A 71,019-nucleotide genomic window follows, 5' to 3' on the forward strand; every position below is an offset into this window, starting at 1 on the left:
TCCTCCATGTTCATTAAAATGTTACAAACTAGTAACCGAGGCTGCTAATTATATGTCGCACATCTACCCTGTACCTACATGATTCTTGCTGCAAGAACTGCGTGCCAGATCTAAAACATCCAAGAGAATAACAGAAGGCAAATATTTCCCTCGTAAGAACATGGGTGACAAAAATGTAATTAATTACATATCATAGGGAAAAAGAAACATTTAAGATAAAAATCCTATCTTCAAACACGCAGATATTAAAGCAGAAAAAAGTTATCATTCATATCATCTCATCAGATCCTAACCTTGTAGGACCAAACAAAACCAAAGCTTGAAGCAAGATGAAACAAGCAACACACAGAGATTGAGACATAGAAATATTCATGCCTTCAATTTTGCCTATTAATCGAAACCCACAGAAACTATGCACAACAACTGGAAAATTAAGAAAAAATTGCTTTAGTTTCAATAGAATACAAGTATTTCGAAACCCTAATAATCTACAAAATTGGGGAACATGAAGACAACTAAGAATTCAAACCAAATACATACAAATTTACCTTAGAATGAACCAGAGCCCTCCACAATTTGCAAGGATTCGCTCCAAAAACCAATGAAATTGGATGATGTTTGGATAGGTTTGGAGAGGGAGAACGAGTCTCTAGACTCTAAAGGGTCGTTTGTTACACAGGTTTGGACTAAATTTAGTACCATGTTTGTTTCATCTAATCCTACTCTTAGATGGGATTGCTAATACCAGGCCCACCAAAAACACCTTCTTATGAGAGGACTACTAAACCCATGTGAAAATGAAGGATTAACTAGTCTCATGCTGACCAATGTATAAAATGCATATATTATATTGTAACAGTTCCGATCTCTTGAACCACAGGAGTCCAAGAGATTGTGGTCACTCACCGTTGGATATTAATCTAATGGTTCAAAAAAGTTTCTTAAAAGGAGTGCAAGAGTGGGTGAACCGTTAAATTTACATCCAACGGTAAGTGACCACAAATCTCTTGGACCAAGACTATATATTGTAATACTAATAACATATATTATTATTATTATTATTATTTTTATTATTATACTTACATACACATATACTATAATGAACATATATACACGTATATATACATATATATATAATATATGTATATATGTGTATATACAGTCCCCTTCTATTGAGGGATCCCTCGAATAAAATTATTTGAGGGACGCCCTTTAGGGTACCCTACAATTTTTTTCCCAATGATATCCAAACCATCTATTTTTTAGGTCTTCATTCATAGATCATCCTAACAAAAAATTAGACAAATCGGAAACTGTTTCGACATCCAATTGTGTCTTACAAAATCAATGAACACGGTACTTCAAGAAAATGCTAAAATTTCAATAACTTAATTGAGTGGTCAAATGATATCGGATTCAAGTGATTTTTTGTAAGGATGATCTTTGAATGAGTATCTACAAAATAGACGGTTTGGATTAGTGAAATACAATCCGGAGTGGGGCCTACAAGGGGTGTCCCTCAAATAAGCTTATTTGAGGGATCCCTCAATAGAAGCTCTCTGTGTGTATATATATACACATATATATATATATAATATACATATACATATATACACATACCCATATACACATATACATATTAATATTATAATAATAGCATACGTATATAGATATATATATATATTATAATACATCAGTCCCCTTCTATTGAGGGATTCCTCAAATAAAATTATTTGAGGGACGCCCTTTAGGGTACCATAGAATTTTTTTCTCAATGATCCAAACCATCTATTTTTTAGGTCTTCATTCATAGATCATCCTTACAAAAAATTAGACAAATCGGAAACCGTTTCGACATCCAATTGTGTCTTACAAAATCAATGAACATGGTGCTTCAAGAAAATGCTAAAATTTCAATAACTTAATTGAGTAGTCAAATGATATCGGATTCAAGTGATTTTTTATAGGGATGATTTTTGAATGAGTATCTACAAAATAGACGGTTTGGATTAGTGAAATACAATCCGGAGTGGGGCCTACAAGGGGTGTCCCTCAAATAAGCTTATTTGAGGGATCCCTCAATGGAAGCTCTCTGTATAATACATATATATGTATATATACATATATGTATATATATATATTATACCCATATATGTATTATAATATACATATACACGCATATATACACATATACATTATATATGTGTGTGTATATATATATTATAAAATACATATATACATATATATATAGATAGTTTTGAAAAAACTAAAAATATATAGTCGTAATCCAAGCATATATCAAACGCAGGATAAATGTTATCCAACTTAGACCAACCCAAGCCAAGCCAAGCTAGTCCCTAAGCATAGTCCATGCCAAAACAGTCCTGTGTAACAAACGAGTCCAGAGACTTACAGAGGTTACTAAGAGTGAGAGAAAGCAAGCGTGATATAGACGAGTAGAGAGAGAGAGAGAGAGAGAGAGAGAGAGAGAGAGAGAGAGAGAAAGAGAGACTCTGAGAGGGTTAGGTTACTGCGGGGCGATCTAGGTTAGGTCGACTCTAGAGAGAGAGAGGATGAGGTTGACAGACAGAGAAAATGAGATCGAGAGAAGAGATGATACCAGATGAGAGAGTGAGATAAAGAGAGGAGCTGAGGTCAGACACAAAAGTTGTCTATTTGTGCATTACTGAAGCACAATTATTTCCTTCTTCTGTTCAAGTTGGACACAAAACAATTGTGTCCTCTACATATGACACAAATACTATATATATGTGTTCAATGTGATTCAAAAGGGCATGACCCTCTTTTTTGTGGCCTTTGGATCGTGCTTTTTGCCCAGTTGTGTAGTAGTGCATTGATGATTTCTGAGACACAAACTCATAATATAATACCAATCTTTTTCTCAAGGAAATGTAAATCCTTTTAGTACCAACAACTAATCAATCTATCAATCCATTTCATATACACCTAGTCTAGCAGTGGAGAAAGAACCAGAACAACCTAAACTTACAGCACAAGAGAAGAAACATGATAAAGTTGAGCCTGAGAAAAGTGTGGAGGATGGAAGAGTAAAAGATGAAAGATCTTCAATTGGTAAGGTTGAGGAGCCCACATTCCTGGAAGAAGGGAACATGGATAAAGACGACAAGCCATATTGAGGAGCAATAATTGAAGGCTCACCTGTGCTAGAATGGAGCATGAGTTAACTCATTCAAATAGACGTTAATCGAAGAGTTAACAAACCAAATGAAAGGGGGCACCAATGGGCACACAAATATCCATCGATCCAAACCTGTAGCAGGGAGGACTGTTTACCAAGTCATGTTCCTGATTTGTAACAAACGATGAATTGGAGCCACGTCTACTATATTCCTATCCAATTTTCAGCGTTGTTCAATTCTGCCCGCGAACATATCGTTGCTTAGATAGATGCGATGCGACTATGTAGTTCAAAAGAGACCCCAAGCAAGCCGCGCGCCAAAGCAACCTCATTGTCATTTGTCCAATAACAGGCACTAATATTACACATCGTCTAAGCCACCGAGCAGATAAGAAAATTTTCTTATCTTACATTCATGATTTCGCATGCATTATCAACGTATTTACTATATCTTCTTTACATTATTATATATGTTCACTACAACACTATGCTGTATTATGCGGAAATACATTAGCTTGGATGAGTTATATGTTCTTATTGGGACGAGCGCCTGCCCCATGCTCAGATTCATTCCCATAAGAATTTGACTTCATATGCCTTTTATATTTGCTTTGGGGTAAGGCTTGTATGCTTAAGAAAAATATGCTTATAGGCACAGGTACGAGGTCAATCGTTCTTTCATCATAGGACCATCCTATTTCTATTGCTTTGTAGACAGTAACTTAGCTGGGGGCAACTGGCTGAAACTCAAGTGGGATAGCCCAAACATTTAGCAACACATTTTTTGGCAACGCAGATGTATTTCAGTTTGGATTTATTTTTGCCTTTTTTATTTCCTGTTTTCTAGCTTTTTAATTAAATTGTGCAATTCTTATGTAGTTTTAGCAAATGCTAATGACTTTGCCTAAGACCTCAAGTGAAAATATTCTAGTGTTTTCTTCGATTGTCCACCCTTGCTAAGATATTTACTATATTATTTCTTCTAAACGCTGCGCTATATTGCAATTGAACATATCCCACCAATTGTGATACAGCAGTGCTTGATAATCTTATTGAGTATCTGCAAAACTAGTTCTTATTGATGCAAACCCAAAAGGAAGGAAAATCATTTCAACTCCGAGGCCCCGTTTGGTTCATGAAAAAGGAGACTTGGGGATGAGAAATCAATTGCTTTCCCATGATCGGTAAGTCCATGCATGGGAAAGTAAGAGGGAAAGTGAAGCCATCCTTCCAACTTTGGTTTTGTTTTCCTTCATCATGGGAAAGTTTGGGAAAATGAGCCAATATTAAATAAATATTTTTTATGACTATTTTGTCCCCATTAACAATTTAGAATTACAATATATCATTAAATGCATTCTTGTTTATTTGATTTAATATAGGTATAATTGAAAATTTATACAAACTTTGTTTTCCTTTCCTACTCAGAACAAACATGGGAAAGGAAATAAAGTGATATCTCCCAATTACTTTCCCAATATTACCAAACGTGAGAAATGAATCTTCCATTTTCCATCCCTTAGGAAATGACATTGGAAATGATTTCTCCTCAAATTCGTTCCTTGAACATGTTAGATATATGCCCTATAAGCCAATATAAAATGGATAATTCAAAGGAAATAATATATAATAATCAAATGGGCAAGAACGTTGCTTCAGATACATAACGTACACAAAGTAACAAGTCCATAGATTAAGATATAAATGAAAAATGGTCTAAAGAAGTTAGATGCACGAGACCTTTCCATACATATAAATATCGTATCCTGACATGTTCCTGGTGATAGGATCACCAATTGGCCAATGGTGACCCGCAAAGCTGGTGATAGGATCACCAATTGGCCAATGGTGACCCGCAAAGACTGGTACACGTTATGTCCTTCAATTGGGAGGATGACTAGTCTTAAATCATTCGTGTAGAGAATGTAAGACATATGTGTAGGTGCTCTATAGAAAATGGAGTCCATTGAACGCGATCAAATCTAGAATTCTTGTATGGAAGTCTTACTCACAAGTGTCAAACAAAAAATTCTCAAGTTGTAATAATGTAAATTAATCCTTAGACCAGAGACATCACAATTGTCTTGTATATATGTTGGTTCTATTTTAGAGCACTATACGGTCTTATCAAAATGATGTGACTTAAGGGTGTTCCGCAGGATTCTCAGCGTGTACGTAGAGACAGGTAAATGTACAACAAGAAATCTATACTCTTAGTAAGAAGAGAGAATACTCTAAAGATATGATTCGTGAATCTTTGGCCAAAGTATTGGATGGAAATTGAAACAAGAACATTTGCAATTTCATCAAATTGAATCATATAATCTAGAGATGTCATATTAGGGATTTTGACACAAGTTTACCATATCCCGAGAATATGACATAGAGTATTGAATTAGAGAATGATTAAATTGCATTGTAATCACAAACTGACTAGGTTTTCTAAATGAATTCTTTTTACCTTGGGTAGCCATGACATACTGCTAGGTGTCACTCATGGCTTGTGGAAGCCCTGTAAGGACTAATTATAATTAGCCTTCCCCAATAGGGAGAATTGTATGGAAGGATACAATTCACAATTGATTCAGAGTGAATCATTCATACCCACTGCCTCGCTAATTAGAACCTATAAGATCGCACACCGAAAAGGAATCGATTGGGAAATTATGAAGAGAATGAATGATTTTGTGACTTGATCAAAGTCAATGTGAAAGTCAAATGTCAAGTCAAAAGTCAAAGGTCAAAAGGTTGACCCGATACTTGACACGGTCAACTAAGGATGATTGGGACCAACACTCGTTAGACAAGTGAGTGATTGAATTAGTTAATTCACTAGAGTAATTAAATTGATTAGATTAATTAATTATTCAGTTAAAGTTATGAAACTTTAATTAAAGGTCCCATATGACTTGGAAATTCAAAAGGGATTTGACTATATGGACTTAGGCACATATGTGACACATTATAAGATAATGTGTTGGACCAAGATAGCAAACAATGACACACAAAGAGGGGGGTGCGGCTACACTAAGGTTTAGGGGCATTTTTGTCGCTCTTGTGACATTTTTTTTCCTATAAGTGCATAGCTATCGAATCCTATCATCCTAGGGTTTTTAAGTTGAAAAAATTGAAAAAGAAAAAACATCAAGCTCTCTCTCACTAACCCCTTGAGTCTATCACATCAAGTGAGGGTGCTAGCACCACTCTTTACTTGTTGTCTACTCATTCTCTCATCCCATTCAATCATTGGTGAAGAACTTTGGGGAGGTGCATTTGTACCTATTTGGAGAGCTACAATGTGGAGAATCAACATCGAAAGGAAAGCCAACAACAAAGGGACCACTCCCTCTACTTGAATACCAAGGGTATGAACATCTTATCTTTCTCTCAAAAAGGATTTAGAGAGTCTTTGGGGCATACTTTCATAGACTTATAAAGATTTGGACCAAATGAGACTTACATGAATCCCTAGTTTATTTAATACTTCCGCTCTTACTTTGATTTCATATTAGATATGGCATGCTAGGTGATTTATACTCTCAAAGTTTGGTTGTAGAGTTTTTAAAAATCTCTACACAACACCATTCCCACAGTATTCCCTTCAGAACCGAATGGGGCCTGAATGATTGAACGAAGCGGCCACTACTATAACCGATGCTAGCCATTCACTCAACTTCTCTCAAAGCAAGATAAGAAATCATCTAAACCCATCCACTTTGACTTTCACATAATATTAAATTACCAACAAGTTTACATATTTCTAATGGTCATTAACATACATGTCATATTATTTCACTTATGTGCATGCCAATTAGATGCCTATGTCAGGTGCAGTTTAAAATGATTCGGAACCTTTTTTATTTTTTATTTTTTTTATTTTAGGACTTTTCTTATTGAAAGGGGCGATAGCATATTAAACTCACACACACAACACGGATGCTAGGACTCGAAACCAGGACCTTGCATGAGGAAGTAAATACTCCAAACCACTACACTAGTGGGTCCTTTGCGATTCGGAACCTTTACATTCATTGAAAGATGCTCAAAGAGTATGCTTTTGGTCAATTTACTTGGCTTTCGCCTCAATAAAATTATATTAAATTGAATGCTACTAATTGCTACAATAACAAGTAAAACAATTTTTACATATGCCTAGTGCAAGTAACTTGGCTAGTCTCCGAGTCGAGATATGCTTTACTCTGGTCACATTTCTTTTTAAAAGACTTCTATATGATATTAGCTAGGGGTGGTTGAGGTTCGATAACTGCGAATTTTTGCCCAAACCGCAAACCAACCGACTATATGCGGTAAGGTGATTTTTGAAACTGCAAACTAACTACTTTTTGCGGTTTACCACATTGCAGTAAAACCACAAATTCGGTTGGTTACCATGAATTAACGGTTTAAACCGCAAGTTCTTTTTATGTCATAAAAATCAAATCTTCCACATTTTAGGCCTAGTTTTGATGCTTCTTTTGAAGCCTTTTGAGTTCAAGTATACTTTAACCTAAAAATATAAATTTACAACCTCAACTTCTCAAGCATATATAAATTCACAACATCAACCTCAACTTCTTAAGCATTCACAACCTAAAGAAAAATCCAATTCCAAATCATTTAAAGTTACAAACCAAAAGGAAAATGCAATGCAAAATGAATTAAAGTTACAACCCAAAGGAAAATTCCAATTCAAAGTTAATTAAAGTTACAAACCAAAATGAAAATGCAATGCAAAATGAATTAAAGTTACAACCCAAAGGAAAATTCCAATTCAAAGTTAATTAAAGTTACAAACCAAATAGAAAATGCAATGCAAAATGAATTAAAGTTACAACCCAAAGGAAAATTCCAATTCAAAGTTAATTAAAGTTACAAACCAAATAGAAAATGCAATGCAAAATGAATTTAAGTTACAATCCAAAGGAAAAATCCAATTCAAAGTTAATTAAAGTTACAAACCAAAAAGAGACTCGGTTGCGTTGTTTGAGCACCAATGCTATCTATAAATAAAACAACATAAGTTTAGTACATTTTATTATAAGAAGAAGCATAAATAAACTAATTACTTACAAGTTGTCATATATATGTTCCATTTCCTTGTAGAATTCAACCTCATCATCCATGCAATTTTATTATTATTTAAAATATGATTGCGGTTTGTGGTAACTGCGAGTTGCCAACTTCATCAACCGCAATCGCAATTGCGGTGCGGTTTCTAAAATCGCAATTTTCGGTCAGTTTTCAAGTATTGCGGTTTCAATGCGGTATAATATCGGTTGGTTTTTGTAATTTTTCGATCTAAAATGCCACCCTTAGTAATCACTACTAAGTAGATGTAATTGTGAAATATACCAGAAAAAATATTCATCAACATCCAAACGTCAACTCAAAAACCCATTAAATTTCAACTTCAATGCTATGCCCTATTCTTGTTCCTGCATGCTTTGTTTTGCTACTCTAAGCAATATCAGTTGTCTTCTTGTTCCCGCGCTACTTTGGTTTGCTACTCTAAGCAGATTCAGTTGTTGGCCAATGCAACGAGGTGTCACTTGGACAAACCATGTCCTCTAGTGCATATGGGCTTGAAATCAATAAAACTTAACCTGCTATTTCCAAAACCTAAAATATTATCTTAGGAAAAAAATAGACAGTAAGCCTCAACCAAAAAACTGAAATTTAGAATTAAAAAAGCATGATGCAAAGCCCTCAGAGAGGGCCTACAAAATGATGGATGACTTATAGTCCAATAACAAAATTAATATATATCAAGAACACACACACAAGAAGACAGTTCTTTTGGTGGATAAATCTAACATGTATACAATAAACAGTATTGAATGAATCGATATGCATCACATGTTATACAAACCGCGACTTCCAAAACCTAAAATATTATATTAGGGAAACAACAGACAGTAAGGCTCAACCAAAAAACTAAAATTTAGGATGAAAAAGCATGATAAACAATATTGAATGAATGGGTATGCATCACATGTTATACAAATAACATGTCTATACGATAGAAAAAATATACCTTTAAATCCCCCAGCACAGTTGAATATGCATACTTGACAGTAGATACAGGGATGCCGTCTACATGTTGTTGAATCGCACGCCTTTTGCATACCGTTTGACTCCCACTTGTAATACATCACCATTATCATGAGAAACCAACTCATGCACATCACGATTCTTGAGACCAACAAAATCGCGCCCACAGTATCTACAACAACAATCCTATCCACACAAATAATCATTAAAAAAAACAAAAAAAATATGCATCGTATTCAACAAAATAAATATTATGAATGCTCATACCGACAAAAAAATTGTCCACAAAATACCTTAATGCACATCCATAAGCAATATGAACCATGAAAGTCTCATGAGACACAAAGTGCCGGCCACAATTGCAAACACAGCTGACATTATTCAAGTCACTACCCATCCTGTAATGGGGTTTAGAAACAAACAAAAGCTAGACCAGAGACTTACACTATAAATGATTAGAAATATAAACCCTTAATCTCTATAAATTGGAAAAAATTCTTATTAAATTGGAAGAACTTCTATGAAATTGGAAGAATCAGGAATTCTATGATGTTCTTGAAATTCTAGAATGTAGAATTGGAAGAACTTCTTATAAAATTGGAAGAATATCATAGAATTTCAAGAAAAATAAACCCAAAAAAGAAATAGAACTACCAAAATTACTAAGGAAAAGAATGTAGATGAAGAAAAAAAAATCACCTGGATAAATGTTCCCAAGAACCAGATAGAAAACAGAGTTTCTAAGAACTAGAGATAATGCAGAGTTCACAAGACCTAAATACTGGGTTTGCAAATCTAATGAATAATGATAATTCAAATTAACAAAAAATTATATTATAAACACAAAAATCCACCGACAAATAAGACAAGAACACGTGTACAAAATAATATTTATATTGATTTATCAAGTGTGTAGGTTACAATCTCTTGGTATTCTTTTACAAAAATAAAAGAATTTCCTCTGATTTGATCTCCAAGAGTGTGTGTTGTTCAAAGGTGTCAAGCACTTGATCTTGAATCAGAATTTGAGACTTCATCAAGGGCTGTTACGGCTTGATCTCGAACACATCGTGACCACGAGTAGATGAAGTGTGTCAGTGCTACTGCACGTCTAGATGAAGTGGGCAACATGTTGTTTAGGGTTATCTTTTCCATCAAACTGCATAAACTTTGGAGGTTGATAACCTGTTGGCATTCGAAGGCTGTCTAACCTTTTGGTGTAGGGCTTGGAATAGATAAATGTATCTTAAGAAGGACCACCATATTGAGCTCTGATGATGTTGGTGGTCATGTCTTGGAGTTGTTGGATGGATAAGGACGGCACTAAAATGAAATCAGACTTGGAAAAATTCTTATGGTCAGAGATGAACTCTTGACGTACCACATTCTCAGGATGAGACAAGCTTTTATTTGACTATTCATCATGCTTTGCTTCTAACTTGCTCACAAGCGATGCAATCTACATGTCCTTCTCTTTGATGGTCTTCGTTAGCTTCTCGATTGCTTGGGCTATGTGAGCTAGTTGTTCATCAGCTGAGGTAACTCGTACCATCATAACCTGCATGGCCATTGAACAATAAGAGCCAGATGACTCTGAGGGCGCTTCTGAAGCCTCTTTCTTTGGGTTTTTTGTAAGTCGAGGCCTCATTTTAGTCTTGATGACCAGCAATCCTTCTTTTGAAGATGTCCTTCTTTGCCCCTATCGAGGCAAGGTTGATGACCGGCTTGTGTTTCTCAAAGACTCACTTCGACTCGGACGGAAGTGAAATGGAAGCAATGCATCGGGTTGAAATGTAGGCATTTGTCTTGCTTTGAGCAACAATACCGGCAGAGTCTCTACTTGTAGTAGAGGTACTAACGCTCTTGCCTCTGCTGGCAAGAACAACATGAACCTTCTTCGAAGCCATTGCCTTTACAGAACTCATTGGGTTTGGAACTGGAGAAATGGATGAAAGGCAGAGAGGTCCCATTTAGCGTGCGAAATTTGTAAACACGAAAATCTACGACAAATGAAACAAGAACACGTTCACAAAATAATATTCGTATTGATTTATCAAGTGAGTAGGTTACAATCTCTGTGAGTATTCTTTTATTTTATAAAAATAAAAGAGTTTCCTCTTATTTGATCTCCAAGAATGTGTGCGATTCAAGGGTGCCAAGCACTTGATCTTGAATCGGAATTTGAGACTTATGTGCTGACAGGACCCGATCCAAATTCCGCTTTGGAATCCGAACCAGACCCTGTGCGTGTCCGACACTTGGCGAATGTCGGGCACAAATGACCTATTTGTCCTTCTCTACAAAACACGAGAAAATTAATAAGGTGAACTTCTACCGAAAAACCGGCAGAGTTTCCCTTGTAACTAGCTCAATACCAAAACATTTACACCTGTCAAAACAAGTATATATATATATACAACCAACTGCTAGCATATGTATATATACATTTCAATAGTTCAAATCTCAGTCTAGGGCAAAACATCAGAGCGACTACTAAATTTACAAAAGAGTGAATCTGTTTACAAAACAAAATCCTACATCAGAAGAGAGACGCGGAAGATGGGAAGTGGCCCGGTGGTGGATTCCTATGCACGTCTACTGCCTGGGGGCGCAAAACAATAATAAGGATGAGTAGACCCAAAAACAAAGTTGAGAAAATAGTATAAGAACATACTAACCCCACTGTAAAAACAGTTATACAAACTAACTTATTTTCTTTATTTCTGAAATCAATGCATGTATATAATTATATACATTTGAAAACAGTTTAAACTATCACCTAGGTGTACCCTTTTTTCGTCAATTCCTTGTATCCGTCAATTCCTTGCATCACTATGGGTGACACATACTCGCAGGTCTCAATGACACGAGGTCAGTCCGAGCCGCAATTCGCAGGATTCAGGGGACCATAATTCACCTTTATCCGCATTACTCGCTCCACACGAGTTCGAGTACCAAGGAACTCGTGGGGCAACTGTCAACCATGCTGACTAAACCGAAGGCAACAAATATAATCCGAAGGCAACATTTAATAACTGGATACAAGGTGATTGAAGAAAATAAAAAGTTTCTGAAGCAAAATTGTTAAATCATTAACTTTCTGTAACCTTTAAAATTCTGCTGCCATTTATCTGATAATTAACGAGAATATCTTTTCCTATATTCTTTAAAGGAAATTTCACTCGGCAGCATGGAACATAAAATATTTAACAGCATAAAATAGCTTATAACTGAAACTGAACTGCTTAAATTCATTTATTAAAACAAAGAGTCCACTCACTGATAGTCTGAGCTCGCTGGACCTCTTGAAGGTCCCTCCTGCGGGTCAACTGGTGCCCGGGTGCCTGATTTAATGACCATAAGATTCTATTAATACAATATAGTATTAATTTAAAAACCCTACCCCCGGCTCCTAAAAGTACGTGCGTCAATTTAAAGTGATCCCTATGCCCATAAGAGCTTTCCTTCTAGGGGGTACTTTAGCGATATCTTGGGACTCAAATAGCGCTAAAGTCCAAAAAGTCAATCCGGAACCCCACGAGTCCATGACCTCACAATATGATCCGGATGCCGCTAGAAGGTCCAATATATTTAGGACACATGTCCCGAGGGTATTGAGAGTATCTTCACCATCCTGTAATCGCATAATTTCTAAACCCTAGCCCTAGGGTTCGCGTTTTCAGAGTATCCGGGACTCCGATTCACAATCCGTCGAATCCTATACGTTTCTAAAATTATCTAGAACAACATATCTGAACTTGATTACGATCCAACGGCTCAACAGTATTGAACCCGATAATCGCACAATATGGAAAACTCGTTCGAGGCTCAAACGGTATCCAAATTGAGATCCGCGAATTCCTATGCGCTCGTGACGACCTAAGGATCGCATTAGAACACAGTGTCATGGCACCACCCTCGCCCACGCTCCGCCAGCGATGGGTGTCCAAAGCGATAACGCATCGCCGGAAAATCTCAAAACCAAGGCTCCAAACTCCTATCCTAGGTATAACACCATATTTGGAACCACTTTTGTTCTTGGACCTACCCCAAAAATTGACCAGAAGTGGCCGAACACGGAGGCCAAAAACCGGCCAGAACTTCAAGTTCAAAAATCCAATAGCTACACTGAGAACTGATTAATTCCTCCCAAACAGGCAGCTAGAACAGCTCGAGAGGTTCAAAATTCATACCTGGCTCTACTGAAACGGTGGCCGGAGGAGGGAGATCGGCGGCTGTGAAGATCGGGCGACGTCGGCCACTTCTTCTCCAAATTCCGGCGAAACCGCGGCGGCTGGAGGCGGGAGCTGGCTAGGGTTGGAAGAGGACGTCGTCCTGGTCAGTTTGGTACTGACCCCGTCCACAGGCGTGGCCGGTGGCTGGAGTTGCGAAGGAGAGAAGGAGGACTGCGCAGGAGAGGGTCGCGGGAGGGAGAGAGAGAGAGAGAGAGAGAGAGAGAGAGAGAGAGAGAGAGAAAAAAAAAAAGAGAAATATGATTTTTATAAAATCCCTTTGTGAAATATTTACGATTGTGCCACTGAGTTTCTTTTGACCATATCTCTCTCATTACAACTCCGATTCCGGCCCACTACGTGTCTATGAACTCATTTCGTCGTGCTCTACGCAACGGTGTATGTGGGACTTGTCAAATTCCTTTTCGGGTCAAAAAGTCAACTTTTCCTTAATAAAATATTCCAAGGGCAAAATCGTCTTTCCACAAAATAAATTATTGATTAAATATGAATTTTAGGTTTGGGTCATTACATGTGCGGTCCGTCACTGCTTGATCTCGAACACGTCATGACCACGGGTAGTGTCACGTGGTGGATAGTCTTTGACTTTGGCAGTGAAGGAATTAGCACGTGTTTGTTATGCTTGGTGATTCTTCACGTGCTTGATGAAGAACTTGAGAATTTAGGTGTTGCTTTGGGCAGAAAGCTTTCTGGTTTTCCAAAGTGTGTGTGCCTCTTTTGCTTCAGGTCCTTTCTTCTAAATGGGAGCTTAGTATTTATAGGCAAGGAATTGGGTCTTAGTTTGGAATTCCCAATCTAAATCCCTTAATTTGTAGGATTGGTTTCTGATTTGATATAATTTGAGCTAATTGATTTAATTTAGCTCTTAATTAAGTCAAAATCTTTCATGTAAGAAAATTAACTCACAATGTAGGAAGATGGTCAATTAAGGATAATTTATTCCTTTTTGGCATATGATTTGATTCGATTGATGAAGTTCTTAGATGCTAACATGTGTCATCTTCAGTGCTTATCTTTGTCTTGGTGAGCCATGTGACACGTGTATTTGTGTGGGACTCACGACTTTTTCAGTTATCATTGACGAGTCATATTTTGAATTTTGACTATTGAATGTAAATTAGTGAATTTTTATTTCATTAAAATTTCCATGTCTACAAATATATACAATATTAAACACAATATTATAAAAAATTTGAAATCAGCCCACAAAAGTTTCTATTTTGACCCCGGTTATTGTTTTTAAGATTACAAAATGATCCATACCGTGTCTTACTTTGACCCCATGGTAGCCTCCCCCTCCTTAAACGTGCGACAACCACCACCGTCAGATTCACCAGCAGATATGTCATCATATGCAGCCTGCCCTCTTAAACATGCAACAACCATCACCATCAGATGGCAGATTGTGGTGGTTGTTGCATGTTTAAGAGGCAGGGAAGGCCAAGAGATATGAATGAACATAGTGGAGGGGTTGGTAAACATAATTGAGATGGTGATTGAGAGAGCAAAGGAGAAGAGGAGGAGAGAATAAATGGAGATAAAACGGGTTGGGAGAGAATTGAGGAGGTGTACGGTTTAGAGAGAGAGAGAGTTGAAAGGAAATGGGGGAGAGATTGAGAGAATAAATAGAGATAATTGAGGTGCTTATGATAAGTAGGGAGAGATATGTAAAAAGATAAAAATGCCATTGAAACCTTTCACCAACCAAACCAACACAGAAATATGTATTTAATTACTTTGATTAAAAAAATATTTAATATTTAATTACTTAAACAAACCAACACCAACCCTAATAGACGAGAAACATTTGTGTACATCGGGAATAGCACTGTTTGCCATTTTCAACTAATCATGTTCCGCCACAAGTGATAAGAATTCCACTGTTTGCCATCTTCAACCACATTCCGTCATATATGATAAAAATTTCACATGACAGGATATGATTGGATGAGGATAGCGCAACTGCCCCATGAAATGTAAGTCTTTCTCCTCCTAATACACCCCACCCCTTTTTTCAATACTATAATAAGTTTTTTTAGTATTTATGAGTGAGAAGATAAATACGATATAGAGGGTATAGAAAGTGTGGGTGTAATAAGTTGAATATAAATGAAAATCAATTGGGTGAAAATTACTATAAGTTATTTAGGGGGTGTATCCAATTCAAACTTTTAATGATTTTTATAGAGTTTAAAAGTCTGGAAGTATTCAATTTAGACTTTAAAGAGTATATAAAAGTTTAGTGGTATTCAATTGTGACTTTTAAAAAATATTTAAAAGTTTGGGGGTATCTAGTTATGACTTTTAAAAAGTATTTAAAAGTTTGGTGGTATCCAAAAAGTTAATGATTTTTAAAAAGCTTATTAAATGAATGACTTTTTCATACTTTTAAGGCTAATTGTTAAGAGCAAAAGTCTTGCCAATTTACTAGTGACTTTTATTAACTCTATGAAAGTATTTAAGAATTTGTCAATTCTATAAAAATCACTCACCTAAAAAAATTCTTTATAAATATGAATTGGATACACCCCCCCCTTAATCTACTGATAGTAATATTGACGTTATGATTTTAAATCTCCATCATTTTGCCATCTTACTCTTGGTAACAAAAATTAAAATGCAAAACTAACAAGAAGGAGGGAAACTCGCAATTTCAAATCCCACGAATTACTTTGCGTCTATTAATCTAGGGAAATAAATAAAAACAAAGGTGTATATAAAATTCAAAAACCACGTCCTTATTCGGGAAATGATTTACAAGATTTTGAAGTTTGTAATCAAAGCAATTGTATCTAGTGCATTTATATGCCTTATGTTTAGGGATTTTATGGATACGATTCATAAGAAGCAATTCCCAATAACACACGATAAGATCATTTAGGAAATTTATATCTTACCCCAAAAATAATACAAAGCACTAAAACAGAAACACCATTAAAAGAGAGAAACTATTTTATGTTTAAATTATATTTCTTTGGAAAAAAAAAAAAAAAAACCTTGGCCTACATCAAAATTAAATAAATAAATAAAAAGTTGGCCTACATGCACTGGCGGACTCAAGAATTTTTCAAGGAAGAGGCAATTTTTATAACGCTAAAAGCTCAAAAAAAAAAAAAAAAGATAGACAACCAAATACCTTAGAATTTCCTATCCAAAAAAAAAAACTCTTAGAATTTAAACAATACTAATGTCATTTGTAATTCATAGAAAAAAAAATAGAACATTACAATTAAGTTACAATTGTTCACCACGAGCTTTCATATCATGTAAACAATGACAATCTTGGTTTCTTTTTTTTTTTTTCTTTTTTTTTTTAAATAATGCAATTTTATACATACTTGATTGATATTAACATTGCACACTTTATAGATAATTAATATTGCAGCCCTACAAATTTATGCAAGGACAATCCTTATTTAAGGCCCAATTTGTTTTTCATCCAATGACCCAATTGATTTATCATATACCAAATAGCATGTAGGAATTGGAGTCGCACTCACATGTTTATTCCTCTCTGTTTTTTGGGGCCTTGTACAACATGACATCATTTTGCTCAGAACTTTAAAAATAAAAGGACAGTAGCTGTGATGTGCACACAGCAAAAGAAAGGAACCCAGCAAGTTCGCTTAAGCTTTTTTTCAAACAGTTGGAGTGCAGCAGCGGCCAGAGCAGAGGTGCAACTCCAACAGCTTTAATGAAGATTTCCGACAACTGAAGGTACAGATGTACCTTCTTGCGCCTGCACAGGTCCGCCAGTGCCTACATGTGTATATTTTGTCAAGAAATAATAATGCACAATATTACAAAATGCCAAACGTACGATAATAAAATATAGAAAAACTCGCTTTAAATATCACAATCATCATCACCCTATTATGCATGTAATCCAACCTTGTAAAAAAAAAAAACAAATTAAAACAAATCCACCCATCTCCAATTCAATCCGTTTTTGGAAAAAGAAAAATGATGTGTCGGTTGGCCACACGCATGCATCTCTCTTTGACCCATATATGGTTGTCAGTGTATGAGACAGATGTATTGAATTGAAACTCACACGTTGCACTTTATAATTATCACTTCTTTATTCTCAACCCAAAAAAAAAAAAAATTTCTCTACTCTTATCTAAGTGTGTGTATTTTTTTGAAATATTTTTACTTATCATTTTAATCCAAAGTATATTATTATTCCCATTAAATTCTGAATCTTTACATTTAACATGAGTGCATTTACACACATTTAAAAAAAAAATTAACCATTAAATTCATCTATTAATTTTAATAAATCCACATCATCAAACTTGTATTAAACTAAAAACTAATTATTTGCACCTTATTATGTCCCCATCAAGCCACACCTACCCTACACTGCAGGGGCTGCCACCTCTCTCTCTCTCTCTCTCTCTCTCTCTATTTGGGATGAGTGGCTCTCAACAAGGCCTAGGAACTGATATTATCAAATTCTAATATTTAATATTATACTGCGTCAACAGCAAAAATAAACCTACAAAATCATAAATGGAAAATCTGCAAAATAGAGAGAAGGAATTCTGATGTACACCATATGCAATTCAAGAAGCAACAGTGTCTATAATTTACAAAATTAATACATTAAAAGAGATAATTTATTTGTATGAGACATGTCGAATTGGATATTAGTTTTTAATCAAATTCAAGGTTTTGATAATTATGAAAATGATTTAATTGTAGGAGAGAAGGGGGAAAGGCCGCATGGGAGAGGAAGATGTGGGTAAGTGATACAGTGCAAAAGGAGGAGTTTTAAAATTATGATGAGGTGGAATAATTAAATTCCATTGGATTAATTAAAGAGTAATGCTACGTTTATCATATTTTTATCCCACATTTCTATACCATATGATATGGCATGTCCATATCATATGCTACATCAATTAAATTGATGAAGTGTATTTTAATAAAGAAAATTTAATTAACAGTTTTTTTAAAGTATTAATAAATCATAAAAGAAAAGAAAATATTAAATCATTTTAATTGATGTGGCTATCCACCTCCTCTACCACATAAGGTGGTATGGAAATGTGGTATATAAATGTAGTAAGTGTAGCATTACTCTGATTAAGATTTTTTTAAATGCACATAAATACACCGAAGCTAAATGCAAAGACTCGGGATTGACGTGGGGTGGGGATGAGGACGGGGGCTAGCTGTTGATGCGGCGGCGCTCCAAGCCCACCATTTCTACTTCATATATATGTCATTTGTACTGTGATGGTGGGTGTGGCTGAGATTGGTGGTTAGGGAAGAGAAAGGGGGGTTGGGTTTGATCAGGAAGAAAGGAGAAAGAGGTTCAGAGAGAGCTACTTAGTGCCTCAATGGCAGGAGTTCGAAATTCGTTGAAAGCATTTTGTGGCTAGGGGCGAGCCGAACATCGAGCGTGGGGTCACCTCGTGGTATTTACAACCATAAAATATATATATTTGTTTGTTTTCCTATTTTTTTTAATTGAATTTTAAAAGTTTTATTAATATTTTATTCATAAAAAATTATTTTTTAATTGAATTTTAAAAGTTTTATTAATATTTTATTCATAAAAAATTATTTTATGTAATTTAAGAAAAATAATTTTGGTTTTTTTTTGTTTTATAAATTTAAAATTATTTTTTAAATGTATATTTTTAATATAATACACGTGGTGTCATTTCATTGGATATGTGAGTACAACAAGTATGCCACATTAGCAATTTAACAGATTTTTGGACTGAAACTAATGGCAGGGACTTTTTGTGAGCATCCATATTAATCTTAAAGACCACGAATGACAAAAAAAAATAATAATAAAAAAGGAAACAATCTAATAGTTTTGTTAACCTCATGGACGTTTTGCGATAAAAAGCTTGAAAAAAAAATTAAGAGTAGGGGTGGAATAAATAAATTTCATGTTGTTAGAGAGAAAGAGAGTGATTGGGATAAATATACCATTGATATATATATTTTTAGGGTTATTTACGATAGACGTCCTTGAACTATGGCCCCAATTGCAATTGGGTCAGTGAACTAATTTTTTAGGCAATGACATCCTTTAATTGGACAAATAGTTGCAATTGGGTCCTACCATCTAACTCTGTCAATTTGTCCAAAATGAGGGATAAAAGCGTCCTTTCGTGTTTGAAGAAAAAAACTGAAAAAATTAAATAAATAAATAAATAAATAAATAAATAAACTTAAAAATAAAAATCCTTCTCTCTTTCGCTCTGTCTCTCCCTCTCTCTCACAACTCATTCCCCCTCCTTATCCCACCCCCCTCAAAACACAGAGGAAGACCAACAACAATAGCAACAAAAATTACAAGATCATTATATGCACAAGTGTAATGAGAAATCAATCAATCAAAGAGAGAGCTTGACGCATGAGCGAATCAGATTGAATCGTATCTTTCTTCTTTTTCGATGGCTGTTTGTTTTCCGGGAAAAAGAAGAAGTTTGTCCCTTAGTTGAAACTCTCACTTTCCCGGGAATGGTTCCAGTGCCAAAGAAGGACTCTTCTTGCTTTACTGCCTAATCCAATCAATTCCTCATGATCCCATTTTGCATGCCGAAACTAGTGTATATAGTTTTCTCTTGACCCTTGTGTTTTTTGGATTTATTTTGTTTCTGGGTTTTCTTTGTGGCTTGAAATTATGGTTATTTGAGATCTGAATTTTTAGCCATGCTGGGTGTATTTGATTTGGTTGAAAGTATAAAGTTTTCGCTATTTGGGGCTGAGATTTGATGTGGGTATTGAAATTTCAAGTTTGATATTTGTTGGGTAATTGATTTTATGGACTTTATAGATGAAGATTGAGATGGGTTTAGGAGGTGGGGGTTGGGATCTGGGTTTTGAGGGGTGTGGGATAAGGAGGGGGGAATGGGTTGCGAGAGAGAGGGAGAGACAGAGCGAAAGAGAGAGGGATTTCTTCAGCGCTAAATTGAATTTTATTTCGTTCAAAACAACGAAAAGTCGAATATACCCCAAACAACAAGAGCACGTGACACTCACATGGTCAATCTCGATGGATTTTGTTACGGCAGGACCTAATTGCAACTGATTATCTAATTAAAGGATGTCATTGCCTCAAAAATTAGTTCACGGACCCAATTGCAATTAGGGTCATAGTTCAATGACGTCTATAGTAAATAACCCTATATTTTTATTAATACAAATGATAATATAAGGGTGCTGATTTTCTGACTCTCCTTTTGTTCACTTACATTTCTCTTTGGCTTTTTAAAAATATATTTTATTATAACATACAAAGAAGTATAAATGGACAAAATTAGTAGTGAATCATGTCGTGTCAGATCGTCTTAAACAGATTACCTAGTTAATAACATGTTTAACAAAAAGTGGTAGCAACTAGTAGCAAGTGGGATTCGGTTGCCCAAAAAAGAAAAATTGTGTTGAATGACTAGTTGACATGTTTTGTCTTATTTTTTTGGGACCTGTTTCTTTTTCTTTTTGAAGTTACCTAAAAGTAAAGTACAAAGATTTTTTTTTTTTTTTTTTTTTTTTTGGGGTAGTACTAGCACTGGAGTTTGATCCTAGTTCACACCAACGCAACACTTGAATGAAACCAACTTAACTAAATATTCATTTGTGGACTGCACGCTTACTTGTATATAAATATTTATAAGTAAAAGGGTTATATATATATTTTAGCGAGTTGACGGATTGATTAAAATTGACCCGTGTATTAAACGGGTCATGGTGGGTTCAGTTGAAAATGACTTGAATTTTTATCATGCGGGTTGAATTGAATAATTTATCATGTGGATTTTGAGTTCTGTAACGGGTCATATCGAAAATTGTCATTTTATTAGGAATTTATAATTTCCAATAAATAGAAGGTAATTGAAAAAGAAAAAAAAACAAGTAGGAAAGTTACCTCTCTCTTTGAAATAATGTTGAACCACGAGAAGATTGACTTGATGTTTTCATATCAGTCGTCAATGGTTGGAACTGGGCTAAATTTTTTTCTCTTGACTTTTTCTATAATATAATATATGATGCTTCAAATTGTCAAAAAAAAAAATTTGGTAGGAGGGCCTAAAGCCGAAAAAGAAGTGAGAAGTAGAGAGAGAGAAAGAGAGAGTGAAAAAAGAAAAAGAAAAACAAAGTGAAGGAAAAGGTAATAAAACACAACCAAACTAAAATTTGTGGGAGGCACTCGCGTGGCCTCCGAACTAAAATGTAATAAATAAAAACAATTTATATTAATATATCTGCAGCAAGTGCAAGCATAAGACTTTGTGGAACAAAATACAATAAATGGTAGGCTGGGCTACATAGCTTATAAAATTTGCAAAAATGGTTGGCTCGTATATCTGAGCCTTCAGGGTGTTTTTAACTCTCATCGTGCTTGTATTTTGGAGCTGTCTCCCTTCTTCTTTGTATTGCCCTTTGACCTTTTCTTCCCAATAAGCTCCTGCCTAATTTCTTGCCCTCTCTTTAAGGGAAACATTTGTTTTTAACGGGAATAACACTGTTTTATTATTTTCAGTTAATTACATTATAGCGTATGTGATAACTTTTTCACTTGACATAGAGTGAGTTTTTCTACCTCATGAGGGTTTAATATGAAGTTTTCATAACACCAACAAAAAAAAAACAAAAAAAACAAACAGAGAAAGCATGAAAAATATAAATGTGGAAGAGGAAACTTGTAATTCAAGATCCTTGTATATATTTTACTGATTCTGATCAGAGTGCATTCAAATTATGCATAGGTCCATAATTATTCTTGTCTCTATCTTACCCTACCAAATTCTTATCTATATATTATACACACCTGTACAATTAAACAAAAAGACAAAACTGATTTTCGTGACTTTTTCTATTTTCTAGTCTTCCATTATTAATTACAGCTTTTAAATTTTTAATTCTTTATCATCAACTGAGAATTAATATATAATTATAGTTTGAGGAGCACCAAGAATCTTCAACATGAACTAAGGAAAAATATCATAATTATCATAGGACTTCTCTGGTGGAGCACACAACTATAAATAAAATAAAACCCAAAAGAGAATTAGTCTTCAAATATGAAGAATTAAAGAGCTGCCTGCCGAACATTTATTTTTAGTTCAATGTTGCGTGGGTCTCCCTTGTTGCTTGTGTTGGATCCTTTGCTCATGAAATTCCTTCAAGCAAATGGCAAAAAGAGTCACTCTATAATAGTGATTCATATTCAATATGTACAAACAAATCCAACGGTGATTCACCAATGTAAATTTTGTACAAATCCAATGGTTATGAGCATCTAACTTGGACTATAGCCCATATGAGTCTTTTTTGTTTCTTATAATTAGTATATAGGTTTTACGGTTAGTTCAAAATCTAATCGCTCATTCCTAAGGAAGTCTTGGGAATTCTAAGTCCGTCCCTACTAACGATGATTGTCCAAGTCAACACGTCAATCAAATCATTTGAAAAATGTTCGCATTGAATACAAATTCTACATTGGAACCAAAAAAAAAAAAAAAAAAATACCAATTCAACATACAGAATTTCCCGTAAAAAAGAAGCAAAACGTGGTGAAAAATATTGAAAGCTTTTGGGAACCCCGATCATATTGGTTTTGCTGTCTTTTGGTGTGGTCTTTGTTCTGTTCTGAGCCTTCTGGGTGGTCCTCTGTTGGTCCCCCTTTGCTGTGCCTTAACTCTCCTCGTGCTTGTAGTTTGGAGCTGTCTCCTCTCTTCTTTGTATTGCCCTTTGACATGTTCTTGCAAGTTGCAAGTAGGCTCCTGCCTAAGTTTCAGAACCAAAGAAAAAAAATACAGAGAGTGCATGCAAATGATGTCATAGCTCCATAAAATCTTCTTGGCTCTATCTTACGCTATAAAATTCTCATCTATATAGTATACACACCTGAACAATTAAACAAAAAGTCACAACTGATTTTCTTGACTTTTTCTATTTTCTAGTTTTCCTTTAATTACACCTTTTAAATTTTTAATTCTTTACCATCAATTGAGAATTAATCTAGAATTTCACCATTTGAGGAGAACCAAGAATCTTCACCATCAACTAAGGAAACGTCTCATAATTATCAAAGGACTTTTCTGGTGGAGCACACAACTATAAATAAAATAAAATAATACTCAAAAGGGGCACTGAAGCTCTAGACTTCTAGAACTCCAAGTCTTCTACTTCAGTTCAACCGAATTAAAGCAGACAAGGGGTTTTCTCTGTCTTCAAGTCTGAAGAATTAAAGAGCTGCCTGCCCAACATTTATTTTTAGTTCAATGTTGCGTGGGTCTCGCTTGGTCAGGCCTTTTCAGTTCCAAGGGACAAGTTCAGATTGGCTGCCATCTTCTATCACGAAGAGCCCTGCAATCGCTGCTGCCACTAACACCATCCTCTTCTTGGGTCTCTTCATAATTTCTGCTGCCATTTTGTTTTCTTATTGGATCCAAATTGTAAGTTTCAGTCAACTTTTGGCATGTAGTTTTGAGACTTTTGGGTCGTTTTCTGAATGTTTAAATTTAGTTTGCCCCCTGAAATTTTTGTTTCATGTTTTGTGTGTCATGCAGTCCAATTTTCAGATTGGTAATTCTGCAAACGAAACCATATTAATCTCCAACAAGTATCAGGAACCCTTTAAGGTGATTGAATTCCCACTCAACTGCTCTATTGGCAGCAATATTAACCAGACACAAACCTGCCCAACAAGCTACCCTACAACCTTTGGCAACCTTGATGATCTTGAGCCATCATCAAGCCCAATATGCCCGGATTATTTTCGGTTCATCCACCAGGACCTAATGCCATGGAAAGCCACAGGGATCACAAGGGACATGGTGGAGAGAGCAAAGGAAACGGCACATTTTAGGCTAGTGATTGTGAAGGGCAAGGCCTATGTTGAAAAGTACAAGAAGTCCATACAGACAAGGGATGTGTTTACTATATGGGGCATTTTGCAGCTTCTTAGGAGGTACCCTGGGAGACTGCCTGACTTGGAGCTCATGTTTGACTGTGATGATAAGCCGGTGATCCGATCAAGAGACTTCCGGGGACCAAACTCGACTCAGGTGCCGCCACTGTTCCGGTATTGTGGTGACAGATGGACTAAGGACATTGTGTTCCCTGATTGGTCCTTTTGGGGTTGGTAAGTTTGAATTTTAGGCAAGGCTTAAAATTTCTCTGTCTTCTTATTCTGGCATGAAAATGATAGGGCACCAACCTATCTAATGTCCATTCATGTTGGAACGTTTCAAAAGTTATACTCCGTGATTTCCTTTCACTTTAAAGAAAAATAATATTTCATCAATTTAACTATACTTACTGAGATATGTTTGAGACTTGAGAAATTTCTAGGGGACAATCTGTCATGTCACATGCCAATCTTGACAATCAAGTATGGTGGTCCAAATTCATAGTCACGCAACATAATATACTAGATATCTAACAAGAGAATTTTACCGTTTTTAATCATGCTCGCTTATTACTCATAAGCTACATGCATTTTTGAAGGGCTGAGATTAACATAAAACCATGGGAAGGTTTGTTGAAAGATCTCAAGAAAGGCAACGACAGGAGAAAATGGATGGAAAGAGAACCTTATGCATACTGGAAAGGAAACCCTTTTGTTGCTGAAAGCAGGAAAGACCTCCTCAAATGCAATGTCTCTGACTCACAGGATTGGAATGCTCGCCTATTCATCCAGGTAACACATAAGCAATTCTTTCAAACTATCCAATACTTGTTGAAAACAAGGTGAGCAAATTTTGTAAGATATAGATTTTCATCTGAAAATCGATCATTCCGGCAATTAAATCAACTAGTTGGGTATAATTGCAGGATTGGATCCTTGAATCTCAGCAAGGCTTCAAGCAATCAGATGTAGCAAGCCAATGCACACACAGGTATGTCTCACAGAAGAGTAGTGTAATGTTGGATTTGAAGGGAAAACAACAAAGTGATTTTATTAAATTGGAGGAGAATAGTACAGAGCTTTGTGTAGGCTAATTAGCCTCCTTATCATATTGGCATTTTAGCCATCACACTTGATTTAGATTAGTTTTGGGCTATTTGGCCCTTCACTTAGATTAGTTTTGGCTATTTGGCTCCTCAACATAGTTTATTTGGGTAGCTCTTGGCTCCCTTATAGTTTGGGAGTTCTTTTCGTTGGACTCCCCATGGATTTGGGTTGGGTAGCTTTTGTGCTCCCACATGGATTGGGAGTACATTTCATTGTGGTTGCATGCCTATTTATAGGCTTGATCAACCGAGATGCTTTGTTCCACCGACTTGGAAAGATTAACCCCAGCCACATATGTTTGGCTTTCTTTAGATAGTTCTCCAAGGTTGCATGTTGCTGCCGACTTCCCATTAAGCTTATGGCACTTTCTTCAAGCTTCTATATTTTTCTATATTTTTTAGCACAAAAGTGCATTCATTGCAACATGTAAATAAAATAAAATCTTCTTGCTTAATAAATTTTGATTTTTGATTTTCCACTTTATTTTCTCATGTGATTTATATAGGTACAAGATCTATATTGAGGGATATGCATGGTCTGTCAGTGAGAAATACATTCTAGCCTGTGATTCAGTAACACTAATTGTAAAACCACAATACTATGATTTCTTCACAAGAAGTCTGCAACCAGTGCACCATTATTGGCCTATAAGGCATGACGACAAATGTAAATCCATTAAGTTCGCTGTCGATTGGGGCAACAACCACAAACAAAAGGTGACTCCTCTAACCCATTTAAACTCTGAGTAAAACTATTTGTACCATATTTATGAAAGTGCACTCGTTTGTATTAGAGATGCGGTCTATAGTATGATCCATATAGACCATTACCCTAAAATTCGGTGTTGTATAGTTTATAGTACTTGTGGATTAATTATTCCACAGGCACAAGCAATTGGAAAAGCAGCAAGCGACTTCATTCAGCAAGAGCTAAAGATGGACTTTGTGTATGACTACATGTTCCATCTGTTAAACGAATACGCAAAACTCTTAAGATTTGAGCCAAAAATACCCGAAGGCGCGACGCATTTGTGCTCGGAGAGTATGGCTTGCCCTGCGGCTGAGTCTGAGAAGAAGTTCATGACAGAGTCCTTGGTTAAGAGTCCATCAGTGACAAGCCCCTGCACCATGCCTCCTGCCTTTAAACCCCAAGCACTTGGAAACTTGTATAGGAGGAATATCAATTTAAATAAACAAGTGCAGAAGTGGGAAGATAAGTACTGGGAAAATCTCTCTAAGCAGGAATAGCTGTACATTTTCACATGGGCTACTTACAGATAACTTTTAGCGAGTACGCAGATTTAATGTAAAGTACATAAAATAATCACAATTTGTCACCTGTTTGAAATAATAAGAAGAAAACTCAACTACCATCACCAAAATTTATCATATTCATGAGAAGGGGTCTTGGATATAAAATGGATCCTATGGTCAGTTATTTTTAGTTTTGGTCTCCCAAAATTTGGATGATCAAACAAACAGTTTTAACCCAAAACAGGAAAATTCAGTAGGGGCAATTTATCCCAAAAAGCAATAACAGATTAAGGTTACAACGTGGAAGCATTGAAGTGAATTGTGGACATAATCAAGCAGAAGAAGCAAATTTTATCCTCCAAATTCTCTCCTCCTCCACTATCTTAGCCTCCAAATTTGCAACTTCTCCACCTCTCATGCCTCCCAAAAACAAGGATCTATTCTCTCTTTTTTTGCTCCCATAGGCTCTCATTGTACTTCTTGCCCCCACTTCCATTCTCTTAGGCCCCAATTCCCTTCTCTCTTTTTTCTCACATTTCAGAAGCCCTTTCTCATTGGAGACAAAATGGTATGCCTGCATTCTCTCTGTCTTTTTGCTACACCAATTTATTATGGTTTGTACTGATCATAGATACAATTATAAGGGTACCCTTTCATTTTTTGGGGGGAATTTAAAGAAATGATCGATTCGATATATTCGATTTCAACCATAGCCATAATGTCGGCATTGATGTGCATGCTTTGTGATTCTGCTTTTTTGTTTTTTCATGCTAGATTTGTTTGTTGCTTCATTTTGATGCATATTCGTTTATGATAACATGTAACATGTTACATTGACGATTTGAATCATAGTTTGGACAAATAAGAGAACACATACCCGTGTTAATTAACATCCAGTAAAATGCTTCTTTATATGATGCGATTACATACTCGCATAGAAAAAAAGATAAAAAATCCTTAGTCAGATCTTATATGGTGATAATTTGATGAACAATATAGGTATACAAAGTAATTGACCAATTAATTAAAGGTTCTAATAGTTGAGCTTTGTGATGGAATGGGACAGGCCAATGCAGCTTCTGGAATGGCTGTGCACGATGACTGCAAGCTGAAGTTCTTGGAGCTAAAAGCAAAGAGGAACTATCGATTCATTCTGTTCAAGATTGAACAACAACAAATTGTGATTGATAAGCTCGGGGAACCTAATGAGAGTTATGATGATTTCACCTCCAGTTTTCCTGCTGATGAGTGTCGTTATGCTGTCTTTGATTTCGATTTCACTACCGAAGAGAACTGCCAGAAAAGCAAGATTTTCTTCATTGCATGGTAATTAACTTCACACAAAGAAACTACACGCATCTTAGACTTGCTTTTAGAAAACATCTTGAAAATAAACATGTCATGAGGGCTAAAATTTTGCATCCTGCACTAATACAAACATGTACGGCTCATCATACAATAGTCAGTCTCATGAGTCTCTCTTTAAGAAGTATTTCGTCTATACAACCGGTTGTATATAATTATATGACTATCTCCTTGATCACATGACAAATTAATAGATATATAATTGTATACAACTGGTGGTATGGAAGAAAAATTAGTAATTTTTAAAAGTATGACACGACGCTCATGATGCATATTTGCTTCTTTCTTTTTCTTTGGACACTAAAAACCTATGTGTGCATATGTTTTTGTGGCACGGGTTAGGTCACCGGATTCATCGAAGGTGAGGATGAAGATGGTGTATGCTAGTTCCAAGGACAGATTCAAGAGAGAATTGGATGGCATTTCATTCGAATTGCAAGCAACAGATCCAAGTGAGATGAGCTTGGACATAGTGAAAGGGCGAGTCTTCTAAGCCAAGCCACCCCTTTTGCTCTCTTCTCCAATCTTTCATGCTTTCCCTCACTGTTTCCTTTGGAGGCCACCAAATTTTATAGCCATTATTATTACTTGGACTTTTGTTTAAAAAAACTCCAAATTAGCCAAGTGAATCTGTGAATGTAATATGTACTCTTCTGTATAACGTCAACAGCCATATTCGAAAAACAATAGAGTTTTTGGGATTAAACAAAGGCTCTCAAAACCAAATTGGCTGCAGCCATGAGAGCATTAGTTGATGCTTGTGGATGCTGCTTTGAATAGGGTTGCTTCCACTTATCTAGTGTTGCTCTTAGACAGATTGTTATGAGTAGAGCATGATAATCTCTGGTTTATAGCAATCTCAGTTTCTATACCCCTTGTTTTTTTCACTCGGGGTGATTCTGTGTAGTGTGTTTTATATATTGTTGTCAAAGAAAAATTGAAGTATCTATATGTTATTTTCCATTCTTCTTTGTGTTGACTGTTATACCTTTGTGCAAAAACACACACACAAACACAAGCTATTGGGTCTTGGAAAAGGCTCAGTAACAACCTAAACTAGCCACAATTTGACTTTGGGCCTAGTAACAAGGAGAAATGGCAAAATCAAGTTCACATTGAATGGGAGTACTCCCTATTTTAAGAGAAAAGTTTGGCTATTCCGGTTATAACTTATATGCGTTTGCTTCACTCGTCACATGATAAGTCCGTAATGAATGACAAAAAAACAATCGATATATAACCAGTATACTATATACGTGAGTTTCTCTTCCATTTGAGATGTTGATACAACTGGTCTATGACAAACCTTGAAGAACTAGGGCAAGAATGCAAATGGACATTTTTAATTTCATTCCTTTTTTTATAAACAAAACATGTCACCGTCGTAACTTTTTTTTTTCTTCCAGTTTTGCATTGCAAGTATACAGAGCAGAAAGCATAACCCAAGAAAAGCAAAGCAGCAATTGAAAACAAAAACAAAAAGAGGTTTTATTACTTAGTTTTTAGAACATAATTATTTTTATTATTTTTATTTAACAAAGCCGCATAAAAATAAATAAATAAAAGCCAATATCAAATAACCAAAATGGGGAAATCCCTTACATCAAACGACGTCGCTAGCGTTTGGCTTGCCTACTCCTCCCCAAGCAAAACAAACACACAGCCTCTTTAGGGTTTATCAACCTCCCCTGTCCCCCATTTCGTTGAACACAACCATGGACGACGCAACTGCCCCAGCTCCAGCTCCAGCCCCAGCCCCAGTCCCAGTCCCAGCCCAAGACCAGAACCCGACCCCCAACGCGAACGCAGCTCCAATCTCAGGCTGGAGCAACATAGTGAAGAAGCAGGCAGAGCCAAAGCCCCAGACCTCGGAGTCAAACGCCACAACCCAAGTTTTGGTGGAGAGCTGCAAGTCCTCTAAGGGCATAGCCATAGCAGTGGTCGATGCCAATGCCATCATTCAAGGCGGAGAGAGCCTCAGCCACCGCGCCGACAAGTTGGTCTCCGTCCCCGAGGTCATGGATGAGGTCCGTGACCCTGTTTCCCGCCACCGGCTAGCCTTTGTTCCCTTCCAAGTCCAAACCATGGAGCCTTCCCCGGAAGCTCTCAACAAAGGTAATTTATTTTTGTATGTGTATCAATAAAACTATGTTTACTTGTGAAAGCTTGATGCTTTAGTATGCATTGTTGCTTAATTTCAAGCAATCATGGTTGAGAAGTATTGGTATGAGATGATTTTATGGATTTGTTGTGGGTTTTTTATATGAGTATGTGATGTATGAGGCTGTTGAAATGTATGTGGGAATTGGGTTTGACGGGTTTCTGTTTTTTTTTTTTTTTTTTGGGGACAGTTATTAAGTTTGCAAGGGCTACCGGGGATTTACAGACGCTTTCGGATGTGGATCTCAAGCTTATTGCTCTGACTTATACATTGGAGGCTCAGATACATGGAACTGAAAATCTCAGGGACTGTCCTCCCCCAGTTCACACAGTCAATGTCAGGAGGTTGCCTGAGAAGGACTTGCCGGGTTGGGGCAATAATGTGCCCAATTTGGAAGAGTGGGAAGCTCTGGAAAATGCTGCGGAGGACAATGTCAACCCCAGTTCAAGAATTCTTCCGTTGAAAAATATAAGCCTGAATGTGATGGATTCCGATAGTCGTTCTGTTGATGGTTCGGCAGTGGAAGTTAAAAGTGATGCTCATTCTGAAAATCAGGAGGATGGTTTGGGCATCGAAAGGAGACCTAGGAGAAATTTTCCCAAGAAGAAAGAGATAAACATTGAAGGGAAGAAGATGGTTTCGGACGGAATTGATGCATCCCAAGGACAGTTTGATGATAATGCTGGGGACTGGATGCCTGCTGTCAGTCGAAGTACTCATAGGAGGTTTTTGAGAAGAAAAGCTAGACGTGAGTCCAATGAGGCATTATCTGAAAAGGATGCTCAGCAAGATGCAGAGGAAAATGCAAGTGGCGACATACTTGAGGAAGCTAGAGGCCAGGATCAATCGTTGCCTGTGGACTCTAAGGAAGCATGTCCTGAAAATGGAATTTCTGAGGCGAGTGAGATGACAAAGGCGAAGAATGGTGATGAAGGCCTCTCTTCAATCCTGAAGCAAACAAGGCTGGAAGAAGATGAACTAAGGACTCTTCAAGAAGGAAAGGAGCTCAATGATGTAGAGGCTAATGATCCCAAAGCAGAGGAAGCTACTACTGATAATAATGTGAATTTGGATGTTGAAGGAGGTGAAGTTGAAATGATAAATGAAGAGTTGGATCACTTGGAGATCTCAAGTCAGACTAATGAAAGCGTTGATACATCCAATTTGAATGATGATCATAGTGAGCAGAGCTGGATGCTTAGATCCTTGTCTGAGTCCAGTGTAGCTTGTATAACTAGTGATTTTGCAATGCAGAATGTTATTCTGCAGATGGGTTTACGGTTGCTGGCACCTGGAGGAATGCAGATCCGACAGCTCCATAGGTATATATTTGATACACTTTTTCCCATTTAATTATCCTTTGCATACTGTTACAAACTCTGTTCTTTTGGTCCACTTATAAGTTTAGATACCATGATGTTTATTAGAGATATCTTACATAGGATCTGTATGGAACGGTGAGAAATAGGCTGGTCCAATTGGATTTAAATTTGTTCTTCCCCTCACTACGGTGTCTGAAATTACTTGATGAAATAACCGTATCATGAACTTATGTGGTGTCATCTTTGATAGGTGGATTTTGAAATGCCATGCCTGCAATACTGTGACTGGTGAAATTGGGAAAATTTTCTGTCCGAAGTGTGGAAATGGTGGTACTTTGCGCAAGGTAGCAGTTACAGTTGGTGAAAATGGCATTGTTCTGGCAGCTCGTCGTCCTCGGATCATATTGCGTGGCACAAGAGTGAGTATATCTATATCAGCTTTTACCAGGAATTGGTCACCATCTATGGTAGCTTAGATCTGTTGGATTATTGCAAGTAAAGCACATGTAACCTCTTTAATATGAAGGTGATCCATTGGTTAGACATTTTGGTTGCCCCAGTGTTACTTTCCAAACATATATTGCATGCTCTTCGCTTGGTTATTGGACACTAGTCTTTTAACATGAAGATATTATTTCCTTGATTATGAGTGTTTTATGGTCATTTGTATGCTACTAACATTGTCGTTAGGTACTGGGATCACACAAAAATGCAATTTGTTCACAAATTCATGACTGAATTAGGATGTGAGGACAACATATCCCATCCCAATATATGTTAGGAAACATAAGATATTGCATTCACGATTTCGTCAGCCATCATACCTTAGTCCATCGCTTTGAGTGTTGGCTTCAACATGTGCATTTGTGATTTCATGTTCTACTTTTGGTGTTTCACCTAAAGTTTCGTTGCACATGTCCGCTTATGCATCTCAATGTTTGGTTGTTTGCAGTTTTCACTGCCTTTACCTCAAGGAGGAAGGGATGCCATTACTAAGAACCTCGTTTTACGTGAAGATCAACTCCCACAAAAGTTTCTTCATCCAAAGACAAAGAAGAAAGCAAATAAGGAGGTCATTTTTCAAACTCTTTGGTGTTCCTGAATTGTGACTGCCTCTGATTATTGATGCGTGGATTATTGCTTAGCTATCAAATATCTGATTATACTATATGTTACATCTGCAGGGGGATGACGTATTCACTACCAATGACTTCATCTTCTGCCACCATACTGATAAAAAAGCTCCTTTGCAGCCTCCCATAAGGAAGGCACTAGCTGTTTTCAGTGGAAGGAGGAATCCCAACGACAATCATTACTCGCCGAAGCATAAATAGCGGGTTTCATTAGCTTTTGATTGCGATGGATTTTTTAAACCAGTTTTGATATTTGAGCAGTTTCTTTGTTAGGATATGTTGAGTGTGGCCTAATGATTTGTGGGTAATTTATGTAGTATTTATGACTATATAGCATACGAGAGCAATTCCATGTGGTTCTTTGAGTACAAACATGCCTGTATTTTCAGACTATCATTTGTAAGGTCTGAAACTTGGAAAGGAATGCACGAATTTGCTGAGGGACAAAAAAGGCTTCTTGAATGCAGCAAGACAAAATTCAACACAACTCTAATCTAATAGACAAACAGAGGAATTCCAACTGAGACAAATACCTAGTTATTAAAGAAACATAAAATCAAACATTAGCGAAGTTGCCTTAAAGATAAGAACATAAAATTAAACTTTGTATGAAATCGCATACGTCTCTCCACATACAGATTCAAAAAAGAGTTTGACATCAGCTTGAGCAACTTGGGCCACATCAAATACCAAGAATCAAATATAAGCTTCATAAAACACCTATAATTCCTCAAATTCATCAAAGAACTTTCAATTTTGTTGAGCGAGGAAGAGAATAGAAGCCACTTACAGGAAAACGAATTGGAGTGTGGGTGGGTGTTTTTTTTTTTTTTTCAAATATTAATTTGACTGCATTTTCATTTATTCAGTCCTAAAGCTTTTTTCTTTTTTAAGGAGGGCATGGGGAGAAAAATGGAGTGCGAAAATCACTCAACAATAAATCCGCATCTGAAACTGAAATGCATCATCATCATTCACAGGAAGAGACAATTTGATAAGATGAACAGAAGCAACAAAATCATGGAACATACTTGATTAGCAACTTAGTTTACTGTAACCTCAGGTATACAAAGAGATATTGTCCTGCATGAATCCTTAAGTTCCCTCCTCTCCAATTACAAACATTTACAAGGAACAAAAAGTAAGTCAAAGGCAGAGTATTACAGTCGTATATTTCTTCTTTACAGTGTGTTAATTTTACTCATTTATGATGAAAGTGCAAGCTCGGCCCATGCCAAAGAAGATGCCTTGAGCTCAATAGACACCGATGTGTCGATTCTGCTCTCCAACATGGTGCATATTTCCTGCATGGAAGGCCGCTTCGTGGGCTCTGGATGGGTGCAAAGATTCACCACATCACATAAAACTTTGAGGTCGTCGTAACTGAAATGTTTCAGTTCAGGATCCACCACATAAGGCATCACATCTGGCAACTCAAGATAGTCTTTGGCCTGCAGAAGAGAAAAGTCTAAGTTTGTGGTGCACAACTAGCTTAAACTACAGTTCTCAGTTTACCTCGGGAGCAAATTTGACAAACATTACACGTCCAGAAACTTACTTACCCATTCTATCAAGCACCCTTTGTCCTTGCAGTAGGGAGGCCTACCACTGATTATTTCGAGCAAAAGTATGCCAAAAGCATAAACATTGCCTTTAACATCCAGGTGGCGTGCTTCCATAGAATTTGGAAGAACACAAATAGCACCTTGGCTGCTAATAGAGCCTGAGTTCTTTTCTGACCTCGCCAGAATTGTCTTCCAACTCTCAAAATCTACCAGCTACAGTTGAAACCAAGAGTGTTAATCTTATAGCCAGTGACTCTTATTCTCAGTCACAAAGATTTATGGAATTTTCATATCTCTGAAATGATGTTTCAGCAAGTAAAAGAACAAAATGAGAGTTGAGAAATTTGGGAAGTTTTATGGCATACCTTGGGTAAAAAATCTTCTGTAAGATATACAGCACTAGAATTTAACTCGGATATGGTAAATGGTGGCTCAAGCTCTGTGTGAAAATACTTAAGTCCCCGAGCAATTCCTATAACAATTTTCATGCGCCGTGTCCAACTTAACTGGCATCCTTCTCCATCTGCAGCAAAATAAATTCTGGTTAGACCTCACGAGCCCTTTTATAGCAATTAAATGTGGTTAAAAGAAAAGAACTTCACTCACAATGGAGGTGCTCATACAGTGTCCCATTTGAAGCATATTCAAAAACCAGCATCCTCGTAAATGGGGTGCTCTCACTACAATACCCCAGTAATTTTGCTGCGTTCTCGTGATTTAATCTTGCCAAATCTGTCACCTCTCTCTGAAAATAGAGTTCAAGATAGCCCGTCCAATGCTCCTCCTTAATGCAAAGGGATATCACAGCAATCTCAGGCCCACCTTTCATCGTGCCTTTGTAAACCAAACTATCAGGTGAGGAGCCAATAATGTTGCTAAAGTCTTCACAGGCTACCTCAAGCTCTTGTCTGTTGAATCTGACAACGTCTTTCAACATCTCGGAATCTGTATAAAACCGCTAACCAAATTAGCCACTGTTGTCTTTCCATGAGCAGTTAAAATTCAATTGCACTGAGGCAGATGCAATAAGTAACAAACCTATGTAGACTGCAATATGATCTTTTTCACTTGCTGATTTCTTCCAAGGAATTATGATAGAAGATTTGCTATTGCATCTCTGAAGAGCAGTGAAAACAGCAACAAGAAAGAGAGAACAGACCATGGTTCCAGTCACTATTTCCAGAGCCAACAGCCAGGCAGGTTTTGAAGTCTCCTGGTGTTTGGGGACATCTTTAGCAGGTTTGTTCTTAGGATTAACTCCTGGATGTCCTTTAGAGGGTGGCGCACCAGCTACAAAGAACCGACAAAAGAAAAGGTCACTAACTACAACACAACAATCAGTATTATAAAAATCAACGAACATTGAGTTGAGAAACGTTCAAAATACATATTCAGTTAAAATGCGATTAAAAACATTAAATAGCCACAAATAAGCAACTCCAGCATCATTAAATTGAAATTGGGATGCTCACTCAGAAAGGAGCATATGAATATTTGTTCACCCTTTTTGTGTTGGTTATCCATTTAAAAAGTTTCTTGCAACCACTAAGCATGTATAACCCTAGACAGTTCATCGACTTAAATCACACAATTATGTCATGCATACCACATAGTTCTACAGGACGCTGTTTGGGATCCTCTTTTTGGAGACAATTTCCTTGAAAACTTGACCTGCAAGCAATAACGTAAGTAAATGAAGGTGCACAAGTTGCATACAATCAAAGGATAACTTAGGCAATTTTCAAAACACGCATGCAACACAAATAAGAGATTACACTATTACTTGACAGTTGACACAAACATGAAAATAACACAACCCACTAACTAGAATTATAAATGGATCAGATTTAGTTACAAATATGAATAACACAATTTTGACACAACAAACTTGTTAATCTTGCAGAAAAAAATTTGGACCTTCTACATTTGTTGATATGGGAATGTAATGTACACGCAATGATTTTGGTTTAGAGATAAGAGGGGTCCTAGTTTTGAGTATTTGTCGTGTTCATATCATAAGATGTGACACTACAAATACACAGTTTAGGGTTGATTAATGCTGGACATGAACACAAAATGATTCAACCTAAACATCACTCTTGGTTAGGAAAGTACCTGGGAAGATACTCCAAGCACTTAGGTATGTTACCAACAAAGAAGTTGAATGAGAAATCTGCAACTTTTAACTGAGATGATCGACAAAGGCCCGTTAAGTTTGAGTTTGAGGCGTACCTGAAGCAGAAACGAACTATGAAAAACAAAATTCCAGAAATAAAATCCTGATTTTTTTCTATCTTCAATGCTATTTTTAGCTTAAATGCATCTGTGTCAGTGTAAATACAAAGCTGCAGGAACTGTTCAAACACTTCAGCACTGTGCTACGTACATTCCATGGAGGTTAGAAGGTAATTTTGTATAGCTATTGGCAGGAAGAGTTCCTCGAAGCTTATTCCTATCCAAATGAAGTTCCTCAAGGTATGCCAAATTGCCAAGTTCAGGAGGTAGCCTACCGGACAACCCATTTGACTGAAGATTTCTGCAACAAAAGTAGTAATTCCCACTATAAGAGAAATCCCAAACAACCCAAAAATTAAAGTATCATTCAGAAAAACGAATATTAAATTCCTAGTACATTTTCACAACACTGGTTAAGTTCCCAAGCTCTGGAGGAATTGGACCAGTGAGTTCATTCATCCCCAAATCCAAGATCCTGAGGTATTTTAACAAGCCCAGGTCTTTAGGTATTATCCCAAGCAGCTTGTTCCCATGCAAAATTCTATAAAACAGAAAGAAAAGTAATCAAGCTTCAGCCAAATTAGATTGAAGTTAAGAAAATAGAATTTCAGAATCAGTGTGGTGGGTGAAGCATACAGTTCTTGCAAGAAGCTGAGTTGACCCAAGTCTGGTACAAGAAATCCCCTTATTGATGAACCCGAAATGTTACTGCAAAAAAAAAAAAAAAAAAATCCAAAACAAAATGGCAGGACATGTTACAACAAAGTCTGTACCGTTCATTCTAAAACTCCCCTCAAAGGGATGTAATTGTGGAAATATTATACTATAATCTAGCACTAACATAGATAAAGTCATATCTTACATCTTTAGAACATGGTCTCGAGACAGAGAACATGTAATGCCGGTCCATCCACAAGGATCCCCATCCAAGGAATTCCAATTGGACAAAACTAGATGTGGGTCTTCATATATAGCTTCCTTAAACGTTGTAAGGGCCCAAACTGTGCAAAATCCAGTTTTCACTCAGAGAAAATCTACTAAAACAACAAATGGGCAATTAAACAAATAAACATACTAAATCGTGTTCCTGTAATTTTCATATGTAGAGCTAGCTAATCTAGTAAGCCAGCAAAAACATAGTTGAACATTTCAACCAAACTATCAATACGGTTATATAGTGATTTAAGTAGCACGATCACCCTCACACTACTTCAAGACTCACTCTCGTTGGCTAAGGAAGAAATCAACACAATCTTAACTCCTATACAATTTTCCATCGACTGTAAAGATAGGAAACTTCTTAGCTATGGTAAAATTTTCTGTCAATTTAACAACACTAAACGCAAGATTGACAATCAAATTCTTTTGTTCCCCTACACTTGCTTAGCAGCTAAATGGAGATTTGCAGAAATCAAGATCTGAGAAACAGAGTGACTAAACAGAAACACATACCTTCTTTTGATGCAAATGATTCACAAGCCACAAAAAGAACCCCAGATACCAAGCACAGAAGCTGAAATGAGGCAAATGTTCTCATTTTTCTCTCAGTTTTCTCAACACAAACAGAACCAAGAAGAACTCATCTACGCATCACCCAAAGAGAAGAAAACCCAAGCAAAAGGAAAAGGAAAAAGAAACCCAATGGCCTAAAGCTCGGGACTTTGTGAGAGAATAAAGCCTGCACCAAGTCCAAGATCCTACTAATACTGTAAATCTCCTTCTACTAACTACAATGGGGTTGGCTTAACCAACAAAGAAGAAAAAGAAATGCTACCCAGAGATGAAAAATATGTTAAATTGTTGAAACAAATACCACTGAGTTCCAAATCCAAGGCTTTGGCAACTACCCACTAAAAAGTCCAACACAAATCAGTGGCCAGTGTGGAAACTGAAGCAAAATTTGGAAGCTGAAAGACACCCCACAGACGTAGACTAAAAACTTGGATTCGAAGAGAGGTTTGGTAATGCTGCTAGTAAAAGCTTTGCCAGAACAAAAAAGCAAAAGAAATGGATAACAAAATCACCCAGAGAGAAAAAGAGAGAGAGAATATTTTCTTTAAAAATGGCGGTTCCAATTTTCTTTTTCTTTTTTTGTTCTCTGCTTTTTTTTGTTTGGCTTTTGATTAGTGGGTTTTGATGTCGTGGAAGTTTTGGATCTTCGTTGTTGCCAACTGCTAAAATTTTGTGCTAACACTTGACAGTTGACAGGGGCTGCTCACTGGTAAATTCGAGTATACGATATATCGGTCCCCGAGACATCCGAACTGAATATCTCGCCCTATGTTATATGGTGTGATGCGCGCACTGTAAGAAGGTAGGCTACATGGATCAGATCGACGCGGTTTTGGATCGGACGGATAGGATTCCGAATCCGCTCAAAGGTGGGCCCAAGTTGCTGATTTTTCCTTTAAATATAATTGGAATTTGGTTGTTACACTAGCTTTTTAAAATTAAATGATCGACGACATTTATAAAAATAATGAACACAAAAAATGGTTGACCACCCAATAATAAAAGATCAAAATAAAAATTGTTGACCCCATTGGTTGGCTGGATTTGCTGTATGTGTTTCTAACCTAGAGAGAGTAATTAATTATTATTATTTTTAAATAAAGGAAGCAGCTAAGAAGGAGAGGAGAGTATCATTAAAAATATTTTTTTAGAAATTAAAAAAAATTATTAATTTTTTAAATGCTTTTTAAAGTAAAAATATATATAAAAATTGAGGGCTTAAAAAACAAACAGCAAATCATTGCAACTTATTTTCCTAACGCGCAATGCGACCTATTTGCATGTACCACGTGAAAAATATATATCTAATAAAAAACACATATCTTTCAGTTTATATTAACATTCACCATTGTCTTCAATAAGTTTTTTTTTACTTGTTACACATTTGTTTATTATTCCACTATTTAATAATGAGCCTTTTTTCTATCAAGGAGAGTGTTGAACTTAATTTTTATTTTTTGGTGATGGAAAATCAAGACAAGCATTTATTTCGTTAAGATTTTTTGGTTGTTGCTAAAGTTAGAAAAGAAGAAGAGGTTTTTTTTACACACGCTATTAAAATGTTATAGGAATTCAAATACGAAACCGTTGGTATGCAAATTCAATGTTATTTTCATTAGGCTAAACTCCGTTAGCATTTATTCCATTGAGTTTGATTTCCTATAAATTCCTATCCTAGTATGAGAATGAGGGAGTGAAGCATGTAATAAATGGAAGGATAGGCTGGTAAAATTACTTAATTTAGCAAAAAGAGCACCTTCCGGTATTTGCGGCAGCAATCATGTGCCTTTAATCTCAGAATCACATCACTGCACCACTTCGCCCTTAATTATTAGCACACGATACGACGTGCCTGCTCTTGTCGTTTAATAATGTCTTAATTTTTCGTGAAAATCTCGTGAGACAAGCCGTGAGTCTCTCTGTGACTTGTTTTAGCCTTTTTTTTTTTCTTTTTTTTCTGACCAAAGTTAGGAAGGGGATGGGAAAACTCACACACGTGGGTACTATAAAGACTTAAATCCAAAACCACTTGGAAGCAAATCAAAGACGTCAATCCAACTAACACCCCATTAATTTTAGCCTTGTTCTTTGACATGTATAGTTTTTGGTCATGGTCAGTTTCACTTTTACCTTCTCTAAATAGTAAAATCAATGCCCCAACCTTTATTTTGTTCTTCAAATTCTATTACATGGAAAAAAAAAAGACAAAAAAAAGTTTGGTTCTAAAACATTTTCCAAGTAATTTACTTTGTCATTTGTGCTACTTTTTTTTTTCCTTTGGCCACCTCTGTGATGCTTTATTATTTATTAAACCCTAATTGTAGTATTGTTTTGAGTTTAAGGTAAGTTACACTTGAGACTTACAAGCATTAGCATCCAATGGTGGACCCACTTCAAGTCTTAAGGCCGGAGGGTCATGGCTCCAAAAGCTTTTAAAACTCCACTAAACATAGGGAAGTAATGTAAAGGAATACTTCCACATCTTTTATTTGTGTTTCATGTTTTGGCTCTCCCTCACTTATTCTTGGCATCAAAAGAGGAGTGAAGCTCCAAATCCAATAGCCCTTTTGTTTACTTTTTGTTTGTCAAGACAAATATTGATCATGAAATTCAAATATGTTTGTTGACTATGAACGAGTAATTATAGTTATTTATTGACTCTTGTATTTTCGACAATATTTCTTTCATTGATAGACCGTCATACGTAAATCACGTCTCTATTCAAACATGTGATGTTGCCAAGTGAGTTCAAGTTCAAGTTTACAATACGCCTTGGACTATAAAAATTTCAAATTGACGTCAATGTAAAAATTAATTAAAACCAATCATTTGAACAATAGTAGTACTGATATTAATGTTACCATACGGCCATTGACTCATGGCATGCCTGCACCCTTCTTCCTATTTGGACTTTAATTTTTGTTTTTCTCCTTCCTTCCGACTGTATTTTTATGCGTCTGCCGTCTCATTCATTATCAAAACACCTACAAACAAGGGCAGTCAAGTCATTTGCCCATCCTTTGAGTTCTTTTTTATCTTCTTAATTAGATGAGAAAAAAGTCATCTTTGAAATAATTAAATAAATAAAAAGAGGCCAAAGAGATTGAAACTTCTTCTGAAGTTAACCAACATCCAGTTGTTCTCCATCACCCTACAGCATGTGATCCATCAAAATATTCAAAGGTTTTGAAATACACCAACCAACCCCCACTCGGTTTCCTTTCTCTCTCTAGATTGTCTTTTTTGAATATTAAGAATCGACAAACATCTAATTAATATTGGTGCATCTAGTAAACTTTACTAATAATGTATAAATAAAAATAATAATAATTGCACATGATTAAAAAAACAAGTTGTTAAATATGTGGACCAAATATTTATTTATTTATTAATATTCCAGTTGCTTGCAGCTTATATTATTATGATATTCTATGATTGCCTTTTATGTTTTGGCTTTGATGAGAGTCATCTTCTTTTATCGTCCAATTTGGATGTGACATAAGATCTGGACATTGTTTAAGCATCAAGGGTCCTCCTCCCATACAAAGCTTCCAAGCAAGACACTCTAAAAAGGGATTTGAGTAATTTTAAAGGCATGGAGAGAGAGAGAGACAGAGAGAGAGGGGGGAGCCTCATGATTTTGATTTTTGAATTAAGACACTTGCATAATTGCATTGATCAGAATTCAAAAGTGAACCAAAACCCATTTCATCTTCAACAAACAGGTGTCAAAATGTTACCAAATCAAACATGATCAGGCACTAAGAAGTGAAAGAGTCAACAGACTTTCGACAAAGCCCTCACATTTCATATAGAACTTAGGACAAGGTGGGCCCTCCAGAGCTTGGATTTTTTTCTTCCTTCCAAAGTAGGAGAGACACTCGGAGGAAAAACACTTCGTTGCAACGGGTATAGTACTATTTTACTATCTCTTCTAATTAATAATATTATGATATACGTGATAAATTTTTTACGGAGCATAGTGTTATTGACGGAAGATAATAAAATAGTGTTATCTCTGTTACAACCAAATTTTCACCCAAAATAGAGCTAGGGTTTTCCTCTCTATGATGGTTTTGCAATTAAATTGGTTCCCTCAACACCACCATACCACATCATTTCATCTTTTTCTTTCTAACTTTCTCTTCTGATTTTATCCATTTTTCTGATCTGAATTTGGACATTGTGAAGATTAAAAACATATTTAAATGCCAAAGCTTAAGTTGATGAACTCAGCCAGCAAAATGGGACAAAAAATCTGAAAATAAAATAAAATTTTGGGACTTGTTTAAAATTATTAATCCTGAAAATTTTGGAACAATAACTATTTTGTATGAGTTAGTTTTTGGGTTAACGATAGGGTACGAGATTATCTGTCTTCATCAAAGTGGATATAAGAGGAAGAACGTTCAACGTTTGGTTAAACTTTAGAAAGCAAGAAGAGCTCCTTCCTTGGGTTGGGTTGGTAGCGACCATCAAGGTAGCGTACATAAACAGCTTGCAGGTGGTTCCACCAATACATAAAATATGAAAGTGACTTTACATTGAAAAGATATTAATCTACCCAAAAACAAATAGAGGTGTACATTATGTAAAAAGTAGCTATTTGGACCACCTCAATTTATCATTGAGTGAAATATCTCTCTCTATTAGACTTAAGAATCATAAGTTTCGTCAACGGGGTCTAGACCGTCTAGTCGAGTGAAAAAGTACGAACAGTGGTAATATTTATACTTGGGGCGTTAATACGTGTGTTTCAAGTAGTATTTTTGTTTAGAGTGGTAGTGTTGCGCTTGGAATAGTAATGTATTTGTTTGAAGACCTAAACTATCATTCCTAGAGATAAGAGAGCAATGCACTAATTGAACGATGTGAAACTGCGTTCGCACTGAGTACTGCAGCCAAAAAAACCGGTTAATAATGGCAATTCCTGGCGAATTACTTGAGTGTTGGCAAAGCAATTAACATTTTTAAACCACGACTTGTGATCCTTTGGCCACCTAATTGATATTTTGAGTATTTGAAGAACAAAAGCAATCGCTGCATACAAATATTATGTGTATTTTAGTTCTCCATGGCAATGTGACGTGTGATTTTTCATCTTCATGTACGTGGAAACAAATATATGTGTGGTGCACCAAAGCTGCTCCTGTCGCTTCGTTATTAATGTGTGAATTTAATGTAGAGAGACTGTCAAATCCACATGTCAATGTCCCCAACCACAATTTCTTCACCCCACCCTCTGAACCAGAATTCAGAGCAGGAAGAAGACGACATCTCTCAACCATTCTTCAAACTTCATATACATACGGTTCTTGGGGGCAAAGATATATTCATATTGGTTCCTGATTGGCTAAACACAGAATTTTAATCTGATGGCTCTGGCTTTTTAATAGAGAAACCACCACAATTGGCCCATGAATACGACATTGATGCATTAGTAAAAAATTCTGAACCACAAAAACATGAGACTGGAACCATTATAAGTTCGAGTCTCAAGTTCAAATCTCATGGACGGCAGTTGTTGTATCCGGAAAGAAAAAAAAAACATTGTACAAGACTGAACAATGGCTTCCACACCAAGTTATTTAGCAAAAGTTTGTCCTTCTAGGGTCCGATTTAACTCATTAATTTTTGGACCATTCACATCTCAGTGGTCCCAAATGCTGGTAAATAAGTTAGCTCATTTAATTGTTAGCGGTGCTCTGCTTAACCATAGTACATCAACTTGCCTAGTTTGCCAAGCCATATGGTACAGTGGATCAATTAATAGCATACTGATCGCTGAAATATCACAAATTGCTACAGAAACAATGGAACTGCTAGAATTCGATGCCTTTCGTGTCTTTCCTTTCCCCGTATTAAATGTAAGAACTGAGAAAAAAATCTAGCAAAGAAATTCTTACCACCTAGAAAGTTTGTCAATAAGTCTTCAAATTTTATTTGGTTTTTATAAATCCTTTCATCCATACCATGAAAGTGAAGGAGTGAGTTTGATTTGGTGTTTGTTTTTGTTTCTCCAAATTTCATTGGGCCAAGCTCAAGCGAGCTAGACCTTGCTTTTAGCTTCTTGACAGTAAATTCACACTTGGCCCATGAATATAACCTAAGGATTTTCTCCAAACTGTGACTATATATAACAAGCTTTTTTTTTCCTTTCCGTCCTCAACTTTATAGGGCAAGGATTGCATTCAAGCATATATACTAAATCTCTCAAAAGTTAGCCCTATAAATTCCTATCCGAGTCTTGCCTATTTAAGGAATATAGAGGAGGTATGCGTCCTCTCGGCCACCTTGACTAATCACAGATCAGCTTGAAAGTACCCCACATCCCCCCATCGGTTTATTATGAAGAGAAGAATCAAATGGATTGAACAGGAAGTTCTTAGCAATTTTTCCCTCCTATGCCTATGGCTAAAACAAACAATGAGTGAAATAAGTGTATACTAAAAGAGGACAGCTTGTAAAATGTCTCAAGGTATCAAAGGAAAGAGAGAGTTCACAGACAGACAAGAACAAAGTTACATCATTTTCTGTAGGCATCCCATAAGATGCCTAGATCTACATTACCTCCAGAAAGTATAATTCCTATGTTGCTGCAATCCTTCCAAGCAGAGTTTTTCTTGAAACTATCGGACAATACAGCAGCAAGGCCTATTGCTCCGCTAGGTTCTACTGCAACCTTCAGAATCTCATAACAGAGTTTCATGGCGTGTATTATCTCCTTGTCCTCCACGGTTATGATGCCATCGACAAGATCTCTTACTACGGGCCTGAGTGCAGTGAAAGAAAGATTGAGTTACTTGAGGCAAATTGCCAAAAACATGTAAAAGCTCATTTGATATTGAGCTAGGCAAGATAAATACCATTTAGATAAAATGAGATTTTCCTTTACCAGGTAAGATCTCCAAGAAAAGCTCGAAGACCATCTGCTACAGTGTTGGTCTCGGGCAATGTTATTATCCTCCCAGCTGCTTTGGATTGAGCTGCATCGTTGGCTCCCTCAGGCTCAGCAGCTAAAACTCGAATTGCAGGGTTGATGGACTTGGCAGCCAAAGCCACACCTGATATCAAGCCACCTCCTACACACCCACCCACAAACACACATATATCAACGCCAGAAAACAAAGCTCAGAAGTCAACACATAAATGTGAAGGAACAATAGTGAACTAATTTTAAAAATGATGATTAAATGTAACTGAACCAACCACTTATGGGAACTATAATAGTGTCTAACTGTGGAACTTGTTGCTCCAGAAGCTCCAATGATATGGTACCCTGCCCACTGCAAGAACATTTAAACATGCCATAAAGGCCCTAACTCCATTAGGTATGCTAATGAATGGTACTGTCCTCACATTACTTTAATAGGAACTATGATATTGTAAAACAGTATCTAATGCATTCACCTACAAGGAAGAAGTTTCGTTAATACATCTGAATTGTTTAAGTATTATGAATTAGGCTAGGTAATACTAATCAAGGAGTAGCCGAGGTGATATTATATATCACCATAAAATTCAAGGCAGCATCTATGATTGTATTTTCAAGAAAATATGGTAACCATGACACACATATCGATCAACAGTTTACAACTCATAATATGATTTCGGTTTGGTCATTCTTTAGTAAACACACGCACACCCTCACTGTAAAGCAACCTTTTTATGTAGTCTTATTTTGTGTCAACACAGTAGACTCTGAAGACACATCCTAAGTTTCAATAATATTGATACAAAACAAGGTCATCTTTATGCAAAAGATTTCTACTCTTCCCTCATCAAGGGCCAAAATTCCAAACATATGCAGTTAAAACAAATGAAAGTTGCATGTGTACCTTATTATGCGCCTATCGTTATAAGGATGTAGAAGAACTGCGCCAGTTTCTTGCAACACCTTGACTGCGGTACTTTCCCTTGACTGCATTGTGGGCTCACTCCAGATAACCTGACCACCGTAACGAATGACATTCTCAACTTTGCATTTCGGAGCATTTTTTGGTATAACTATATATGCAGGGATTCCACGTAGTTTTGCAGCCAAAGACAATGCTGCAGCATGGTTACCACTGAATTTGGAGGACAATATCAGGTGGTAATCCCACAAACTGGTCAAAGGAAATACCCACGAAAGACAAATGAGCTGAAAGCAAACCTGCTGTGTGTTACAACCCCTTTAACAGCCTGATCATCATCGAGTGAAAATACAGCATTGCAAGCGCCTCTGAATTTGAAAGCACCACTGCATAGCCACATAATAAGAAGTCTTACTGGCTGAGGAAAACTAAATGAAGTCCAAAACAATCTAGGAAAGAAGTAAACACTAACCCCTTTTGAAAACATTCACATTTGAAAAACAGCTGCCTTCCTGCAAGAGCATTCAAAGATTCAGAGGACAAGACAGGAGTTTGGTGTATGAATGGCTTGATGCGTGCTTGTGCTTCCCTTATAGAGGAAATATCAGCAGCATATTTTACCTCCCTCATTTGACTCTCTGCTTCCATCTTTATAACCAATAAAAAAAACTTGATTTTTTTAACTGGGTAAGAAACAATCACACTGAACTTTTAGCAACACCTTCAACAATCTAAGAATTTAAAGAGAGATTCAAAAGTTCTCATAAATCAATCAGAACAAGTTTAAATTTTGAAGAATATGAAATGAGCTAAAATGAATCACACCCATTAATTCCTGGGTGTTAAAGATTATGCTTTAAAGCCTCTTTCTCAATCTTACTTTCTACAAATCACTTCAATTTTACTGTAGCAGTGAAGTGTTCAATGGGTTTTTGCATTTTCATCAAAATCTGGAGCAGAAGTAATTATATAGAATTCGATAATTCATCAAAGAGAGAAGACACAAGAAAAGAACTTTTGAGAGTTTCAACTTTCAAGGACTTACACTGCCGAGCGAATAACCAAAACGCCTAATTTCCCAGCTGATTTTTTTTCTTCTGCTCCGCTATTTTCCCAGTCAGCAACGGCCAACGGGCATCAAATCAAATCATCTTCTAAAAGAAAAACGACAAGTAAAATCGCGTCGTGTGGTGAGAGCAACTAGTGGAGTCGAGAAAACGACCAAATTTAGCCTACGTTTTTATGAGTGTGACTTATTCTAGCATACCTTCATATATTACTAACTTTTCTGCACATGCTTTCGCACCTACGAGAGAACTTCTTCTTTTTTTGTTTTTTGTTTTTTGTTTTATAAATAAATTTATTTTAGAATTAAAAAAGATAATGGGTAGTTGTGTTCCATAAAAATATGATTCTTTATCTAATTTTTTTTTTAAAATTTTTTAATATGAAAAAATGTGAATTTATTATATTATCCTCATTTAATTAATAGTTTTAATTCTTAATGTTTGAATTAACCAATGACATTTTATGGTATTTTGAATGTTTTACGATTATCTGCCTTTTGCTTTATATATATAGATTGAAATAATTTGCTAAATTATTTTAGCATATTATTTTGGAATACGTGGAATTCAGTATGGCCTTTTATTTCTTGTTTCTTGTTATGTACCAGTGTAATTTGCGTAAGATCCTAAACTGAGTGAAATTTAATTTCGTAAATGATGATATAGGGATAATTTAGGAAAAGAAATGCAACAATATGTATGACAAACATTTTGAAAATCGCCAATGAGGGTTGATTTAGTTAGTAAGGTCCTTGTATTGTGTGTAGCTGTATCAGTGTTCAAGTCATGTTGCCAGCAGCTGGAAGTTGGTACTGGTTGTGAGAGTAGCCAATCTCCCCCTAAACTTTTTTAGAAACAGCAACATTTTGAAAATCGAAAGTCTTTTCATAATGTCAAAAATTACCTTGTTTAACTTTAGGAATGGACTTTAAGATTAAAGACCTTATAGTAATTTGATTTCACCCAAAAAGGGGATTATCTTTAAATGGTTTGGACACTTTTTATTTATTAATATTGATGATACTATCTAGATAATGGTTCAAAATTGTCACATCCCAACTCGAAAATTATGAATACACACACTAAGATCTTTAACAATAGCTTACTACTCATGAATATTACACAAATCAACAACACACGGTGAAAAAGTCGATCTCTCAATTTTTGCCTTGAATCCTACACAATCTGTTATGGTATGAGCATTTTTATGCCCAATAGAGTATCATCAAATCTCTCAAAGTTAGCTATCACAGTTAATCAAAGTGTTATATATCAAACAAGACAAAATCAATAATGAAATTTAAAAACAAACCATAAAACTACTCACATTGTAAGAAAATTAATTAATATATTTACCTATCACTCCTCCCAATTTTCAAGCAAAAGAAACTAAATCTATCAAAATCCAAATTTTAATTTTCGGATGAGGTGCAAGTATGATGAAAACAAGGAACATAGGTAGATATCCCTTTCATGCTGCAGTTAATTCTAAGACATAACGTTGTTCTCCATGAGCCTATACCACAAGAACAAAATGTAAATGCAGTTTACTTAAAAATACCAACCAAAAAAAATCGACGGGATGTTGAAAATGAGATTTTTGTTCTTGTCAAATACACCATATGTGTCACCATAACGTGACAATGTGGTACACCAATTTGGAAGGTTCTTCAAGCCATAATTGCCGTCCCATGCATCACACATATCCTCATACACAATACAAGATGAATCCTTCCTCCTGTCCTGTCGGACTCAAGAAATGTTTTGGATATCCATAACCAAAGGTCCATCTTTCCTTCCAAATTTTTAAAGATTGGGTGGTGCTCAATCAAAAAAATTAATACACTACAAAAATTCAAAACCAAAATTTAAAAACAAATAATGACACTACTCAAATTGTAACAAAATTAATTTATATCATTACCTATCTTTACCCTTAAGTGCATTGCTCTCACTTCTTTCAGATTTGAGACTTAAGTACTATAAAACCAATTATAATACAATTCCAATATTAAAATTAGAAAAGGTCAAAGAGATAATTATAATATTTAAAATCTATAAGTACAGTAATGCTACTTTTCCTCAAAATGTACATTAATCATCCATCTAACTTCCAACGAACTTGTGTACTAACTTTCAACGGACTTTTCCTCACAAATATGTAGAGATCCTCATATACAGTACTAGATGAATCCTTTCTGCGGCAGGACTCTAGAAATGTTATGTCAATATCCAGACACGGTCAAACCCAAAGTCAAATCCATACAGATTTCATAATGAAACAAATGGGTATGGAAAACTTGGATTTTCACAAATAGCACCATTCCAACATGATATATTATACAAAAATCCTTATATAACTTATTTGGAGAGAAAAATCAAAACTAGTCATTTGTCATTTTCTCATTGGTTCGTAGTGTGTTAAATTTTTCTAAGAAGCACTTAGAAAATGACAAGTGGCTAATTTTGAAGTTTTCTCTTCAAATAAACTTTATACGAGTTTTGGTATAATATATCATGCTAAAATGGATTTATTTGTGAAAAAAAACCTATAGAAAACTCGTACAGCAGTTGATTGAGCCAACATGGTTTGAGTTCAGCCCGTGTTGTGCTTAGGCCCTAAGTAAGCAACAAAAGGAAGTCTTAAGAATACAACTATTGATCACGAATTGAATTTCCTCGTTTAATTACTGTGAGAGAATTATGCTTGTGTGAATGGCATGTTTTCTTTTTTTGGGCAAAAAAACAAATGACATGATTTTTTGGCAAAAAATACACGACATATTTTATTTTAATATTAATGAAATTGAGGAATTCAAAATTTTAAAATATCTTTGGTGACAGAAAAAAAGATACCATGAGGATAATGTCTGCTCGAGTTGTCGGACAACCAGCGGCATCGCCGCCAACGCTCCGTTGCCGGTAGAGCCCAGCCTACTCCATTGCCCAAAAGCTAAAAAACATAGACGACGCCACATCTTAAACAAGATTATTTAATGGGCGAGGGTCCCCACAAGGTCAGGTAGGCAGGGGAATCCATGCATTAAAAGTAGCAATTGAACTAGGGGAGTCTGTCTTTCGTGTTTGAATGAAAGTTTCTATTGACCAAAAAAAAAAAAAAAAAAAAAAAGAAGAACTAGGGGAGTCATGATCTACTACACACCTAGGGTTCGTTATAATAAGACATTTGCTTTCTCAATTTATTAAAGTAAAAAAGCTCAGCTCCATTATCAGCATGATACAAACCCAGAACGAATCAAACAACAAGGTTGTCAAATAAAAATACACAACAGCTTCTGTCTTCTCCACTTCTACTACTAATACTACTACCACATGACCAAGCTTATGGCATCATGAAAACAAAACAAACACGTGCCCATGATTGTAGACAGCTGTTGTCAAATGAGATATACTTTTGTGCCATTAGAAACTTGCACGACTCTTTTAGGAATTAGGAAAATTAAGCACCAAACTTGGGAACCTTGGCAGTGGAGATTTGTGCAAGGAAATGCTCGGCCACAATTCGACGTTGGATTTTCCCGGTTGCAGTTTTAGGAAGAGAGTCAGTGATGAACGCCCTCTTGGGTACTTTGAAAGAAGCCAGATTCTTCTTGCAAAATCGCAGCACTTCTTCCTCGTCTATGCTTGCGCTTTTTCTTGGGATTACGGCACAGTTAATCTGCAGATTACCACATAATACATAAATAATTAAGAACAATTACAACCAGAAACACAAATACAAATAATATCATATAATGTAGGCACCTACCTCTTCACCATATTTATCATCAGGAACTCCAAAGGAAACTCCTTGCTCAATTTCTGGATGTGACACAAGCACTGCATCTACTTCAATGGGTGATATCTTCTCCCCTGTGACAATCAAACAAACAAATTGTGAGCTAAACTTATCTCACGCATTTTATCAAACACTTGGGCTTCAGTTTCTATTAATTCATTACCTCCGCGGTTAATTAGCTCCTTGATCCGACCCACGAGGCTCAAATACCCATCAGAATCCAAAACGCCGATATCTCCAGTATGAAACCACCCGAACAAGAAAGCCGCTTTGTTGGCTTCTGGGTTGTTCTTATACCCCTTGGTCACATTGGGTCCTCTGATGCACACCTCGCCGTTCACGCCCTCTGGCTGAACCAAACCCTTCTCGTCCAAAATCGCCAGCTCCTGACCCACGGCTAGCCCCACCGACCCGGGTTTGTGGGGCCCGTCTTCGGGCAACGGGTTCGAACACATCAAATGGGTCGCCTCTGTCATCGCATAAGCCTCCAAGACCGGCGCGCCAAACGTCTCTTCCAGCCGCGCCAATATTGACGGAGCCAACGAAGAGCTGCAGCTCCGAATGAATCGGAGCTTCGGGTATTTCGGTTCGGGCTTGCTGTCATGGCGGTCCAGGATGATCTGGTGGATGGTGGGTACCGCGGTATACCACGTGGCGTTGTACGAGAGCATGTCAGCCCAAAATGTGGAGGCGGAGAATCGGCCCGCCGCTGGAAGAGTCACGGCGGCTCCGGCGACGAGTGAACTCAGTAACCCGGCGATTAACCCGTGCACGTGGAACAGAGGGAGGACGATGACGGTCGAGTCAGACTCTGTGAGTTTGTAGACCGATTTGATGTTCTGGACCGACGAGGCCAAATTGAGCTGGGTCAAGGGGACTCCCTTGGGTCGGCTCGTGGTGCCAGACGTGTGGAGGAAGAGTGCCACGTCGGAAGCGTCGTTGACGAGTTGCAAGACCGAGTCGGGGCTCGACTCGGCGGTGGAAGAGAGAGTCACGTGGCTGGTGGCGCCGGCCAGCTTGGCGGTCACGTGAGGGATGTTGAGCTTGGTGGCCGCCGCTTTAGCCGCTAGAATCGGATTCTCCGGCGTGATCAGAAGCTTCGATTCTGAGTCGGAGAGGTAGAACTCGAACTCCTCAGCCGTGTAAGCCGCGTTCAGCGGCACCGCCGTTGCTCGGCACCGAATCACCGCCAAAAACAGCACGACAAGCTACAGAAACAAACACAATCTTATTTAATTTTTTTTATATGAAAAACTTGTTTGGTTCCGGAGAAAGTTGAGGAAAGTGAATGGAAAAGAAAATGTTGCAATACAATACCTCAACGGTGTTGGGGAAGGTGAGCGCGACGGTGTCGTTTGGGCCAATTCCGGAGGCGATTAAGAGAGAGGCGGCGTGATCGACGAGCTCCTGCAGTCGCGCGTGGGTCAAATCGAATTTTCCAGAAACGGAAAGCGCGCGGTGGTTCGGAAATTCCGAGGCCACCTTCTTCAACAAACCTGTTAGAGTTTGATTTTCCATTTTTCCAATAAGATAAAATTTTGAGAAAAATAAATAATGGCTTGATGAGGAAGAAGAAATAATGGTTTGAGGAGGAAGAAGAAATGAGGTTTGAATTTATAGGATTGTGGAGGAGGGTGGGGTTGGGTGGGATGCGGTGGAGGCAGGAACAGGGAAGAGAATGAGTGGACACGTGTCGCACTGACGACAGTCAGTTTGAGTGTGCCGCACCTCGAGAGGTGCAGTTCCACGTATCTACGCCGTGTCGTTTTGCATGACACGTCATCGAGTTGCTGGAGTGGGAGACGTGTTTGGGCCCACCGGTGGTATTGTTTAAGAATGACAAATGAATTCTTTAAATAATTTTATTCGATGAGCACCCTTTAGAGTTCTCTATGATTTTTTTGTTTTAACTCTCCAAACCATCTATTTTTAAAATCTAAATTTAGATATCATCCTCATAAAAAATTAGACAAGTCGAAAATCGTTTTGACATCTAATTATATCATACAAAATCAATGAATATCTATAAAATAAATATTTGAATTAATAAAATACAATACGAAATGGATCCTATAGATGTTTAGATATATATATATATATTCTAAATAGGGAGAGTTCGAATTGGGAATTAAAATACAATTCTCGTCCCACCCTTCCTCAAATACCATACCCAAAAAATCCTCGCCCCACCCTTTGTTGATTGCTTTTTTTTTATTTTTAAATTTATTCTTTTCGCACTCTTAGCTGTTAATTACTTGGTTGTTTTGATTTTTAATTGAAAAATTATATCTGATGTTTTGGTTCTAGAAATGTATCTGGTTTACAGAACTCGTAGGGTGCTTGTGATGGAATGGGTGGAGGTATTTGCTATTGCATTTGTCTTGGTTTTGTTTATAACATGCTATGGGACCAGCTCTATAACGAACAATTTCCAGTGGCTTCCTGAACATTCTCTTTTATACCTTGCTATTGCATTTGTATTGATTTTGTTTATAACATGATATGAGATCGGCTCTATAAAGAACAACTTCCAGTGGCTTCCTAACCATTCTATTTTAATTATCACATTTAATTGGAGTGCAGAAACGTGATAATAAGAAAACCAATTGGACCCAATATAGAATTGAAAGGCATATGAAAATATTGCAACTAAACAAGTTAAAAATTGTTTGTAATTTGTTTCGCATGAAGAAATTAGAAAACCCATCAAAGCCTTATATCCTCCACCTTCCCCAACCAAACCCTCCCTCCAACTTCCTGTTTACAAACTCACTCACTCTCTCTCTCTCTCTCTCTCTCTCTCTCTCTCTCTCTCTCTCAAATTCTCAACTCAACAATACCCAAATGTTGGAATTCCAGTTATAGTTCTTGGAGAGAGGTAAAGTTGTTCTCTTTATTATATCATATCATCTCAGTAGGCTAAATGTCACTTTTCCGTTTGGTAAAAAATAAAAGAAGATGTTGTGGTCATTGGTTTTCCTAGAAATTGTAAAAATTTAAATTAAAAGTTGGAGTGAATTTAGAACATGGAACGAACTAAGAGAAGTGTGAGGTTTAAATAAAAAATCTCTTCTTTTATCCTTCATACCTGACTTATTGGGGTCAAATTCTCACAAAGACCTTTATCTGCAAAGAAAATTGTCATCCCTTAAGGGAGTGTATTCAATTAGGATTATAAAGCGTTTAAAAAGATTTTAAAAATCCGGTATATTCAATTTGGATTTAAACAAACTTTAAAAGAGGTTTTACAAGTGTGGGTGTATTCAATTCCGACTTTTATGAATTTTTAAAAAGTCCATTCAAATATTAGTGTATTCAATATAAAAAAGTTGAATCAAATCTAGGTGTATTCAAAAGGTCATATATTTGGAAGGATTTCATTAAGTGATAAATTTTCGTAGGTTTTAAGGGGAGAGCTATAAATAACAAAGGCCATAATAAATCCATCCTCCCCCCAAGTATTTCATCAGACGTTTTTCTCTTGCCCTAGCTTTTCTATCTGCAACAGAAGACGTTATGAATTTGGGGTTAAAGTTTATTCTTGTTATTAGGGTATAGTTTGGGATTAGAGTTTATGCTCGTTACTAGGGTTTCCGTTAAACATAATTTTATTTCATGTTGTTGAAGGAAACGATGTTATGAATTTGTCTTTTTATTTCATGTTGGTACAAATCAAGTATTAGAACATCTCTTGAAATTGGATCACCATTAAATACATTGACAGCAATGCTACTATATAGATAATTTTACTTTTTATTCTTTCCATCTATTTTATTTATTTATAATTTGTTACGTGTATTATTAACAGAGACATTGATAGGGAGGAGTTTAATTAAGTCATGGCTTTGATGAGATCTCAAAGCAAACAAAACAAGGATGGCCATAGGCTTAAGATTTCTGTAGAAGACGGAGGCCTACTTAAGCACTTCTTTGGCAAAGACGGCAAAAAAAGTCTCACACATGAAACATTTGAGTTTTTTTCCTCTGGCAGTCAGCTAATTTTTTCCCATTTGTTTTTCTTCTATCTATTTTTGAATTTGAAGTCTGGAATAAAAGCCATACAAATCTTAAGAAAGTTTATTCTAAAGTTCCATCAAGTTGTATGAAAGTTGGCACTTAAACAAAATCATTTTAAATACTCTATATTAAAGGCGAAAGAAGAGTCCGAAAGAGTCGTTGGGTTATGAGTTTGCAGTTGTTGTGGGCCAGCCCATAAAGACATGCGTGATGCTTCAGAACTCTATCAAGTGTTTTACGTTAATTTTGCTTCTATCTCTTTCTCTTAACATTGCTCCACTACATGAATGCCTCAAATTTGGAGTTTTGGAGTTTTGAGACGGCCGTGGTAGGGCTCACTCGGCTCTAGTGGTCCAAGACTCGCCCATTAGTGCTTTTGAATTGAATTCAACCACATATTTGAGTTTGGAAATGAAGGAAAAATTATGTAGTGTACAAATATTGTGGCTCATTATATTTGACCGACGTACAGGATTTGGTGTTACAATTTTTTTTTTTTTTGTTGAAGATCCAATATAGGGGACTTTTGCCCGAGGATACGGGAACATGAACAAAAGACCGTAAGAGTTGGGACCAGCCCTCACTTCGTTCATGCGTAACCGCGTGAAGCAAGCATGGAATATCCGAGTTGAGGTCAGCCCCATGTTCCAAGTGTCCAAAAGCTTAAAGCCGTCAAAACAGAATTCAACCACACTGGAATGGATGGTACAAAGTCCTCCAGCTTTTCATACTTTTGGAGAATTTCCAGCTATCAAGAAAACCGTGAAGTAAAAGAAGAAAAGGTAGACCAATAATACTAAGAACCTAACAGAACAAGCAATGCCCCATAGGGAAAACTTTACCCCCAAGCCCTTTTAACAAATGTCGTGCAGTTCATAGATCTTCAATGAAAATAAATCAGATGAGTTCAGCAACAACAAAAAAAGGTCTGGCACCGCAAAAATTTCTATCAAACAAGTACACAGGGTCAAGTGTCTCATGGTCTCATTTGCTGCCATAACTTGTCCCGTTCGAGTTTTATTTCATTTAAATAACTCACTTGCATGCGAATGACCAAGATAAATCACCATATAGCACACATACAGATCTACATTGCCCCTCTCAAATGTGTTATATTTTGTAAGTCTAACCAATGCATAAAGATTGAGTAATCATTTCTGAATTAGAATAGCATGCAAAGACCCGGACTTGTCTTCACTTTTACTATAATTGATTTAATTATAGTATGGTAGTGGAATAAGGCCACATAGTACTATCCTTCCACGCGTTACAACATGAGTGTACGATATGGTTCACAATTTCCACTTTTAAGATATAGTAGTAATAAATATTCACTTATTATAACACGTGAGCAAATTAATTATATCAAGTGAACACACAAGAATAGGATGCCTAGATCTACATTACCTCCAGAAAGTATAATTCCTATGTTGCTGCAATCCTTCCAAGCAGAGTTTTTCTTGAAACTATTGGACAATACAGCAGCAAGACCTATCGCTCCGCTAGGTTCTACTGCAACCTTCAGAATCTCATAACAGAGTTTCATGGCGTGTATTATCTCCTTGTCCTCCACGGTTATGATGCCATCGACAAGATCTCTTACTACGGGCCTGAGTGCAGTGAAAGAAAGATTGAGTTACTTAAGGCAAATTGCCAAAAACATGTAAAAGCTCATTTGATACTGAGCTAGGCAAGATAAATACCATTTAGACAAAATGAGATTTTCCTTTACCAGGTAAGATCTCCAAGAAAAGCTCGAAGACCATCTGCTACAGTGTTGGTCTCAGACAATGTTATTATCCTCCCAGCTGCTTTGGATTCAGCTGCATCCGCGTTAGCCCTTTTCAGATGGAGGCTAAGAAGGTGGGGGTGGAGCACGCTGGAGGCAAGATCGACGACGTCACTGTTGTTGTCGCCCAAGTTGTGGCTTCTAGTACCTCCTTCACTACATCAGCTATAGCTTGGGTTTCAGTTTTAACGCACAAATACAAAGAGAAAAGGAGAAGACTATATTAGGTTTAGAAGTTGAGGTTGTACTTCCACGTTATTACAATTAATACACTTCTTCTTCTTTTTTTTTTTTTTTTTTAATTTTATTTTTAAAACTCAAAAGTTTACATTACAATTAGCTGATGAATAGAATGTCGCATAGAAATGCAATTTTCCTTCTCAAACCCTAACTCTAACACGAGCCGTCTTCTAGCCCCTCTCTCTCGCTCAGACATAACCGGCGACCTCTCTTCTTCAATCCTCATCTCTCTCACTCTCGCTCATAGCACCATCGTCATCTCGTCCTTGACCTTGGAGATTCCAAAATGGCTTTTTTTTTTTTTTCTAGGCGCTAGCACCTTCCTAGACCACCTAGACCGCCTAGCGCTCGCCTACCAATTGCCTGGACTGCCTAGCCCGCCTAGCGCTCTCCTAGGCCATTTATTCAGTAATATTAACAATATGAGTGAGTGTGTTCATGGATTTAACTTTTAAAGAAGATTTTCGAACAACAACAGATAACCCAGAGAAGTTTCGACACAGACTTATCCTCTCGGGAACCACCCATTGCCTTCCCAATTCCACAAACTGCAGAACTATTCCACCTTTTGGTTTTGCGTTTTAGTATCGCAACTTTGATTAAGAACGTCCATATACAGAGATGAATCAAAGTGCTGTTTTAGTTTTTCAGTTTATCTGTTTCTCTTTCTCTCTGTTTTCTATGTTTCTCCATCTCCGGCACAGTCGGATTGCCACACTCACTTGTAGATCTGCTGTTTGCAGATCGCCATGATCGCTATGTGTGGTGGCTCCTGTGGGAATTGTCTTGGATGGAAAAGTGAGGAGAAATTGTCTGCGACCACTCTATCATGTTTGCTTTGGTCATTGACCATTAACGTATTTTTCTTTTTCATTTTGTTTTGATTTCACAATTGTTGCATAACATGTTCTTTACGTACGATATTTCTGCCACTATAGCAATTGATTGATTCCCACAAAAGGGAATATTACAAGTTGTTTCCATGTTGCATTGCATTGCAAGTTCTACTTTATTATTGTCGAGTATTATTTCAAGCTTTAAAAAGCTGTTCAAATTTTTACTATTGTGACTCAGAACCAAGGTTCATTTTGGTATTCTTCTAAGCAGCAGCTTGTACATGTCAAAATATTATTAATTATTCTGTTACAGATATTATGTATGCGCCAACAAAAAATATCATCATCAATAAAATGTATCGAAAAGAAAATTAATTTTGGCCATTATACATTGGTGGTGTTTTTACTAATCAGGAATTGGAATTCTCATCAGGAATTGAATTCCACTTATGGAGGATTCCTGCGTTTACTTCACATCAAGGAATTAAAAAGTAAGTGAGGCCCACAAAAAATTAGAAATTCAATTCCTGATTTTAGAGGAATTGAATTTTTGGATGGGAAGTGATATTCTTTTTTTCCTTTTCTTTTTTTTGAGAAAAAACAGTAGTATTTATTGATAAAACATAACAAGTACAAAGCTACAAAAGTGCTTAAATGGGTACATTATCATCAGTGACCAAACACAACAACATGTTGATTTGATCTGGAGAGAATTACACCTAAACCAACAAATACTCAAACCCCTGATTCAGCAGCCTGACGTGTCTGTACTCAGACTAACAATACAGATCCATCGCGAAAGCAGCAGAAATGGAAAATTCATATCATAACCGAAAATTAAAATAGGAATCCAGAATTTAACTTTCCTCAATCCATATGGTTTAGTAAACAACTTCAATAGGAATCCGGAATCTAAGGGCCTATTTGGTATTCAACTTGAATCCAACTTTTTAAACTCAAAAACAGAATTTGAGTCCAAAACAAAGAAAACCTGTTTGGTAACCCTATTTTTAAAAACTTAAACTCAAGAACATACCTATTTGGTAACTCTATTTTTAAAAACTTAAACTCAAGAACAAACCTGTTTGGTAACCCTATTTTTAAAAACTTAAACTCAAGAACAATTATAAAAAAAACAACAACAATTATTAAAAACAAAAAATATCTTTTTTTTTTCTTCAGTTTTTTTTTTTCTAACAACCCACAAGTTCTCAAAATTTTAAGATTTGAAAACAGTTTTCAAGTTGCATACCAAACAAGTTTTTGAATCTTAAAAATAGATTTAAAAACTCCTTGTTTTTAAGAAAAATCAAAGTTTTGGAGTTCCATATTTGAATAGGACACCAAACGCACCCTAAGTTACCATTCTAAGGAACATATACTAACTGGGCGATGTGATAAGGAGTTTGCAATGAAGAAAACCGCTAATAGGTTAAGCTTTTAAATTTGGAATCCAACACTAGCCGGTTGGATGCATATATATATATATATTCAGTCCTGATCTCTTGGACCACAGGAGTCTAAGAGATTGTGGTCACTCACCGTTGGTTATTAATCTAATGGTTCAAAAAAGTTTCTTAAAAGGAGTTCAAGATTGAGTGAACCATTGAATTTACATCCAACGGTGGGTGACCACAATTTCTTGGACTCCTGTGGTCCAAGAGATCGGGACTGTATTTATACAATCGATAGTGTCTAAACTAAAATTTATGGGGAGGGGTACTCGAACTTAGGTACGCTAGCAGATTAGATGCATCAAATGGACGTACTTACTGCCATGGCCCACTTATGCCCGTTGGATCCATATTTGATACTGAACTGTAAGTAGAACTAGTAGTTTCTTTAAGTAAATAAAAAAGAACTAGTAGTTTTGGAAAAGGTAGGGCTGGGTTTCAAAATTTAGTAGGATCATAACAAACTTGCTGTTATGGCCCCGACCAATTTCTTACCCTCTTCCCTTTCCTTTCATGAGACACAAAACAACAGCCAAAGTTCTTCTTCCCCCCGTTTTTTCTCCTCTCATTTTTTCCCTCTCCAAATATTGAAATCTTACTAATTTAACTTCACTTAAACAGAATGTAGAACAATTTAATTTGTATTAAGAAAATACTGTTCAAATGGGAAAGACACTCATATGATCAACTAAAATTCTAGGTTTTTTTTTTCCTTTAAAAAAACATTCTAGATTTTATTTGAAGGAAAGCTCAGTTCACGTCTGCAAACGTGTAGCAATAGCGATATTAACTTCTCTAAAAGCAAATTCTTAAACAAAAAGATTTAGAGAACACCTGTTCCATTGGTCTTTCCATGCCCTAATTCAAATTTATAGAAGATTAAAGAAGAGTTTGAGAGAACATCTTGTAACATGAGTCAAATGAAAGAAGGTGACATGATCTTTGTCGGAATTCAATTGCATATTTGCAAACTTTGGACTCTCTTATATATGAAAGCTCAAAGTTTACTCTCCTATTAATGTAGTAAAGTTTTCAAATAGCACTATCACTATAGCAAATCGATAATATGATTAGCATCGAGAGAATATTATTTATCTCATATCAAGATTATCATAAACCGTTCACCATCAAAATAGTGGAACAATATTGACAATATTGATATAATGGGACTTTGTTGAGTATAATGCTGATTGAGAATTTCGTTATGGATTAATTTCAATCACTTAAGTTACAAGTCTCTTGAAACAGTTCACAATTGAACGATTTTTCCACATTTGACGGACTAGTAATTAAGCAAATATGTAAGGAAATATAATGCGACGACAAATCACAAGTGACTCATTGCATATGATGGCAGCACTGGAATGCCATTAGAGTTTGATAATACCAATTGATAAATTAATGCTAATGTCAATGTTAATCTTGGATTAAGAAGGTTCTCCCTTGTGATGGGATTCTATAAAATAAAACCTTGGTCAGCTCTTTTCTTATCAGTCATTTGTCTCATTACATTGTCCATGTTTTTCGTTGCATGATGCCCTTTAAGCAAAGCAAGGAAAGGATCCCAAATAGTTAATATTTAACCCTTCTTGCGACTGACTTTTTTTGTCTTGTTGGGCTAAAAATAATAGGATTTGAAAGTGATTTCCTTTTTCCCGCATATAAAAAGGCTGTGGAAAGATGTACGAGGATTCATTCTTGTCCAAATTCATTCATCATCTACCACCACCCAAGTTTTTCTTTGAAAGTACAAACCTAACAATCTTAAATTTGTTTTTATAAATAAGTCTTAGGTCGATGGTATCTGGTTTTATTTATTTGTTAGAAAGTCTTATATGTTTGATTTTTAAAATTAGTTGCAAACAAAATGGTTTTGGACTTCTTTCCAAACGTACGGTTAATTCTAAGCTAGCTGTATCGAGTTTGACTACGCTTGCATGCTCCATCTCTAGTCATCGGTCTGCATATATATGATATTATAATAGTAAGACCTTTCTCCACCAAAGAAAATGGCCCCTAAGCTTGGTCTGGACAAACTAGTCTCAGTTATATACATTTCAGCACACAGGACCAACTATTTTTAAAATAACAATAGAAATTGACAAAGATGAATCCAACATAGAACTTTGAGTGCATATATAAATATAATTAAAAATTAAGTACTTGAACTAAAAGCCTTATTTATAACAAGTTGCTATCTATTGGCTATTGCATAACATCACTTATTTTCAAATGGGCGTAGTTATCATTTTATCACTCACATGTGATGCGAGTTTAATTAAAGCTCGAGTTTTGGTCGAACTTGGGAAATACGATTATGCTTGAGTTTCAGCTTACCAATCATCTCTATTTAGAGTCCGTTTGAAACTGTTTATGTAAGAATTGCTTATGTTCATAAGCGCTTTTGCTAAAATTTGTCCTTGTGCTTATACTTTGGGTGTCTTGAGTGCCCGCAGAGGTGCAGCTTTGGGTGCCTTGAGCAGCTTGTAGGCTCTTTAGATTATTCTCTCTAGTATAGATCAGATGAAATCACATATGGCTGCAGTTAAAAATGATATGTTGCTGCACTCCAAAATAGATGGAAGGCACATTGTCTTGACCAACTGCCCTAACTCACGTTTATAATATAAATCACAATCACAGATGCGATCATATGTGGTCGCAGTTAAAATCAAATGGTTATATGTGGTCGCACTCTCCAAAATATTCCTTCGACATGTAGTAAACACAAATTCCATATCTCCTTAATTATCTATAATTGTTTATGTTAATTAGGTATTCCTTGGAGCTATATACGTTAATCATAGATTCATAGTCATATTTCCATGCCTTTTCCCAGCTCAGTTTTTTTACGTGCACTAGTGCATCTAAGGGCGGCTGCAACAAATTAAAGCTCGACTCTAATAACTTGCCTTTTCCAACTATTTTAGTTGCTGTGAATCTAAGGTCGGCTGCAACAAGGAGAATCTAATATTATATTACGCTCATATATCTTGCACCCTGATCTGTAACATTTTGGCATAATTGTAAGATCTAGTGTGAGAATGTGAAGGTAAAGAGTCTCACATTGGAAAGTTGAGAAACTTAGCAAGGGCTTATAAGGAGTTGGGCTACTCCCCCTATTGCCAATTGGTTTTGGAGTGGAACCTCAACTTCTTTCATGGTATCAGAGCGAGTTAGCCCACGTGTAAAAGCCCAACGGTCACACATATTTCACGTCATCCAAAATGTGTTGTGTATAGGGAAGGGATTGAATTTAGATGCAACAAAACATGTAGCATAAACGTCCAACAAATAGGATCCCATTTGCCAAAAGATCCCAAATTACTGAGGATCTTATTTGCCAAAGATACCAAATTCATGAGAATCTTATTTGTCAAATCTAACAAATTGCCGGATCAACATCGAAGATAAAATCAAAGTAATACTAATAGATTCGTTTAAACAATAAAAATAGACGTGCTCCACTCCACTAGGTCATTTATATAATGAGGATTCAACATCTAATTAAGGTCAACAATATTATTATAAGGCCTCTAAATGTAAAGCAAAGCGCATGCGTAAGCCCCCTTTGGAACTAATACTATTATTAAAATGTTTAGGATAATAAACTAATTCATACCGATTATTTTTTATTCTTCTCGAACATAATAAAGTAATAATAATACTATTTGTATCTTAATAGAGGTGGTACAAATCACCTCTCTATGTAAAGCTGTTTTCTTTTTTTATAATAAATTGAAATAAACATTTGAATTTGAAACTCTTTTAACATTGAAAATAGAAGTATTCTCTAGACTCTAAAAGTTAGGTGATCTATTTGAAATTGTTTAACATTATAATGTAAGAGTCAGTCGTGATCGATACACATATTTGTTAAATAGTAAAACCAGTCGTATTTAACTAATTACAGTTTGCAGAATTGGAATACAATTTTACAACCAACACGATACAAAGAGTATTTAATAACGTTAAGCATTGTCGTGTCTGTATTTATTTTTGGGGTTTCTAAAAGATTTTTTTAAAATGTATTAAGTTATCGATCACTGCAGCTATTGTTGCATATGTCACACCGTTATATGTCTATATATCGAGGGATACTTGACTACTTGCTACTCATCAATAGCTTGCAGAGGTTGCTTGCCAGTAAACCATATCTTTCAAGTAAAGGTCCTCTCTCTCTCTCTCTCTCTCTCTCTCTAAAACACTTCATGTAGCTCTAATCCTTGATTTTCTTATTTAATTATGGCTTTGTTTCTCCCAAATAATTGGTCACATATATTCAAAAAAGCAAGTTTTTCTAATGATTCATTTTTTTCTTCCTTTCTTTCTTTCTTTTCCAAGTACTATTAGTATTATTCCATTCAGGCCATTAATTACTACTCTTGTTTTCATTATGCAAAGATCCATTTTGAGTGCCAAGAGATTAGAATGAATATACACAACATTGATATTAAGTTTTCTTAGAGCTTGTTTGAGAATCATTTCAATTTTAGTTTTTAGTTTTCATTTTATGTGCTAGAGTATATGAGAAAATGAGAGTAAGAGTGAGGATGAGATTGAGAGAGATACTGTGAAGGGAGAGTGGGAGGGAGAAGTAATAAAAGTGAAAACAAAACCTTGAAAGTGAAAACAATTTCAAGTAAATTTAGTTTTAAGTTTTAGTTTTCACTTTTGTTACTCATCTCTCCCATCTCCCTCCCAACTTCCCTCTCAAGTTCATCTTTACTCTCATTCTCCCTCTTTTTCCTCTATACTCTAACATCAAAACCGAAAACTAAAAATTAAAATAGTTATCAAACGGGCCTTAGTTTGTGAATTTTCTGTTCATTTTCCAACTTTGAGTGTTTACTACAATATTAAATTTAGGTGATGACCTGGAACTCAACCTTCTATAGTAAAAACCTTTACCAAACATCTTTGCCCTTTTAGACAACAAAAAAGGGGAAGAAAGGGACAGACATGAATTTGTTACCTTTTGAAAAGAAAAAAAAAAGAGTAAAAGATCTTGTGATTCAACGAATACTTATCATAGTGGAGAAATATTTTAAAAAATTATATGATTCTACGAATACATTTAGGGTCTGTTTTGGAGTGCTTTTTGGAAAGGCTAAAAGCGATTTCTGATAATTAAAAAGTGTTTGGCAAAAAAGTTTAGAAACTCTTTTTAGAAAAGCACATGCTCTATATATGTGCTTTTTCAGAAAGCACTTGAATTTTTTTTCAAAATTCAAGATTTTAATAATAAAACACTTTTATTAAAAACGTTTATAAGCAGAAGTATTTTCTAAAGAAGCAATTCAAAACGAACCTTTTTTTTAAAATAAAATAAAATACAAATGTAATGTAATTATATCATGTTATTAATTCGCGTATTATAAGAAAGAAAAGTTGGACACTTGGTAATTGCCAAGGGATAGGCACTACCTAATTTTTTTATCGTTTCATATGCACTAATGTCGGTGCACAAAATTTAGGACTTATCTACGACAAAAGTTTAATTTCCGCTTATCTCCTCCTCAAAGTTAAAAGGAAAATGGAAAATTCCTAAAAGTTTACCTCTGATGTAAGCATGTAGCTAAGATCTGATCCTGTTCATCCGCCTCATTTATTTTGGGGGTGGAAATCAACTTTTGATTCTCCTCCTACGATTATTATATATATATACAGTTGCAAAACATCATATTGATAGCGTTGAACTTAAGTTTTGGTGGGAGGACCCACCAGTACCGCAACGCAACCTCCCCCACCATTAAATACTCATTGTATTCAAAATATTCTCTTCCAACGTCCCAAACTTGGCTGATACATTTGCCCTCCAAATTTTAAACTTTTACATCATTTTTATTCTTTCAGAGACAAGAAGCTCGATCAGAAAAACCGACCACCTTTACGTTCATGGCTACCAAGTTCTTGGCTCTATGCATACGCAGTGAGAGCCGGGGCGATCTGTCGCCCCGGCCTCACTATCCGTCCATGCCCAAGTATCCGAAGGGCGTGGCGGTAGAGGAGACCAGCTTGATGGCGGAGGTTGAGGCCAAGGCCGTGTTCTCCGTCATCGGCATGACGTGCTCAGCCTGTGCGGGATCGGTCGAGAAGGCCGTCAAGAGGCTCCCAGGGATTCGGGAGGCCGTCGTCGACGTCTTGAACAACCGGGCGCAAGTCATGTTCTATCCCAATTACGTTAACGTGAGTTACTTTACTACTCTTTCATTTTGTTTTTGTTTTTGTTTGATGATGTCACATATGGGAATTTAATTCAACTTTGATTTGTTTTTTTTTTTTTTGGGTGGGATCTACTTAGTGTTGTCCATGATTTACGTGATGTGTCTTTGGAATGGCCTGTCTTACATGTGATTTAGTTCACCTACCACACGGTTCTTGCGGTTTAGCTTTCCCAATTGTACACAAATTGCTTCTGCCATGTTCACACACACAAATTTTCCTGTTAATTTTAGAAGTGGGTTGATGCAAAGTTGGGGGTTTTTAAGTCAATCTCTGGAGAAAATTCAGTTGTTTTAACAAGATTTTCTATGTCCATGGATATGAGATCAAAATCGAGATGGATTTAATCCATCATTTTCCTAAATAAGAGGAGGGAAAATTCAAACACATAATTAACTGTTCTTAACTACTTACGAGAGCCCTTGCGAAATTAATCCAATAAGGAGTTGGTACAAAACAGTTTGTAACTTGTTATGCTTATAATAATCTGTTAGCAATAAAGAGTTCATATATTGTGTTTATCATTTCTGCGTTTATGTTGTGCTTAGATTTAAGCTATTGAGGTGGTTTTCAAGTGTTCATTTAATTCTCTTTCTGATATAATTAAAACCTTAAAACGAATTGTTAGTTTGGTCAAGTGAGTACCAATAAACAAACATATAGTATTAGAGCATCTTGCTTTACTCTAACAACCTCTCAATTCACGGCCTCCACTGACAATGAGTCTTAATCATTGTCCTATAATCTTTGAATTAGGATATTTGTAGAGTTTTCCAAAGCTCATGTTTCCTTAATATAAAAAAAGAAGACTTCCCTTCCGCACCAAGTAAAACCTGAAAAACAAACTTATTAAAATATAAGCTGTGTCAAATACGTATATATGTTAACCAAATCAAATTGATAGCATACATGACTCCTCCTCACAACAGTTTCACCAGCCGGCTCAAACATTTGAGCTGAGCAGACCATTTTTAGCTAATACAGAACTGATTTGCACCCTGAGTCAGAAACTGCTGTTGTGTCTTTGGCACCTATGAGAAAGACTTTGTCTTATTACAAACGTTTTTCTCTCACGCTAAACTTCCATTTTGTTCTTCTATTAACAACAAATTAACCTTTTAAAAGAAACAATTAGCTTGTTATGGAGTATAATTTTAATTTGTTTAGCCATATAAAATGTCACAGAATTTGTTCCCGGATAAAGCTGAACAGAATGGCGGAGGATGTTGCGATTATGAGAAAACAATTTTCTATATGTATCCATCAGTAATGGCTACAAAAGGATAAACTTGATTTACTTTAGTACAAACAGTAGCTTCTATGTGTTTTCATTTCTCATACTATATTTGATCAAGTTTTTGAATAGAAGGTGATCTTGGAGACACTTTAATTAGTTCAGCCAGTTATCACTTGTGTAGAGTCATTTTTTTAACAAGATTTTAGCAGGGGAAGTTGGATTATGTTTATGCAGAAGATTATGCATGGTACGTGGCCTTTTATTTATAGCTGTTGCCTCACATCTTATAGGAGGAGACGATTCGCGAGAAGATTGAAGATGTTGGGTTTCAAGCCACACTGATTAATGACGAGGGAAATGAGAGGTCCACTTTGGTATGCAGAATTCGGATAAAGGGAATGACTTGCACTTCTTGCTCCACCACTGTTGAATCAGCTTTGCAGGCAGTTCATGGTGTACAAAAAGCTCAAGTTGCACTAGCAACTGAAGAAGCAGATGTTCACTATGATCCTAAGATTGTGAGCTACGATCATTTGCTAACAACCATTGAAGACACCGGATTTGAAGGCATACTTCTCACTACAGGGGAAGACATGAGCAGGATAGAGCTTAAGGTTGATGGCGTACGGACTGATCATTCAATGAGAATACTTGAACAGTCTCTTCAAGCACTCCCTGGTGTGCAAGCTATAGAATTTGATTCTGAAATCAAGAAAATCTCTCTTTCTTACAAATCAGATATGACAGGGCCAAGAAATTTCATCAATGTGATTGAAACAACTGGTTCCAGGCGTTTCAAGGCAAATATTTTCCCTGGAGGTGGAGCAGGAAGAGATACTCATAGAAAGGAGGAAATTAAGCAGTATTATAGATTCTTCCTGTGGAGTTTGGTTTTTACTATTCCAGTGTTTTTAACCTCCATGGTCTTCATGTACATTCCTGGAATTAAGCATGGCCTAGAAACCAAAATCGTGAATATGCTCGAAATTGGGGCACTTTTGAGGTGGATCCTGTCCACTCCAGTGCAATTCATCATAGGCCGGAGGTTCTATACTGGGGCATACAAATCATTGCGCCATGGTTCGGCTAATATGGACGTGTTAATCGCCTTGGGAACAAATGCAGCCTATTTTTATTCAGTCTACTCTGTGCTGAGAGCTGCTACCTCTCCAAATTTTAAGGGTACTGATTTCTTTGAGACTAGTGCCATGCTTATTTCATTCATTCTCTTAGGGAAGTACCTAGAGGTGTTAGCTAAGGGGAAGACATCTGACGCCATTGCCAAACTGATGGACTTGGCACCAGAAACAGCAACTTTGTTAACACTAGATGGAGAAGGAAATGTCATAAATGAAGAAGAAATTGATAGTAGGTTGATACAAAAGAACGATGTCATTAAAATTATTCCTGGGGCAAAAGTAGCTTCGGATGGTTATGTGACTTGGGGGCAAAGCCATGTGAATGAGAGTATGATAACGGGAGAAGCAAGGCCGGTGGCAAAAATAAAGGGTGATACAGTCATTGGAGGTACTTTGAATGCGAATGGTGTGTTGCATATCAGGGCAACAAGGGTTGGATCAGAAAGTTCTCTTTCCCAAATTGTGCGGCTTGTTGAGTCAGCTCAGATGGCCAAAGCTCCTGTGCAGAAGTTTGCCGACCGCATTTCCAAATACTTTGTGCCACTGGTAAGTGTTATAATATAATTGCTTACAGTTTCTTTATGGTTTTGTTTTGTTTGGTTTAATTGAAGGGATATTGGAGGGTCTTTTTAAGAAGTGGTTTTTAATTTGCAGGTGATCATGCTTTCATTCTTGACCTGGCTTTCGTGGTTTTTGGCTGGAAAATTCCATGGCTACCCAGAATCTTGGATACCGTCTTCCATGGATAGCTTCCAGCTTGCTCTCCAGTTTGGAATCTCTGTCATGGTTATAGCATGCCCTTGTGCTTTAGGCCTAGCTACTCCGACTGCAGTCATGGTTGGAACTGGAGTAGGTGCATCCCAAGGTGTATTGATCAAAGGAGGACAAGCATTAGAAAGTGCACATAAGGTTAGAAATCAAAATCCTTCTTGCAATTTGATACTATGAGATGCAAATATGGAAGTTTGCTGCATTGGGGCAACAAGAGTGTTTATTATGCATCTTCAGCCATTTTGATGTTGCATTTCCAATAAGATAGAGACTGAGAAAGGAGGTCTACACATAGCCTAGTTTCATTTTGTTCTGCAACAGTTTCAACAATTTTTCTCTCAGATAATCTTACCCTTTGGTGTTGTAGGTGAACTGCATTGTGTTCGACAAGACAGGGACTCTCACAATTGGGAAGCCAGTGGTTGTTAACACAAGACTCCTGAAAAATATGGTGCTTAGGGAATTCTATGAACTTGTTGCTGCGGCTGAGGTAGGCTTTAACATGTGAAACACCTATTTTTCATGTTTTAAAAAATTCATGAAGAATTCTTTATATGTTCATTATTATCAACATTCATTTAAAACATTGTTGTTCTGAATGATTCATACATATCAGGTGAACAGTGAGCACCCTTTGGCCAAGGCCATCGTTGAGTATGCCAAAAAGTTCAGAGAAGAGGAAGAGAATCCTTCGTGGCCAGAAGCGCGCGACTTTGTCTCCATTACTGGCCGTGGGGTGAAGGCCATTGTTCAAAACAAGGAAATAATTGTTGGGAACAAAAGCTTGATGGTGGATCACAACATTGCAATTCCGGTTGATGCAGAAGAGATACTTGCAGAAGCTGAAGGACTAGCTCAAACTGGGATTTTAATATCCATAGATGGAGAAGTGACTGGAGTTCTGGCCATATCTGATCCACTGAAACCCGGTGCTCAAGAAGTTATTTCCATACTCAAGGCTATGAAAGTGAGAAGCATAATGGTGACAGGTGACAATTGGGGAACTGCAAATTCTATTGCCAAGGAAGTTGGAATTGAAACCGTTATAGCAGAAGCCAAACCCGAACAGAAAGCAGAGAAAGTGAAGGAATTGCAGGTACATTTAATTAAATTGTTACAACTTACAAGAGGAAGTTCTTGACTTGCTCCAACTATTTTGAGTTTTGCTCCACGACATCCTTTAGACATCTAACTCTACCATGTTCATGCTAACACCTTAACTAGTCATAGAGCCTAACTCTAAGTCCTGAGTTTGTTTATTTCATTTCAATTTTCTTGTCCACAGGCTTCAGGCGACACCGTGGCGATGGTGGGAGATGGGATCAATGACTCACCAGCACTTGTGGCAGCAGATGTAGGAATGGCAATTGGGGCAGGAACAGACATTGCAATTGAGGCAGCTGACATTGTTCTCATGAAGAGCAATTTGGAGGATGTGATAACCGCCATTGACCTTTCCAGGAAAACCTTCTCTCGTATTCGCTTGAACTACATCTGGGCTTTGGGTTATAATGTTCTTGGCATTCCAATAGCTGCAGGGGCCCTTTTTCCATCTACGGGATATCGTTTACCACCATGGATAGCTGGAGCTGCAATGGCAGCTTCTTCTGTCAGTGTTGTTTGCTGCTCTCTGCTACTGAAGAACTACAAGAGGCCCAAGGAGCTGGAAAGCCTGGAGGTTCGGGGAATAAGGATCGAATGATTGATAAGTAGCCTTTTGATTCTGTTGTGTGCATGCTTGAAGGGCTCAAGTTCTAGTAAATTGGGTAGTGTTGTGGCTGATGAAGCAAATATGTAATAAACTAGGTTGTTTGGATCACATTTTGTATATATTTGGATGTAAGAAGGGAATTTTGATTAGAAGACTGGCATGGGCTGTTCTGTTATCTTAATTGATGGATAATCAACTATCATAAACATATGTAACAAATTAAATCATCCATCATTAAGATAGTGAATCACTGGTAGTCCTTGAAACTTTTGAAGCAAATTTCACTGTGGAAACACAAACCAAATTTCTGTATAATACTGCTAATTAACAACAATTAGCAGAGATTAAGATATATCTTAAATTTTGCAAGTATATCTTAATTGTAGCTCATTTTGAAATTCTAGTTAGGGCCACCCAACCCATGAATATTATCTTTTCATACAAATTGAAGTTTCTCATTCAACATCATGCAACTCCCTCATCGTCCATTCGGATGCATGAAATAGAAAATCATGATTGTTTTTGTTGAAAGAAAAAAAAAAAAAAACAGAGGCACCACTAAAATATTTGGTTTTGAGCACAATTGTTATTTGTGCTCTTCAATGCAAAAAGGCACAATTATTCGTGCTCTTTAATGCAAAAAGGCACAATTATTCATGCTTTATAGTAATGGTCACAATACCGCTACCTTAAAATAGTCGATTTCCTTTATAGGAGCTTCCATTGTTCATAGGCCACGATTTTACTTTTTCGTATCTTAAATCCAATACTTTTGGGCACGTATATGGCATATATCTAAAAACATCCATTGTTTTTTTTTATTTGACTTTTGTACATACACACAAACCATTCATCTGTGCTCAATGTATATATTGT

General features: G+C 36.5%; 6 protein-coding genes across 9 annotated transcripts; 3 read left to right on the plus strand and 3 right to left on the minus strand.

Annotated features, from left to right (window-relative positions):
- LOC18777628 (protein O-glucosyltransferase 1) lies at positions 23,478–29,003 on the plus strand. Of its 2 annotated transcripts, XM_020564538.1 has the most exons (7): positions 23,478–23,894; positions 24,009–24,583; positions 24,949–25,141; positions 25,276–25,340; positions 25,962–26,172; positions 27,776–28,035; positions 28,417–29,003. In XM_020564538.1, exons 1-7 carry the CDS (start codon positions 23,721–23,723, stop codon positions 28,565–28,567), a joined length of 1,629 nt encoding a protein of 542 aa, XP_020420127.1. In that variant the 5' UTR covers positions 23,478–23,720; the 3' UTR covers positions 28,568–29,003. The 2 variants fall into 2 exon arrangements, with proteins under 2 accessions (XP_020420127.1, XP_007209901.1); XM_007209839.2 differs by lacking the exons at positions 27,776–28,035; positions 28,417–29,003 and adding an exon at positions 26,341–26,850 and having other exon boundaries at positions 23,487–23,894.
- LOC18778023 lies at positions 29,658–33,141 on the plus strand. Its single transcript, XM_007208997.2, has 5 exons — positions 29,658–30,189; positions 30,426–31,557; positions 31,808–31,976; positions 32,510–32,629; positions 32,742–33,141. The coding sequence occupies exons 1-5, from the start codon at positions 29,790–29,792 to the stop codon at positions 32,889–32,891; spliced, it is 1,971 nt and encodes a 656-aa protein (XP_007209059.1). The 5' UTR covers positions 29,658–29,789; the 3' UTR covers positions 32,892–33,141.
- On the minus strand, positions 33,691–38,579 carry LOC18775935 (probable LRR receptor-like serine/threonine-protein kinase At1g63430). Its single transcript, XM_007209826.2, has 12 exons — positions 37,943–38,579; positions 37,353–37,491; positions 37,127–37,198; positions 36,888–37,031; positions 36,642–36,791; positions 36,371–36,487; positions 35,862–35,926; positions 35,294–35,545; positions 34,862–35,200; positions 34,621–34,778; positions 34,253–34,468; positions 33,691–34,141 (listed from the first exon to the last, which is right to left on the minus strand). The coding sequence occupies exons 1-12, from the start codon at positions 38,025–38,027 to the stop codon at positions 33,896–33,898; spliced, it is 1,983 nt and encodes a 660-aa protein (XP_007209888.2). The 5' UTR covers positions 38,028–38,579; the 3' UTR covers positions 33,691–33,895.
- On the minus strand, positions 44,391–47,008 carry LOC18776715 (serine racemase). Of its 3 annotated transcripts, none has more exons than XM_020563653.1 (7): positions 46,904–47,008; positions 46,331–46,541; positions 46,158–46,244; positions 45,841–46,071; positions 45,212–45,288; positions 44,898–45,084; positions 44,391–44,775 (listed from the first exon to the last, which is right to left on the minus strand). In XM_020563653.1, the coding sequence occupies exons 2-7, from the start codon at positions 46,504–46,506 to the stop codon at positions 44,529–44,531; spliced, it is 1,005 nt and encodes a 334-aa protein (XP_020419242.1). In that variant the 5' UTR covers positions 46,507–46,541; positions 46,904–47,008; the 3' UTR covers positions 44,391–44,528. The 3 variants fall into 3 exon arrangements, with proteins under 3 accessions (XP_020419242.1, XP_020419245.1, XP_020419244.1); XM_020563656.1 differs by having other exon boundaries at positions 46,331–46,506; positions 46,904–47,006; XM_020563655.1 differs by lacking the exon at positions 46,904–47,008 and having other exon boundaries at positions 46,331–46,713.
- LOC18775685 (oxalate--CoA ligase) lies at positions 50,095–52,333 on the minus strand. The gene is made up of 4 exons (XM_007211172.2): positions 52,042–52,333; positions 50,888–51,932; positions 50,695–50,798; positions 50,095–50,604 (listed from the first exon to the last, which is right to left on the minus strand). The coding sequence occupies exons 1-4, from the start codon at positions 52,240–52,242 to the stop codon at positions 50,386–50,388; spliced, it is 1,569 nt and encodes a 522-aa protein (XP_007211234.1). The 5' UTR covers positions 52,243–52,333; the 3' UTR covers positions 50,095–50,385.
- LOC18775830 (probable copper-transporting ATPase HMA5) lies at positions 64,827–70,436 on the plus strand. Its single transcript, XM_007210844.2, has 6 exons — positions 64,827–65,249; positions 66,813–68,207; positions 68,316–68,570; positions 68,800–68,922; positions 69,049–69,528; positions 69,718–70,436. Exons 1-6 carry the CDS (start codon positions 64,959–64,961, stop codon positions 70,132–70,134), a joined length of 2,961 nt encoding a protein of 986 aa, XP_007210906.1. The 5' UTR covers positions 64,827–64,958; the 3' UTR covers positions 70,135–70,436.

This window comes from Prunus persica, chromosome G5 (assembly GCF_000346465.2).
Source record: "Prunus persica cultivar Lovell chromosome G5, Prunus_persica_NCBIv2, whole genome shotgun sequence".
Classification (NCBI taxonomy): domain Eukaryota; kingdom Viridiplantae; phylum Streptophyta; class Magnoliopsida; order Rosales; family Rosaceae; genus Prunus; species Prunus persica.

Excerpts from the sequence above, each read along its gene's own strand:
- LOC18777628 (XM_020564538.1), top strand. The coding sequence starts at position 23,721 with ATGTTGCGTGGGTCTCGCTTGGTCAGGCCTTTTCAGTTCCAAGGGACA. Across the intron at positions 24,584-24,948 it reads GATTGGTCCTTTTGGGGTTG|GGCTGAGATTAACATAAAAC; the intron begins GTAAGTTTGAAT and ends GCATTTTTGAAG. Across the intron at positions 26,173-27,775 it reads GCAACAACCACAAACAAAAG|GCCAATGCAGCTTCTGGAAT; the intron begins GTGACTCCTCTA and ends GGAATGGGACAG.
- LOC18778023 (XM_007208997.2), top strand. The coding sequence starts at position 29,790 with ATGGACGACGCAACTGCCCCAGCTCCAGCTCCAGCCCCAGCCCCAGTC. Across the intron at positions 31,558-31,807 it reads CAGATCCGACAGCTCCATAG|GTGGATTTTGAAATGCCATG; the intron begins GTATATATTTGA and ends CATCTTTGATAG. Across the intron at positions 31,977-32,509 it reads TCATATTGCGTGGCACAAGA|TTTTCACTGCCTTTACCTCA; the intron begins GTGAGTATATCT and ends GGTTGTTTGCAG.
- LOC18775935 (XM_007209826.2), bottom strand. The coding sequence starts at position 38,027 with ATGAGAACATTTGCCTCATTTCAGCTTCTGTGCTTGGTATCTGGGGTT. Across the intron at positions 36,792-36,887 it reads TTAACCAGTGTTGTGAAAAT|AAATCTTCAGTCAAATGGGT; the intron begins GTACTAGGAATT and ends CTTTTGTTGCAG. Across the intron at positions 34,469-34,620 it reads CAGAAGATTTTTTACCCAAG|CTGGTAGATTTTGAGAGTTG; the intron begins GTATGCCATAAA and ends TTTCAACTGTAG.
- LOC18776715 (XM_020563653.1), bottom strand. The coding sequence starts at position 46,506 with ATGGAAGCAGAGAGTCAAATGAGGGAGGTAAAATATGCTGCTGATATT. Across the intron at positions 45,289-45,840 it reads AACGATAGGCGCATAATAAG|TGGGCAGGGTACCATATCAT; the intron begins GTACACATGCAA and ends ATGTTCTTGCAG. Across the intron at positions 44,776-44,897 it reads TTTCTTGGAGATCTTACCTG|GCCCGTAGTAAGAGATCTTG; the intron begins GTAAAGGAAAAT and ends CACTGCACTCAG.
- LOC18775685 (XM_007211172.2), bottom strand. The coding sequence starts at position 52,242 with ATGGAAAATCAAACTCTAACAGGTTTGTTGAAGAAGGTGGCCTCGGAA. Across the intron at positions 51,933-52,041 it reads CCTTCCCCAACACCGTTGAG|CTTGTCGTGCTGTTTTTGGC; the intron begins GTATTGTATTGC and ends TTGTTTCTGTAG. Across the intron at positions 50,799-50,887 it reads GGAGCTAATTAACCGCGGAG|GGGAGAAGATATCACCCATT; the intron begins GTAATGAATTAA and ends TGATTGTCACAG.
- LOC18775830 (XM_007210844.2), top strand. The coding sequence starts at position 64,959 with ATGGCTACCAAGTTCTTGGCTCTATGCATACGCAGTGAGAGCCGGGGC. Across the intron at positions 65,250-66,812 it reads TCTATCCCAATTACGTTAAC|GAGGAGACGATTCGCGAGAA; the intron begins GTGAGTTACTTT and ends CACATCTTATAG. Across the intron at positions 68,208-68,315 it reads CCAAATACTTTGTGCCACTG|GTGATCATGCTTTCATTCTT; the intron begins GTAAGTGTTATA and ends TTTAATTTGCAG.